This window comes from Ovis aries, chromosome 1, assembly GCF_016772045.2.
Source record: "Ovis aries strain OAR_USU_Benz2616 breed Rambouillet chromosome 1, ARS-UI_Ramb_v3.0, whole genome shotgun sequence".
Classification (NCBI taxonomy): domain Eukaryota; kingdom Metazoa; phylum Chordata; class Mammalia; order Artiodactyla; family Bovidae; genus Ovis; species Ovis aries.
This window is the reverse complement of record NC_056054.1, coordinates 14,462,109-14,533,100: the sequence shown is the minus strand read 5'-3', so window position 1 is coordinate 14,533,100 and position 70,992 is coordinate 14,462,109. Positions and strand designations below refer to the sequence as shown.

At 43.5% G+C, this 70,992-nt stretch overlaps 2 protein-coding genes across 4 annotated transcripts; both read left to right on the top strand.

The window, feature by feature from the left end:
* The first annotated feature begins 4,792 nt into the window (after positions 1–4,792).
* On the top strand, positions 4,793–12,055 carry MYCL (MYCL proto-oncogene, bHLH transcription factor). Of its 2 annotated transcripts, none has more exons than XM_042246096.2 (3): positions 4,793–4,997; positions 5,694–6,198; positions 9,183–12,055. In XM_042246096.2, exons 2-3 carry the CDS (start codon positions 5,703–5,705, stop codon positions 9,779–9,781), a joined length of 1,095 nt encoding a protein of 364 aa, XP_042102030.1. In that variant the 5' UTR covers positions 4,793–4,997; positions 5,694–5,702; the 3' UTR covers positions 9,782–12,055. The 2 variants fall into 2 exon arrangements, with proteins under 2 accessions (XP_042102030.1, XP_014947373.2); XM_015091887.4 differs by lacking the exon at positions 4,793–4,997 and adding an exon at positions 5,137–5,334.
* A 12,163-nt stretch (positions 12,056–24,218) lies between these two features.
* TRIT1 (tRNA isopentenyltransferase 1) lies at positions 24,219–67,691 on the top strand. Of its 2 annotated transcripts, XM_060399597.1 has the most exons (11): positions 24,219–24,436; positions 51,043–51,185; positions 54,153–54,249; positions 54,966–55,111; positions 58,806–58,948; positions 59,549–59,660; positions 60,033–60,145; positions 60,395–60,472; positions 63,029–63,138; positions 63,459–63,576; positions 65,791–67,691. In XM_060399597.1, exons 1-11 carry the CDS (start codon positions 24,260–24,262, stop codon positions 65,958–65,960), a joined length of 1,407 nt encoding a protein of 468 aa, XP_060255580.1. In that variant the 5' UTR covers positions 24,219–24,259; the 3' UTR covers positions 65,961–67,691. The 2 variants fall into 2 exon arrangements, with proteins under 2 accessions (XP_060255580.1, XP_060255576.1); XM_060399593.1 differs by having other exon boundaries at positions 63,459–67,691.
* The last annotated feature ends 3,301 nt before the right edge of the window (positions 67,692–70,992 follow it).

Sequence of the window (70,992 nt, the reverse complement as noted above, 5' to 3'; positions counted from 1 at the left end):
TTACAATCCATAAACCATACTCTACAGTCAGAACATTATATATATTGAATATTTATTTCATAATTGATCTGTAAAAGATGCTTCCCAGGTGGCTCAGTGGTAAAGAATCTGCCTGCCAATGCAGGAGATGCGGGTTCGATCTCTGGGTCAGGAAGATCTCCTGGAGTAGGAAATGGCAGCCCACTCCAGTATTCTTGCCTGGAAAATTCCACAGAGAGAGGAGCTAAGTGGGCTACAGTCCATGGGGTCACATGAGCTGGACACCACTGAGCACACACCCAAGGACAAGGAATTGATTTGTAATTCTATTTGGATGAATAAGGGAAGACAAAGTATGTGTGATGGAAAAGGAAATATAAGAGTTACATCTCCTTCTATTCTATTTTTATAATTATTTATTTTCATGTATTTATTTTTGACTGTGCTGGGTCTTCATTGTTGGGTGACCTTTTTTTTTTTTTTCCTAGTTGCATTGCAGTGGCTTCTCTTGGTTGTGGAGCACGGGCTCTAGGGCACATGGGCTTCAGTAAGTTGCAGCATGTAGGCTCAACAGTTATGGTTTCCTTGCTCTAGAGTACAAGCTCAGCAGTTGTGGCACATGGGGTTAGTTACTCCAAGGCATAGGGGATCTCCCCAGATCAGGGATCGAACTTGTGTCTCCTGTATTGGCAGGCATATTCTTTACCACCGAGCCAACAGGGAAACCCCTACATCTCCTGTTTTTTTCCATCTCCTTCTATTTTAAATATAAATAGGAATTTAAAAATTCCTATTGACCTTCCCAGCCAACAGCTGTGGGAAATAAATTTCTGTTCTTTATATGCCCTTCTCCCAATTTTAAAATTAGATCGTCTGTATTGGTCAAAATATGGAAGGAAATATGAGGAACAAAAAGCCTGGTAAACCAGTAGTTGCCTTTGGGGGATGGGAATCAGGGATGGTAAGGGGAGAGGAGAAGATTACCTTTTATTTTTTAACCTTGTCATACTACCGCACAATTGCACTCATCTCACACGCTAGTAAAGTAATGCTCAAAATTCTCCAAGCCAGGCTTCAGCAATATGTGAACTGCGAACTTCCAGATGTTCAAGCTGGTTTTAGAAAAAGCAGAGGAACCAGAGATCAGATTGCCAACATCTGCTGGATCATCGAAATAGCAAGAGAGTTCCAGAAAAACATTTCTGCTTTATTGACTATGCCAAAGCCTTTGACTGTGTGGATCACAATAAACTGTGGAAAATTCTGAAAGAGATGGGAATACCAGACCACCTGACCTGCCTCTTGAGAAACCTGTATGCAGGTCAGGAAGCAACAGTTAAACTGGACATGGAACAACAGACTGGTTCCAAATCAGGAAAGGAGTATGTCAGGGCTGTATATTGTCACCCTGCTTGTTTAACTTATATGCAGAGTACATCATGAGAAACGCTGGGCTGGAAGAAGCACAAGCTGGAATCAAGATTGCCGGGAGAAATATCAATAACCTCAGATATGCAGATGGCACCACCCTTATGGCAGAAAGTGAAGAAGAACTAAAAAGCCTCTCGATGAAGGTGAAAGAGGAGAGTGAAAAAGTTGGCTTAAAGCTCAACATTCAGAAAACTAAGATCATGGCATCTGCTCCCATCACTACATGGCAAATAAATAGGGAAACAGTGGGAACAGTGACAGACTTACTTTGGGGAACTCTAAAATCACTGCAGATGGTGATTGCAGCCATGAAATTAAGAGACACTTGCTCCTTGGAAGGAAAGTTATGACTAACCTGGACAGCATATTAAAAAGCAGAGACCTTACTTTTGCCAACAAAGGTCCACCTAGTCAAGGCTATGATTTTTCCAGTAGTCATGTATGGATGTGAGAGTTGGACTGTAAAGAAAGCTGAGCGCCAAAGAATTGATGCTTTTGAACTGTGGTGTTGGAGAAGACTCTTGAGAGTCCCTTGGACTGCAAGGAGATCCAACCAGTCCATCCTGAAGGAGATCAGTCCTGGGTGTTCATTGGAAGGACTGATGTTGAAGCTGAAACTCCAATACTTTCGCTACCTGATGTGAAGAGCTGACTCATTGGAAAAGACCCTGATGCTGAGAAAGATTGAGGGCAGGAGGAGAAGGGAACAACAGAGGATGAGATAGTTGAATGGCGTCACCAACTCAATGGACACCGGTTTGGGTGAACTCTGGGAGTTGGTGATGGACAGGAAGGCCTGGCATACTGTGGTTCATGGGGTCACAAAGAGTCAGACACGACTGAGTGACTGAAATGAACTGAACATTTAGTTGATTTTGAAAAATGATTTACATGTATTTTTTTATTCAAAATATGTTTTCAGTAAAGCAAAGGAGGAACTTCCCTGGTGGTCCAGTGGTTAAGAATCTGCCTTGCAATGCAGGGGAAGCATGTTCAATTCCTGATCAGAGAACTAAGATCTCAGGTGTCTCAGAGGAACTAAGTCCATGAGCCACAAGAGAGTTTGTGCGCTGAAACCAGGCACCAAAACAGTCAAATAATTAAATAACATAACATAATTGTTTCTAAAAAAGGAAATAAAATTTAAAATTGCAGAAAAACTGAATTTTTTCAGTTTTTGAATTCATGAATTCATCATCATCCTAGGTCCAGACATCACTCAGAAGCCAGAGCTGTTAGCCCTAAAAGCAGCAGCATCTCTGCAGAACAGACGCACATTAACCAGGCTCAGGAGAGTAATATTTCAAATCAGATGCCAATTCATTAAGTTATAAGGGGAAGCAGGGCTTTGAAGCAGACTGGATCTTCTTGTTCACTGATGAGTGCATTCTCTCCCTGTGGGCGGATCTACATAGGGAACAGTGGTTTTCAGCAGGTTGCTTGGTGATCCAGATCATAAGTGAAGTGGGGAGGGGGCGGTGAATTGGGCTGTTTCAAAGAATGATGTTTCCATCTCCCTTGTTCCTGGACCAGCATCTTTGTCCCCAGACAGGGCTAGGATGACACTCTGGTGATTGCTTCTTGATCTCTGTTTTGTTGACTGTCCAGACTCCTTCTTACTAGCACCTCCTTCTCTTTAGTTGTATCAATACCTTTATTCAGGTTACAGTCTAGACTGAGCCTGACAGTGATTCTGTCTCCAGTAGGTAGACTGGCACATTTCTACATTAAAGCATTAGAGACTTGTCTCCAAACAGGCAACACATTTATGAAGCACCTCCGACGTGTCAGGCTCTGTTCTAAACTCTGGAGTTGCAGCAGTCAACAAGGCTGACATCTGACCTAGCCCTCAGTGAGCTTACAGTCTGGTGAGGAAAACAAAGTATGCCTGTGAAGGAGCAGTCTAACTCTCAGAAGACAACTTAATTTACTTTATTCTAGTTCTTGAGGTGAGGACACATCCTGGTTGTCTCCAGAAATCACCTACTACAATGAACCATGGGGAGGGGCTGTTGAGTAATGAATCTCATCTTGACAGAGAAAGAAGATCCATTTCTCAAGCACATATTCCCAAGCCTCCCATGGATTCTATGCCCCAAATCTTCCCAGTAAAATGATTTTCTGCTTAAATGTATCTGTCGTTTGTAACCAAGAACTCCGACTAGTATAGCAACCATTTCAGATATCTGTAGACCAGAGAACAAGTTCCCCAAAGACAATTCCAACCCCTCTGCCTCAGGGCTGCAACCAACCTGGAACCTCTCTGATCTGTGCCTTCCATTCAGCACAAAGCAGGACACACAGGCTCTCTCAATAAAATCTGGTTGGCTGAGTCACTTAGTAAGTTCAGTCACAAGCTGTTCTATGTACTTAAATTGCAAAGCTAGTAAGAACTAGTTGCTGCCTTCAGAGATGTCCACATGCACCTTCAAGCTAACATATGCAAAACAGAGGCTGTCATCTTTCTTTCCTTTTCTGCCAACTTGTATATCAACTCGTGTTTAGTGTCTCATGCTCCAGCCACACTGAGCTGCTTGCACATCTCACATCCCTCTGCTGGGGTTTCATCAGTGAGTAGTTTGGTGTTCTTAGACCACAGCGGTGGGAGAGAAAGACAGCAGTAATCCGGCTGCTGCTTGTAGACCAGACCTTGAAGGCCAGTTAGAGCATTCTAGATGTATTGGCTGCTATCCCAGGTTACTTTCCTTGGTCTGAATAGAATACCCCATAGTTTAGCTTTTCCTCTTCTACTGAAGGAAGTCTGTGTAGAAGAGGATACAAGGTTTATATGTCCATCATCTTGGCCAGAGATACAGCTACAATCCAGATTCTCATTTTACAGATAAGTAAATGGAGGCTTAAAAGGGCTTGACTGTAGAGCTAGCAAGTAGCAAAACAAAGGCTTGAATGAAGTTTCCAGACTCCAAACTCCCATTCTTTCCTGTATTAGGACAGCTGATACAGAATGTTTTGTGTGTGGTTTGAGGGAGGGGAATCGCCTTGATCTGTTCTTGGGGGAAAATTCTCCTTATCACCCACACCAGGAGCTAAATTTGTTCTGCTTGCCTCTCCTGGCCTAGTTCCCTTCCCTAGATACTGTCTTCTTAAACCCTCACAACAGTTCTGTGAGGTATTACCATCCCTTCATTTTATAGATGAGACTGAAGCTCAGAAAGTTTCAATTTCAGGCTCCGGAATCTTCACCACCTTGCTTCGCTGAGGTCCGTCCAGGTTTGGGAACACCAAGCTGATGAAGCGGGGCCAAAGGGTGAGGAAGACAGTGCCGGGGACCGGGCTGGGGTTTAAGGCTGAGGACCAGCAGGTGGCGCGGTCGAGGTGCGGCTGCCCCCTACCACCTCACCTCTCGCGGGCCAGACGTACCAAAACTAAACGGGGCGAGCTCGGGGAAGTAGGCTCGCGGAGCAAGGAGTAGTTTTCCTGAACCCAGAGTATGCAAGGAGCTCCGTTCTCGCTCAGCCTCCGGAGGACCTCCCGAGCCTCTCTAAAGAGTTACGACCCCACCGATCGACCGCCGGGCCGCATCAGCCCGCCGCCAGCTCCGCGCTCCGCACTGTGCAGTTCATTTGGTGGGCCTGGGACTCCACAGCCCCCACCTGTCGACCGAGGAGGCGGGGCGTGGGCGGGGCTGGTCCCGTAGGGCCCGCCCCCTGTCCCTGAGCCGCGGGCGCGCGACGAGATATAAGGCCGCTTGGAAACAATGCGCCTGCACCTCGCGCTCCCGCGCCGCTCCCGGGAGCGTCCGGGCCGCCGTGCGCGAGCGAGGGCGGGAGCGCGCGCTGGGAGGCTAGCGCTTGTGTGCGGGCCTCGCACTCGGTGGCGCGCATGTGCAAGTGTGCGGGCTGCTTCGCTGCCCCGAGCGGGCGGGGAGCCGGTCCGCTCCAGGTGGCCGGTGGCGGGAGCGAGGTGAGGCTGCGGGCAGCCTGGGAACGGGCGCGGGTTCCGGGGGACAGGCTGCAGGCTGCCTTCTGGGCACAGCGCGCCCCCGCCCGACCCGGCCGGGCCCTCGGAGCTGCGCTCCGGGCGGCGCTGGCAAAGTTTGCTTTGAACTCGCTCCCTGCAGCCTAGTCCGCGCGCTGTGAGCAGCTTCCCCAGGCACGCTGACCTGGGTCCGGGCTGCCCGGGACGCTAGGGAAGGGCGCGGGCTCCAAGCCGTGAGGTTGGAGACGTACGAGAGCCTGGCAGCCAGCTCTACTGGGGGGCCGGGGGACGCTTCCCTCCCTGGGCCCGCACCTGGGTCAGCACATCCCCCTTCCCTCCCGCAGGGAGCGGACATGGACTTCGACTCGTACCAGCACTATTTCTACGACTATGACTGCGGAGAGGATTTCTACCGCTCCACGGCGCCCAGCGAGGACATCTGGAAGAAATTCGAGCTGGTGCCGTCGCCCCCCACGTCGCCGCCCTGGAGCTCCGGTCCCGGCGACGGAGACGCGGGCCCCGGAATTGGTCCTCCGGAGCCGTGGCCCGGAGGAGGCGCCGGGGACGATGCAGAATCCCGGGGTCACTCGAAAGCTTGGGGCAGGAACTACGCTTCCATCATCCGCCGAGACTGTATGTGGAGCGGCTTTTCGGCCCGGGAACGGCTGGAGAGAGCGGTGAGCGACCGGCTTGTCGCTGGCGCGCCCCGGGGGAACCCGCCCAAGGCGCCCGCCGCCCCGGACTGCGCTCCCAGCCTCGAAGCCGGCAACCCGGCGCCCGCTGCCCCCTGTCCGCTGGGCGAGCCCAAGACCCAGGCCTGCTCGGGGTCCGAGAGCCCAAGCGACTCGGGTAAGGACCGCCCCGGGTCATCCAAGAGGGGGCACCCCATGGGTGGCCAAACCTCTGCCGCTGAGGTCAGGCACTGGGTCTGCGCAAGCCCTTCCGCCACCTCCCTCTTCCTCTGGCTGAAGCTGCCGGTGTAGCCTCCAGCGGTGTCTGTCTGGCACGTGGGAGTGTTAGTAAACAGTTTGAAGAAGTGGCGTGGGAGCCAGCGTCCCTTTGATGATGATTGGAGCCCCAGGGGACAAGGGAGACAGGGTGAGGCTTGGCACTTAGGGAGAACAATACAGGGATTGGACCACAGGGGATTTATGCCCTCCGAAGGCTGGAAAGGGTCCCTTAAGGGTCACTCCAGACTTGAATTTTTTTGTTGCTGTCTCTTTCTCTGGGAAACTCACTCCCCTGGGGAGAGAAGCTGAGAAGCCTTTTGTGCAAAGCCAAAGCCTTCATCCTTTAAAAAACCTGGTCTCCTGCCTGCTTTATTTTAAAATGACAATAATGGCTCCTCCCCCATCCCCACCTCTTACCACGTATTCATCCTCACATCACCCCTGAGACAGTAATGGAGGAATGACTGCTCCCCATTAACAGATGGAAAAACCGAGGCTTAGAAATAGGAAATCGCCAGAAGTGAACGCCAGCTTCCTGCCATCCAGCCAGCTTCTTTTGCTCAATCCTCCATCCCAACCAGGCACTTCTCTGATGTTTAGAGGAACTTACTGGTTATCTTATCTGAGAAGTGGTACATCTTGCCATTTTGCTCTGGCCTGTGGTGAGGTGTTCCTCTAGGAACAGTTCATCTGAGGGCTTTCAGCTGCTTCATTTGTATTCAACAAATGTTCACTGGCCTCTACTTTGTGCTAAGCTCTGGGGTTAGTGCTGGGGGTCACAGATATGGAGCTCCAGGCTCCCCTTCCCCATCCTTGAATGCAAGTGTACATCTCACTGAGCACAGCCTGCTGCATCTGTGCCACCAGACTGTGTCGTTCTTAGCCTAACCTCTTCTTCGAGGTGCCCATGAGAAATACTGGGGAGGGTGTTTTATAGTTTGCACACTGAGGCTTCTGTCAGATAAATCAGGACTGAAAACTCAAGTAGCTTTTAAGAATAATTAAAAAAAGAATAATTTACATGACCGTTTAGAGGGAACTGGGGAATGGGTATGGAGGTTCTCATACACTTAAGGGTGAACATAAGGAAGGAAACACAATGAAAAGTCAAAAAAATTTTTTTTCTGGTTCACTATGTTAAGGTCATTTTTAACCTGCCTGCTCTTTACACCAAGGCCTTCTGTTTGTTTAATGGCTGGAATGGGAACTTTGAGATCAAGAAACCAATAAAGATGTATCTCTACAAAAGCTGATATGGTAGAGTGGAAAGTGCATTGTTTCGGGAATCTGGAGATCTTAGTTTTAGATCCAGAATGTTATAAAGGTGCTGTGTGGACTTGGCTGACCTGGCTCTCAGTTTCTCCCTTTGCATGTTAGCGAGTTTGACCTGATCATCCAGCTGAGGACATGTCCTTGTCTGGGTAGAGTTAGACATGCTCTCTGAAAAGGAGAATGGTGTCTCACATTATTTTTTTCTTAGGCAGAACCTTCCCCAGCTATGGGGCTTAACCCTGAAGTATTAAAGGTTTGGGATGTGGGGAAGTCTCCTGTATCATTTTCTAACCTGCCCTTTACCCTGAACCTGTTTGCAAGCTCCTGGTTCACTCACAGGCCACATGGCCCAGAACAAAATGCAACAGATTGCAAACAATGAGGGGGGTGGGGAGAGTGACTGACGGCAAAGCTCAGCCAATAGGGGCTCGGGGCTGAGTAAGACCGCATTCCAAACTCCGCTCAGCCAGCCAATCACAGGTCTCGGGGCCAGGAGGGCTGAATGGTCAGGTTTTATTAATGGAGAAATAATGCGATTGTCCACACAATGGAAGCCTTCCTGACAAAGGGGCTCAAGCTTCGTGATTTGCGAAAGAGGCTGAGAACTGAGCTCTTCTGTTGTCAGGCTGAAATGCATAAAGGTGGCCTTCTCTGTGGGGGCTGCAAAACAGTGCGGAGCAGTAACGTTCTCCCCTAATTGTCCCTCTCCTGGTTGGGGTAAGCTAAGAGATCTTGGAGTAAGGGAATGATAGAGGCATGTCCAGGTGTTGCTAGTGTTTTGGCCCCTGTATCAAGACTCCCTTGCCGCTCAATTCCTGCCCCCCAACTCCTGACCCCCTAGCACAAGTAGCTTGGAAATGGTCTTTTGTACCTCTGTGAAGTTCCTGCGGCTTCTGCTGACCTGTGATTACAAATCCAATCCTCTTCTGGTCCAGGGAAGTGGGTGGGGCAGGCGACCTATAAATGATGGATGACTTTAGAAACCCACTGAACCCAGGAGCAAAATGCTCCTAAGGGAAACCCTTTCCCTCCCCTCTGTGGGTGAGGAGGGATGGGTTGTAGCCCTCCCTTCTCTGACTCTTCTGCTGAAAGGGATGGAAGAATAGAGAGGTGGGGGAATAATAGGATTTATAACTTGTGAAAAGTAACAATTCCCAAGTGCAGGCTGTGCTGGGCTGGAACAAAGGGCAGCTCTGCCCACAGACCCCTCATTTACAATTCTGATGGGGTATGAAAGAGCCCGACTGGGGAAGATCTTTATAGTTAAAACTTTGTCCCAGGCCGATAGCTCTTTCTCTCCATCCCGTCAGTGGGGGAGGGGAGAGCCTGTGCAGACTGGGGGCTGTTGGCTTGGGTCTGCCTTTTGTTCTTATCTAAGCCTTGCTGTGCAAAGAGAAATTGGAGAATATTTTCCTTCTTGCTTATTTCCCTTCCTTTCCTTCACACCACCCTTAGCCTTGATACAATTGAATCAGTTGTCTTTCTCCCCACATGAATTTGTTTATATCTAAATTGGGAAGATGTCACCTCCTTTCCCAAACTCCAGCATAGGGTCTGTGTATGTGTTTCTCATGGGGTGTGTTTCTTCTGTTGATCTCTCTTCTCGGACAGAGGGTGAAGAAATTGACGTTGTGACAGTGGAGAAGAGGCAGTCCCTGGGTGTCCGGAAGCCGGTCACCATCACGGTGCGAGCAGACCCTTTGGACCCCTGCATGAAACACTTCCACATCTCCATCCATCAACAACAGCACAACTATGCTGCCCGTTTTCCTCCAGAAAGCTGCTCCCAAGGAGAGGCTCCAGAGCCAGGGCCCCGTGAAGATGGTCTGAAGACAGATGCACCAGAAGAAAAGGAAGATGAGGCAGATGAAGAAATTGTGAGTCTCCCACCTGTAGAAAGCGAGCCTTCCCAGTCCTGCAACCCCAAACCTGTCAGTTCTGACACTGAGGACGTGACCAAGAGGAAGAACCATAACTTCCTGGAGCGCAAAAGGCGGAATGACCTCCGTTCCAGGTTCTTGGCCCTGAGGGATCAGGTCCCTACCCTGGCCACCTGCTCCAAGGCCCCCAAAGTTGTGATCCTGAGCAAGGCCTTGGAATACTTGCAGGCCCTAGTGGGAGCCGAGAAGAGGATGGCTACGGAGAAAAGGCAGCTCCGGTGTCGGCAGCAACAGCTGCAGAAGAGAATCGCGTACCTCAGTGGCTATTAACTGACCAAAGTCTGACTGCTCTGTCTTCACAGAGACCCAAGTTTATTTTTTAACCTTCCCTCTTCCCCTTAGGAATTTGCACATTTCAGTTCAGGTGGGGCGGCCTGGACAATAGATTCCCAGAATGCATTGCAGCCGGTGCACACACAAGAAGGGCTTGCATTCTTGGAAACCTTGCAACCCGGCTCTCCCTCTGCCCTGACTTGCGGGAGCGCAGTGGCTTCTCTGGCTCCTTTGGCTTCTCAGGCAGGCAGCACTGAGGAGACTCTGGGTTTGTTGAGCTCACTAGCTCCGAAGAAAAGCCTGACAGATGCTATGCAACAGGTGGTGGACGTTGTCAGGGGGCTCCAGCCTGCATGAAATCTCACACTGCGGATGAGTCTTAGACTGAGAAAGGATGCTCCCACTGGTGTCTCTGGGGTGACGCTAGGACAGCTGGGCTTGGATGCTCTCCCCAGGCTCCTTTTTCCAAGAGACATACGAGCTGTCTTAAGTGAAGACGAGCTCGCAGACTTGATCAACAGGGACCATTACCTCACTGTCAGACACTTTACAGTAGCTGAGGAGTCAGAAACCTTTAGCATATATATATTCCCATGTTAGTTGACACCCCTCCTCCCAGTCTCCATGCTGCGATCTTGAGATCTTGAGAACTTTTAACGCGCTTGGCCTCTTAGATTCTTTGTCTCAAGGCCCTCCGGGCCCTTTCCTCTGAGGGCAGAGACCATCCCATCCCCACCAGGAGCTTTTTTGGTTTCCTTCCACCTTTGTTATGCAATGGGCTCTAAGGCCTTTTCCTACAGGTCAGAAATACTTCCCCAGGACACAGGGCAAAGCGTCCCAGCCTGTGACCGTGGGAAGGTTTGGAGTCCTGGCTGCGAAAGTGTTCCCTGCCCAGGTGTTTTCCATCTTGGAAATCCTCTCAAAGCAGATGTCAGGCACCTGAGGGGGAAGAGCTGTACCACTTCCTCTTTCCCACTTCCCTCTCATCTCAACCCCTGACTGATAACTTTGAAGTTCTACTCAGTTCAGTTCAGTCGCTCAGTCGTGTCTGACTCTTTGCAACCCCATGGATTGCAGCACGCCAGGCCTCCCTGTCCATCACCAACTTCTCGAGTTTATTCAAACTCATGTCCATTGAGTCAGTGATGCTAGAACCATACAAACCTGTGCTTCTCTTGCAACTCCAAGGAGCTTGCTGTCCCTGTAGCCACCCTTGGGCCCTCTGCCAGCCTGACATGAGTCAGAATCCCATTCCCAGAATCTGGGCCTTATTGCAATTCTTACTGGGAGAGCCGCTGGGACTCATCCAGTGCTCCAGAAGGTGGATTAGCTTCCTGGTGGGTTTTTAAGAAGCTTCCAGGAGCTCTGCTCAGTGGACCATGATGGATTTTACCCAACTGGGCTCAGCCTCTCCAGGTGGATTCTAGGCACAGCCTCCAATCTGAGAAAGTCACCTAACCCAACAAGTGTCACGTGGGCAACCCCTAAGTCTAGCCTGGAAGAAAGATCGGCCCTTCCAGCACTCTGCCCAGGGCAGCAGGTGCCTACTGGATGGGGGTTTGAAAATGGGGGAGGGAAGGAAGCTAGAGTGCTATACGTGGCTCTGGGAAGCCAGCTGCTACTTCTAAACCTGTTATGCATGATGGTCTGTTCCTGAGGTTGCTTCCTGGCCTCAGAGAACCCCAGTGGAACTTGCAAAAAGCCCCCCGCTTCTGGAGCATGGTTTTGGGGAGCCAACTGACTTCTGGAACTATCTCTGGAGAACAGGTGGGATGTAGGTTATTGATGTCTCACCTGAAGAGCTTGGGTTTTATAAGCTGCTGTTGGGTATTATGCTGGGAGCAGTCTTCTTTTTAATACTGTATTTTTGTATGCCTTTTGCAAAGTGGTGTTAATTGTTTTTGTACAAGAAAAAAAAAAAAAGAACTCTGGGGCAATTCTCCTGCTGCAAAAGTCTGATTTATTTTAAAAGGCAGATTTACCTGAAATTTTGTATTTAGTTGTGAATACTGATTGCCTGATTTTAAAATGTTGCCTTCTGGGACATCTTCTAATAAAAGATTTCTCAAATGTGTCAGAGGTGGGGGTGGGGGGAGCTTATGCCCACCATGCCTCCCAGAACCTAGGGACACTGTTTTTTAGGGTAGCCACAAGCGATCTCTAACCATGTTGCTAACCTGGTCACTCCACCCTGGGTTCCTGAAATGCCATTTTAAACATGTCTAAACAACGTAAGTTCAGTACTCAGTAAACACAAAATTGTCTTGTGAATTCCAGAGTGCTGAATTTGTATTTTAGAAGGCTTGAAATCCTGGTGTTCCACCATTAATTCATCCTGTGCCTTTTACCTTTACCTGAAAGCCCTAGTTTCCCTACTTGTAAAATGGGGATAATTGCTACTTCCCAAGGGATTGTTGTTATTTAGTCGCTAAGATGCATTTACCTCTTTTGCAACCCTATGAACTGTATAGCTTGCCAGGCTCCTCTGTCCATGAGATTTCCCAGGCAAGCATACTGGAGTGAGTTGCGATTTCCTTCTCCAGGGGATCGAACTCACATCTCCTGCATTGGCAGGCAGACACTTTACAACTGAGCCACGAGGGAAGCTTATCGCAGGGATTGGCAGGCATTAAATGTAGACTTTTTCTTTTTCAACTGCAAGGCTTGTGGGATCTTAGTTCTCCTACCAGGGATTGAACCTTGGCCATTGGCAGTGACAGTGCAGAGTCTTAATCACTGGACCACCAGAGTATAGACTTTAAACTGCTTTTAAACTGTAAAGCCTTAAATCTTTTCAGGTGGTACTTTTACCATAGGTAGTTTAATACCTTTTTTTTTTTTTTAACCATGCCTACCGCCCTGTGGGCTTCAGGAGACGTAAGAGATGTGGGTTTGATTCCTGGGTTGGGAAGATCCCTGGAGAAGGGAGTGACAACCCACTCCAGTATTCTTGCATGGAGAATCCACATGGACAGAGGAGCCTGGAGGGCTACAGTCCAAAGGGTCACAAAAAGTCAGACATGATTGAAGCGACTGAGCATGCATGCATTCACTGCCTTGCAGGATCTTGATTCTTTGACCAGGGATCAAACCCAAGCCGCCTGCAATAGAAGCGCAGAGTCCTAACCACTGGGCAACCAGGGAGTTCCCTTGCAGGATGTCTTTTTAAAAATTTTATGAGAATCGGTGATATAATCTGATTTTTTTTTCCTTTCTCCTTTGATTAATACAGGAACATAGTTCTCAGAAACTTGCTCTAAATGCAAGAGGGGAGACTTTAATAATAGCCACTCCTAATGGAGCACTGCCGATCTCTAAGCACCTTGCTCCTTCCTACATGTTAGACCACACCAATCATGTGCCGGGGCTACAGAAGAAGGAACCAAGGTTCTAAGGGTGAAACATAACTGCCCAACGTTGCACAGCTAGTAAGTAAATGAGTTCAAGGGATGTGAAACCAGCTTTGCCTGTCTCTAGAGCCAGAGGTCTTAACCACCACATAATAATGATCAGCTTCTTTTGTTATCATGGGGTGTGTAGAGGAAGTAGACAGGGAATTTCATCACTTAACTGCTTGCTGGAACTATCTCCTTGGGGCCACTGTGCCTGCCACTTATTGGGATGAAGTGGAGCAAATGTCCTGTGAACAGCCACTCTGCCCATTTGTGGGTTGAGTAGGTTCGTCTTGCCCCAGAGAAGCCCCTTCTAGGACTATGAAAGGAAAACAGATGCAGGTCAGAAAAACCATGCGCATCATGGTAAGAGAAGGCCACTGTATCTCATGTAATCCTGCCTTACAGCTGAGACCTGGGTCGATATTACCCACCTGCATTCCTACGAAGCTTGAGTCCAAAAGCTACTATAAATTCCTCACATTTACAAAGTGACTCTCATCACAGCCTGGTAAGTAAGCAATATCTGCCACTTGGTACTGGAGCCCAGGTAGTTTTTTTGTTTTGGTTTTTTGGCCACACCTTGTGGCTTGCGGGATCTTAGTTCCCTGAGCAAGGATGGAACCCGTGCCCCCTGCAGTGGAATGGAGTCCTAACCACTGGACCACCAGGAAGTCCCCCAGACAGGTTTCTTGCTCAAGGTCACAGATCAGAATCCAAATCCCCAAACCAGTCTTCTGGCAGGTAAACTTACCACTCCACCCCTATGACCCCTAGGTCCCCAAAGCCAGGGCATAAATAGCTGTTTCATAAAACAGACTTGGATTACTGGGATACTTTCCTTAAAATTCCATATCCCTCTTTTAGCTCTAGTCGCTCTGTTCCCATTGAGCGTAACATCCTTTTTTGGGGGGCTGTGCTGGATCTTTCTCGGTGTGCTCGGGCTTTCTCTAGTTGCGGCGACCGGGGTCTACTCTTCTTTACAGTACGAGGGCTTCTCATCATGGTGGCCTCTCTTGTTGCGGTGCATGGACTCCAGAGCGCAGGCTCAGTAGTAGTGGCGCGTGGGATCCCAAGGCATGTGGGATCTAGGTATCAGCCCCATGTGCCCTGCATTGGCAGATGGACTCAACCACTGGACCAGCAGGGAAGTCCCCATTCTTCTGCTTTGGAGGCCATTTGTTAAGAAATAAGAAAATTTGTAGGGGCTTCTCTCCCATTACTAGACCTTGAAAAAATTCATGAGTGCTCAGTAAAATCCTAAGAACTCCTAGGTACAGGGCCTACAGCTGATGCTAATGTTGCTTTACATTGCTTAATTCTCACAATAACCTGGAGAAAAGGATGGTATCAGCTCCATTTCACAGGTGAGCAAATTGGAGCTCAGAGACATTGAAGTCATTTGTCTGAGCCCAGACAGCTAGTACAGACTGCCTGGCTTGCCTGACTCTAAGCTTCAGTTCCTTTGAGTCTGAAACTCTGCTGAGAAAGGAGTGGGAATAAAGCCATCTCCTGGGGGGAAGAAAGGGTGTTTCTGGAATGTGAAGTATTTTAAGCTCCTTCCTAGCTCACTTCTGCAGACTCCTACCTCTATCTTTGTCTGAAAATAGCCAGGAGTTTATTCCTGGATTTCGGAGAAAAATTTCTACAAATTAGGTTTGCCTCTGAACAGTACACTTAAGGGACTACATTCCCCTCCCAGAGATGTGAACGTAGATAATAAGGAACAGCTGAGAAGACACACGTGGCATGGGAAAGAAAGACCATCTGCTCTGTTAGACAATCAAAGGCTAAATGGAGTGCTTAACTCCTGCCCCTATTGGTTGCTATTTTAGGGGGACTGAGACAGGTTGAACTATCTTAGAAGTGCTGAATTTATCTTAAGTGCCCCTGGAGTCAGAGTATTTCAGAATATGCACTTTAGAAGGAGAAGGGATGGGTGCAGGGGTAGAGGGGCAGGCGGTGAGGGGAGGTGGGGGCTGGGGATGGTTTTGTTGATCTGGAAGGTGATAGGGGGTGTGAAAGAGGACTCGAAGGATAAGATAACCAGTGGGAGATGACTGATGACTGGGTGACTAGGGAGGGCAAAGGGGAGGTCTCTAAATATGTTAGCTAAAGTTCCATGGGGGTGTGGACATTTCTACTTTAAGCTTAGTGGACAGCTCTTAATGTCTTTATTTAGAATTGCTGCTAAAGGGATCAACCATATTAAGATTGGGCTTCCCAGGGGGCTCAGTGGGTAAAAAAAGTAAAGTCAAAGTGTTAGTCCCTCAGTGGTGTCCTACTCTTTGGGACCCCAAGGACTGAAGACCTCCAGGCTCCTCTGTCCATGGGATTTTCCAGGCAAGAATACTAGAGTAGGTAGCCAGTCCCTTCTCTGGGGGATCGAGATCGAATCTGGATCTCCTGCATTGTAGGCAGATTCTTTACCTTCTGAGCCACCAGGCCTGCAGTGCAGAGGACCCAGGAGATGAGGGTTCTATCCTTGGGTTGGGAAAATCCCCTGGAGGAGGGGATGGCAACCTGCCACAATATTCTTGCCTAGGGAATCCCATAGACAGAGGAGCCTGGTGGGCTATAGTGCATAGGGTCGAAAAGAGTTGGATGTGACTGAAGCAACTGAGCATGCACGCACCTGTATTAAGATTGCCATTCTTTTGGTGAGTAAACCTAAATATGATCTTAAGGTCTCTAATCAGGTGAGTTATTCAACAATTAATACTCGGTGCCAGGGGTCAAGTTGGTGCCCAAGAAGTAACTGTTGAATCACCTCTAAACTTGTGGGAAGTAGTATGGTTAGGTAACCTCCCACAACCAACAGAGCTCAGTTCCAAATCAAGCTCTCCATTTTCCAGCTTTGTGACCTTGGACAAATTATTAACCTCTCCCAGTCCCAATTTCCATATTTGTAAAACAAGTATAAATCATAGCACCTGCTTCTTAGGGTTGTTGTGAGCAATACTAAATGCTTAGTAAATGATTAGTATTATTTAAGCCATTTAACAAGCCCCACCTAGAACACCAATTAATCATATTTACAAGGCGATAGAAGGGATTGGTAAAATAAGAAATCTTCCCAGAAGGAGTACTTAAAATAATCTGAGGTGGACGTATTAATGCCTCTGCTGCTGCTGCTGCTAAGTCACTTCAGTCATGTCCGACTCTGTGCGACCCCATAGACGGCAGCCCACCAGGCTCCCCCGTCCCTGGGATTCTCCAGGCAAGAACACTGGAGTGGATTGCCATTGCCTTCTCAAGAGGCAATAAATCATCAGGGAAGGAGTAGCCAGGAATTTGGGAGACTGAGATGAGCAGAGAAGGAAAGAAGGGCAAAGACCTGAGTCTGACTGGTCCACAGCATCTCACGCCCCATGGCAGGCAGGAGGTGGGAGTCTGTGACGCTGTTGCACATATGGGCCCTCCATTTGTCCTTACTGGGCACTGCAGTGTCTTCAAACTGAGCTGGAGTCAATGACTCCATTCAGTCATTAAATTCTCTAATGTGTATTTTTGTTCAGGCAGTGATCCTCACACTTGAGTGGGTCTTAAGAATCTGGAGATGGAAATGACTACCCACTCCAGTATTCTTGCTTGGGAAATCCCATGGACAGAGGTGTCTGGTGGGCTAGTACGGTCTATGAGGTTACAAAAGAGTTGAACACAACTTAGCAACTAAACAACAAACAAACCCCCAAAACATTGATGTAGTAGGTCAGGGCCAGGAATCTACCCTGCTGATAAGCAAGGAAGAAGATGGAATCCTATGGTCACACTTAGAAAAACACTGGAATAAGGGGTTAGAGCCAGGTCTTGTGGCGAAACAAAAATATTCACAGAAGTTGCTATAGATGGCATAGTATAATGGTTAAGAATAAGAGCTTGGGGTTACTACTTATGTGATATTTGGGCAAATCATTCAACCTCTCCAAGTCCTAGAAGTTTCCTTCTCTAAAATGGATATAATATTAATACCTACCTCATAGGACTGTTGAAAAGATTAAAAATAAATTACTGTATGTGAGTGCTCAGAATAGTTCCTGCCACATAGTAAGAACAATGATATATGAAGTGATGGTTCCTTATGGAAGTTTCAGTGCAGTTCAGTCGCTCAGTCATGTTTGATTCTTTGCAACCCCATGGACTGCAGCATGCCAGGCCTCCCTGTTCATCACCAACTCCCAGAGCTTGCTCAAACTCAAGTCTATCAAGTCAGTGATGCCATCCAACCATCCCATCCTCTGTCATCCCTTTCTCTTCCTGCCTTCAATCTTTCTGAGTATCAGGGTCTTTTCCAATGAGTCAGTTCTTCACATCAGGTGGACAAAGCATTGGAGCGTCAGCTTTAGCATCAGTCCTTCCAATGAATATTCAGGACTGGTTTCCTTTAGGATGGACTGGTTGGATCTCCTTGCGGTCCAAGGGACTCTCAGGAGTCTTCTCCAATACCACAGTTCAAAAGCATCAATTCTTCAGTGCTCAGCTTTCTTTATGATCCAACTCACATCCACACATGACCACTGGAAAAACCATGGCTTTGACTAGATGGACCTTTGTTGGCAAAGTATTGTCTCTGCTTTTTTTTTTAATGGAAGTTTATGAGCATGCAAACATGATCACAGAATAAGGCAATATGTGTCTCAAACAAGGGCTGCAAGCCTCAGAAGGGGAAGAGAGCACTTTGGAGTCATCAAGAGAGTTCTTGTTGGAGATACTGTGACTTTAACTGGAACTACTAGTCAAGGCTATGGTTTTTCCTGTGGTCATGTATGGATGTGAGAATTGAACTGTGAAGAAGGCTGAGCACCGAAGAATTGATGCTTTTGAACTGTGGTGTTGGAGAAGACTCTTGAGAGTCCCTTGGACTGCAAGGAGATCCAACCAGTCCATTCTGAAGGAGATCAGCCCTGGGCGTTCTTTGGAAGGAATGATGCCAAAGCTGAAACTCCAGTACTTTGGCTACCTCATGCGAAGAGTTGACTTATTGGAAAAGACTCTGATGCTGGGAGGGATTGGGGGCAGGAGGAGAAGGGGACGACAGAGGATGAGATGGCTGGATGGCATCACTGACTCGATGGACGTGAGTCTGAGTGAACTCCGGGAGTTGGTGATGGACAGGGAGGCCTGGTGTGCTGCGATTCATGGGGTCACAAAGAGTCGGACACGACTGAGCGACTGAACTGAACTGAACAAGTCCCAGTGGTATTCGGCTAAGTGAAGAGGAGGAAGGTGTTCGAAGCTAAGGGAATAGCTATGGGGAAGAGAGGATTGGGAAAGTTATGTGAAATCTGGGGAGGGATCTGGTCTGATTTTCAGGCCAAGTGGTCTTATTTTTGTAAAACAAGAGGAGTTACACTAGATTTCTAAAAGGATCTTTCTACCACAAACATCCTCTGTGATTCTTTAAAATAGGGAAGTCGAGAAAAGAAACCGATTGTGGTTTGGGACACAATTGAGATTGAGGTGGTGGGATCATTCAAAATAGAGCACCCAACAGGAAGTTGGAAATGTGACATTAAAACTTTGGAAAGGGGCTTAACCAAGATACAAAGCTGATGAAGGCCCACAGGGCCAAGTCACAGGAAGGAGAAAGGGCCAGAAAAGCAAAGGAGAGGGCTTGAAGAAGCCATGAAATTAGAAACAGAAAGGACCTCTGATGGCTCTGCATCTTTTCTCCTTTAGCACCTCCCTACTCCGGTTTTGCAGCCTTTGGGGATCCCTGCACATGTGTAGGCTCCCTTGGTGATATGGGAAGGCAGGAAGTGAGCTCTTTTTGAGAACAGAAACTTGGGGTTACTACCTTTGTGATGTTTGGGCAAATCACTCGACCTTCCTGAGTCCTATAAGTTTCCTTCTTCTGGGATTTCCCTGGTGGTCCAGTGGCTAAGGCTCCATGCTCCCAATGCAGGGGGCCAGGGGTTCGATCCCTGGTCAGGGAAGTAGATCCCGCATGCTGCAACTAAGACCCAACATGGTCAAAGAAATAAAAACAAATATTATATATATATAAAAAAAAACAGTTTCCTTCTTCTGGTGTGCTCTGGAGAAGACTCTATAACACAACATAAATCCTACAACATGGTGAACTCCACTCTCTTCCTCTCACTTGTTCTGAGCACTCTGATGCTCCCAGATTTGAGCTGGCCAATCGCCAATGGAAACAGTCATGGAAACGGACATCCACCAAACCAATGGAGGGTGTTGTAATTACTCACAGGCACTGTACTGGGTTGTATTTTGTCCCCTGACTAAACTCATGCCTATCCAGAGCCTGTGAATGTGACCTTATTTGGAAATAGAGTCTTTACAAATATCATCAAATTAAGGTGAGGTCATATTGGATTAGGATGGTCCCTAAACCAATGACTAGGATCCTAAAGAGAGGGAAGTGGGGACAGAGACACACCCACAACAGAGAGGATGGCCACGTGAGACAGGCAGGATTAGAGTCACACTGCTGAAAACCAAGGAATATAAAGAATTTCCAAAAACTACCAGCAGTTAGAAGAGGTAGGGAAGGATTCTTCACTAGAGGGAAGCATGGAGTGTGACCCTACCAATACCTTGATTTTGGGCTTCTGGACTCCAGAACTATGAGAGAATATATTTCTGTTGTTTTAAGCCAGCCAGTTTTTAAGCCAGTTTGTGGTAATTTGTTATGCTAGCCTGAGGAAACAAATACAGGCACCAAGTTCATCATGAAACATCCCTGCAGGAAACATTTTTTTAAATTTAGGATGGGGGTCAGGCTGCAAAGCACTTTAATTTGTGATTTAAAAAAATATATTTTTATTTGGCTGTGTTGGATTGTGATACATGGACTCAGTAGTTGTGGTATATGGGCTTAGTTACCCTGAGGCATGAGGGATCTTAGTCCCTGACCTGGGATTGAACCCACGTCCCCTGCATTGAAAGGCAGTTTCTTAACCACTGGACCACCGGGGAAATACCTAATTTATGGTTTTTTTTTCCCTGAATGTTTATTTGGCTATGCTGGGTCTCAGTTGTGGCATGTGGGATCTAGTTCCCTGGCCAGGGAATGAAGCTGAGCCCTCTGCATTGGGAGTGGATTTTCCTAGCCACTAGCCCATCAAGGAAGTCCCCCTAATTTATGATTTAAAATAAAATTTTATGGCTGCACCATGTGGCTTGTAGGATCTCAGTTCCCTGATTCAACCCAGGGTCCTGACAGTGGAGGCATGGAGTCCCAAACACTGAACCGCCAGGGAATTTCTGGCACTTTGGATTGTACCAAAAATCTAGTGTTTGTCTTTGAACCAACTTTCTTCTCTTACTTTAGAAACAGATGCTTCAGGCCTTTCATGACACATTCCTCATCCTGTCCTAAATGTCGCAGCATCCTCTAGAATTCCAACAAGTTCAAACTTTCTGGATGCTCCATTTTGAATGATCATTCCACTCTAATGGCTTTTCCCTACCTTTCTTTCTTAAAAAAAAATTTTTTTTTAAATTGGGTCATTGTCCAGATTCTGCACTTCTCCTTTTCAGCCATGTTTCCATGCCCATCCCACCCCACGTACTGCTCTCAGTTTCCTAAAGGCAAGGTAAGGCAACGTAGATGTTGCCCAGGCTATATCTGCCCTAGGATAGAACACACACATACAGGCAGTGACAGTTAGGTGGCAGACGGCGGACCTACAGAAGGGCAGGCAGGAAGTATTATCCTCCAAGTAATTAGTCTCCCTCGTATCTCATTCCTGCATTTTAGACATGCTCTTCCAGACTGAACCTATCCCAGCATTCTAAGAAATAATTTTATTGATTTTTGGCTGTACTGAGTCTTTGCTGCTGTGCGGGCTTTTCTCTAACAAGGGTGAGCAGGGGCTACTCTCTAGTTGCCGTTCTGGGGCTTCTCCCTCTGGTGACTTCTGTTGCAGAACGCCGGCCTCAGGTGCATGGCCTTCAGCTGCTGTGGCCCATGGGCTCTAGGGCACAGGCTCAGTGGTTGTGGTGCACAGGCTTAGTTGCTCCGTGGCATGTACGATCTTCCCGTATCAGAGATCGAACCTGTGTCTCCTGCATTGGCAGGTCGATTCTCTACCACTGAGCCACCAGGAAAGCCTGCATATTTGCCTTTTAAACTTTTTTTTTTTACTCCGAATAGTCTGTAAGCAGTGGAATATATTGAAGATGGGCTTCTGAATCCTCCACCTCTAGATATACACATATATTTAAGCGAGAGACTGCCTTTCCTCTTGAGCTGTCTTTCTGAATAGGTTGAGCTGCTTCCCATCTGGCCTCGTACAAAGCAGAGAGGGGTCAGGGCTAATACCTGGGCATGACTACAAATAGCTTTTCTGACTCACTTTCGTCACCTTTTGTTTCTTTATTTCCCTGCAGTGCTCCCATTAGAGGGTTTTGGTGGTGCTAGAATCTGCCTGCCAGTGCAGGAGGCACAAGAGACACAGGTTCGATCCCTGGGTCTGGAAGATCACCTGCAGTAGGAAATGGCAGCCCACTCCAGGATTCCATGGACAGAGAAGCCTTGGGGGCCACAGTTCATGGGGGTTGCAAAGAGTTGGACATGTCTGAGCACACTGTTTCTTAGAAACACTTACTAACTCTTCTTGATCATAGACTTCAATTTCCCAATTTTTACTTGAACTTAATCTCTCCAATTAGGATTTCAAGTTACAGGTTATCTTTAAGGAACTATTCTTAGTATAGTTTAGAGTTCAGAAGATCATTAGGGAGACCTAGGTCCAAAAAAATAGCCTAGAGACATTTAAAAATATGTTCCAATTCTCCTTTGGTGAGGCTGGCAGAATTAGAATTACAATGAATGGAAATAGTATGATTTTTTTTTTCCTCACTTCTCCCTTCTCATTTGTTTAGGACTACAGGCTCCATTCTGATTTAGGAGTCAGAATGAAATTCCTGCTCAGTATTTCAGTGATAATTCTCCCCACGGTCTATAGGATCCCTGTTCTCTTTGTTTCTATAGCAACAGTCCTGTGTTGCTTGGTTAGAAGCAATTTTCTACTGCTGTGGTGAAGCCCCATTTTTTCATTCCTTGCTCCCCTGTTGCCTCGGTAACCAGCCTCTCCCTCTTCTGGTCTCTCAGTAGTAAATTCCACTTCCCCCTCCTTCCTCCCTCTCTCTCTCTCACAACAGTCACCTGGTCATGACTCAGACAGCGCTTTCCCATCTGTAAGTGGGCCTCTCTGTCATGGTCAGATTGTCATCATGATATTAGCCTCCCTTTTGCTTTATTTGCATCATTTCTCTGGCCTTCCTTCTTTCTGGTGGTTGTCAAGGTAACTGTACCCTCGGAAAATCTCCAGGCAAAGGCTCTACAGTTAACAACCATCATGTGAGAGTGTCTGCCAATATGTGGCCACACATCTCGATTTTAAAACCAGCCCCAGGCGGGTACCACAAATTGGTGAGAACAAGGCTTTTGATCAAAGCAGGCTGGATTGAGAAAAGGAGGTTCAGGGGACCCTGGGACACGTGACTACAAGGTTGAGGCTGGGTTTGCAAGAATAGCCATTATGCCAGTCGTGATCCAAGTGATTGAGAAATGTATTTATTGGCAATACATTGCCAATGTCTATCACATGCTGTAACCATCCAGGGGTGATTCCTCTGGCCCAAGGGTGACATGACCTGAGAGCTAGGCAGAGCCAAGGAGTAATCTCAGGGAGAAAGCAATTAGAACTCTTGAACTTGCTAACAAAGGGGGAGTAGAATAGGTATTTAGGCACTTTCACACATTACTGGAAATTTCTCTACCCTTAGGCGGCTGCTCTTACCTCTTTAGTGAGGCAGATGGGGTGTTACTATTATAATAACACAAAGTGTTCAACAAATGGTGGTTATTATGTGCCAGGGCATTGTAGCAGACACTTTTCAGACATTACTTCATTTTCTCCTTATGGCAACCCTGAGAGGTATTTAATGATGAGAAAACTAAGGCTAAGCTAATTGTGTGAAGTCACTCAGCTGATAAGCGGCAGAGTTGGAATTCAAATCCATGCTCATCTGACCAGGTGCCCAGGATCCAGATGCCTGGACCAGGGATCCAATCCCTGCCTCCTGGGGTGGAAGTGTGGAATCTTAATGCCTGAACCACCAGGGAATCCCCTCAAAGCCCTTTCTTAAAGGTTGTGGAGTCTCCAGAAGTTTGGTCCTCTCTGGACCTGATTTTTCCCCTTCCCTACTTTAATCTGAGGGTTGTTACTATATCCCTTCTACCTTCCTTATTTTTCCTCTTTGTATGTTGTTGGTTGTTTACTTGCTTATTTTTCTCTCTGTTCTCACCCCATCTCTTGCATCCTTTCACCAAAGAGATGACAAATTTTGTTTTGTCTTCTGATTGTGTCTGAGTTTGAGTTGTTGGATGAAAACATAACAGCAGCCCTCTTTTCCTGAGAACCAGGAAGATCTGATCCTAGAGAAGGTCACACCTCTGAGCTCACTGGCTGTAGCACTAGGTAGCCAAGCCATTCTCTCCATTAACAAATCACTGGGTATCTTTTCGGTATCGGGTACTATACTGGATCCCTGGGTGGGTCAGGATGATCCCTTGGAGGATGGCATGACAACCCGCTCCAGTACTCTTGCCTAGAGAATCGCATGGACAGAGGAGGTTGGCGGGCTGCAGTTCTTAGGGCTGCAAAGAGTCGGACACTTCTGAATCGACTTAGCACGCACACAGGCACTCACTGTACTGGAGATACAGTAATGTCCCAGGCAGAATCTGTTCCTTGCCTTTACAGAACTAACAGTGTGGAGACAAAGTCAGACAATAGAGGTCAAAACATAATTTCATACTATAATTAGGGCTATGAAGAAAAAGAAGTGGGTGCTAGTTTAAAAAACAATAATAGGTATAAATCTATTTTAGATACGGCTGATACGTTCCCATTTAAGAGAGGAGTTAGTTGAGGTTTTCACACTAGCTAGTTGATGGCCGTCACAGAGGAGCTTCTGAGCTTGGGGACCTTAGTCCCTTGCCTCCTCCTTCCCTCCGCCCTTTCCCTCTAGAGCCCGAGGTCCGCGCAGGCGCACTGACGGTTGCCATGGGGACAGCTGATCCGGCGCAAGCGCAGACGTCTCCAAGATGGCGGCGGCGGCGGCGGCTGCGAGAGCTGTGTCTGTGGGCCCTGGGCTCCGGGGCCTGCAGCGGACACTACCTCTCGTAGTGATTCTCGGGGCCACGGGCACCGGCAAATCCACCCTGGCGTTACAGCTCGGCCAGCGGCTCGGTGGAGAGATCGTCAGCGCTGACTCTATGCAGGTATGACAGTGCGGCTGTCCCTGGCCTGGGGAACCGGAGGCCGCGTGCGGGCCTTTGGCCGAGTAGATATCTTGTCGCTTGGTGGAAGTGGGTGAAGTCCGAAGCTTGTGGGGTGGAGGGGGCAGAGGAAGGGCACCCATAATTAGTAGGCGCCCACCGTACGCCAGACACCGTGCCAACATCTCATTTACTAATGACGACTTCACTGTCTGGTGTGTGGGTTCTATTATTTTCCTTTTACGGATGAGGGAGTTCACCTCGGGAAGCGAAACGACCACCGCCTTGTCACAAAGCGAGTATGTGGAGGCGATGGTATTTGAACCTACAAGGTTGACATATAGGTGTCCAATACATAGCTTTTGATTGAAAATTATCCCAGAGCTTTTGCTGTTGAGAATTTCCAGCGAAACCAGGATAAATCATTTACCATCTGTGATTGTCTGCTGAGGGAGTGGATCACCGTGGATAGTCTTGAGACCTGGATTCTCCTCCCTAATCTGCCATCGGCCTAAATAAGGTGACCTAAATAATTAGGTCGTGATTTGTGCTTCAGTTGAGGGTGGGTGACATTTGGGGCAAATCTCTGATGGAGGAATTACAAGTTAAGAGTTTTTACAGAGTAAATGAGATGCTTGGTGTGAAATGCCTGCTGCTGAACCTCAGCAAGGAGGGGCAGTCCTTCTCCCCACTGTACCCCATAAATCCCTCCGGCATGGTCTCCACCCTCATTAGTTCATTTGGGGTGACATGACCATCAGCACATATCAGGTGATTGGGATAATTCAACAAATATTTGTTTGCAACCTCTACTTTGTGCTGACTTTGAGAGACAGACTTTAGCTCAAATCCCAGCCTTGCCTTTTCTAAGATATGCAACCTTAGGTTGACCTCTCCATGTCTTTGTTTCTTTTGTAAAATAGGAAGAATAAAATTAGTAACAATATTATTGCAATGGTTAAACAGATTAAATATGTAAAACACTTAATAGGAGGCAGGTAGTAAGTGCTAAAAATATGGTGAAAGTGAAGTCGCTCAGTCCTGTCTGACTCTTTAGGACCCCATGGACTCTAGCCTACCAGGATCCTCAGTCCATGGGATTTTCCAGGCAGGAATACCGGAGTGGGTTGCATTTCCTTCTCCAGGGGAATCTTCCCAACCCAGGGATTGAACCTGGGTTTCCCGAATTGTAGGCAGACGCTTTACCGCCTGAGCTTCCAGGGAATCCCTAAAAATACGGTAGGTGCTATTTTCTGCAAGGCCCTTTTGGAGAGACAAAACTGCATTCCTTGTCCTCAAGGAGTTTTAGTCCAGCTAAACATGAACCAAAGCAAATTAATACATGTTTGAACTGAGATTTTCATGATGTTTTGCAAGTTACGGGAGTGGGAGGTGGAGAGGAGAGAGACTACAAATTTTAGATCTTACATCCATGGGGAAAGTCTAGCACGTGTGTGGAGAATGCAGCAGGTGTGATGCACATTAGGAATCTTACGCTCAGGATTCCTCGTCTTGGTGGAACTGTTTCCCCTCCATAAGTGTGCGTCTTTTACTCTCTTTATTTAGGTCTTTACTTAGATGTCACCTTATTGAAGCCTTCTCCGACCATCTTACTTAAAACAACACACTGTTACTCCCTGTTTCCCCCTCTTCCTCATATACCACACTTGGCAGGAAAGTGTTCTCAATGGAACATCTTAATTTTACATCTGTTTTTATGTAAGTTGGCAGGTCCTGGCAATAAGGGTTGGTGATTGCTCTGTAATAGCCGTTATCCATTATTCAGAAATGTTTCTTTACTCATATCTGTGTGCCACAAGGTTGAGCTTGCTAGAGGTCTTGCTCAAGGTGAAATAGGCCATGTCAGTTAGATACTTTGTGTCTTGTACAGTGCTGATGACATGGTAGATCTTTAACATTTGATGAAATATTTGTTGGCCTGTCTTATCAAAATTACACATCTTGATCCATTTAGATTCTTCCTGTGGTTGTAAGTAACTAGAATATGAGAATTAAATTTCTTTTCATCCTTGGGATGCCATGAGGATTAATTAATGCATGAAAAACACTTTGAAGATAACTGAGCTATCTGAACTGGCTATGAAAGAGTTAGTCGCTCAGTCAAGATTCTTTGTGACACCGTGAACTGTAGCCCGCCAGGCTCTGTCCAGGAATTATCCGGGCAAGAATGCTGGAGAGGGTAGCCATCCCCTTCTCCAGGGGATCTTCCTGACCCAGGGATTGAACCCAGGTCTCCTGCATTCAGACTATGAGCCACCAAGGAAGATTGTGTTTAATTTTGATTATACCTTGGATATTCATAACATTTCCTCTCATACCTGTCGGAAAACTTTGACCTTTGATTTTTACTTTTCAGTTCAGTTAATGAAATGAAGTATCTCTGCCCCTTTCTCTGTGGGTGTACATAGTTCTTCATTTCTACCATTGCTTACCATGCCCCTGATAGGGTAGTGCTTCTATGCTTGCTTTTTTTTTTTTCTCTGCTTGCTTTTTAAGCAATAGAAAGAGATAAGGCTTTTCAGTGACTTGAGGTTGACTCAAAAAAGTTTTGGCAAACTTCTAAACAAGTGATACTGTTTTTTTAAAAGTTAACTTATTTTTAGTTGTACTAGGTCTTCGTTGCCTCCCGAGGCCTTTCTCTAGGTGCGGCAAGAAGGGGCTACTCTGTAATGGTGCACTGGCTTCCCATGGCCGTGGTTTCTCCTGTTGCAGAGCAGAGGTAGGCACTTGGGCTACAGTAGTTGCAGCATGCAGTTTCAGTAGTTGTGGCTCGCGGTCCCCAGAGCACACAGTCTAGTTGTGGCACGAGGGCTTGGTAGCTGCGGCTCTCAGGCTTAGTTGCTCTGGGGCATGTGGAATCTTCCTGGACCAGGGATTGGACCCGTGTCCCCTGCATTGGCAGGCAGATTCTCATCCACTGTGCCACCAGGAAAGTCCCAATGAATGATATTCTTAGTGTTGGAGTTAACCAGCTTCTCTTCTAATTTTATTTTTTATTAACCAGCTTCTTGAAAGAACAGTTTCAGTTAAATCCACAAGCAGAATCATAACTTAAATTTGTGTAGCACTTTTTATAAAATGCTTCTATATATGCTTTTTTGTCCTCACAATAACCTTGTAAGGTAGATACAATTATCGTTTCACAGGTCTTACAGTGCGTAGCAGACCTAGAGTTGGACATAGGTCTCTACTTTCCACGCTCAGTTCCTTATCTGAAACTGTCATCCCTTTTGGATGAGGCAGGAGCTGTGGGAGTCAGTCATTAGAGAGTACTTCTTAACTTGTATGACACTCATCCTTCACACAGAGAAGGCGATGGCACCCCACTCCAGTACTCCTGCCTGGAAAATCCCATGGATAGGGGAGCCTCGTGGGCTGCAGTCCATGGGGTCGCGAAGAGTCGGACGCGACTGAAGTGACTTAGCAGCAGCAGCAGCATCCTTCACAGGAATATGTTACATTTTGGTCAGGATATAAAATGTATTTTAGGATTCATATTGTGGATTGTAGTGTGAAATCATCATGATATCTCAAGTTGAGTGTTGAACTAAGTGGTGGCCACGTGATGCATTGCTTAGGGGGCTAAAACTTACTGCAGCTGAGACATAATTTACTGTGAATAATTTGATAGTACCAAAGGCAAAGAATGTTTACTGGAACAGAGGAGAAATGAAGGGCTTGTAGAGAGCCTAGAACGAGCAGTAAACTTGCTTGTTATAACAGCCACAGAGATGGAAGGGTGACCAAGTGGAAAGTGCGACAATTAGAAAGTTTTTGCAAGTTTCCAGATTGACCTTTCTAAACCAGCATTTGAATTTTAATAATCTCAGAAGTATACCAGTAACTCAGAAAGGATTGTAAAACACTGTCTTAAATCTTAAATTGTCTTGCGCCTCATACTTCTTCTATCATCCTTTTGTCCTTAATTGTTGGGTCATCCCCAAGGCAATCCCAGCAGGGCAGTTTTCATCCAAGGAAAGTACTTGTTTTTGTAAACATTGAAGAAGTAAGTGCTGTAAGTACTGAGGTAGCTTCTTTGAGATAAAACCGCGGGGTGTTGAGGGTCGTGGGTCTAGGGTGATAATATTGTGGCAGATAATGGCTCGCTTTTATAGCCAGTTAACACCTGAGGCCCTGCCTTGCCTCTCGCCTCTTATTCTTGCATCAGTGGTTTGTTGAGTAGGAAGTCAGAACTAACTCTCTGAGGAATTACTTGGTTAGGGACTTCTGGGCTCAACTGTGGACTTTTCATGGTAGGTCTGACAAAAGTGAAAAACAACCTTTGTGCTTAATTTTCTGAGTTTTCCAAACTTCAGTTTCACAAGTTGTCGAAGCATACATATTCTCAGCTAGCAGTAAAAATCTGAATTCAAAGGACAGGTAATACAATCCCCGTTTTCCAGGATGGAAACACTGAGTTGCAGAAAGATAAAAGAGCAGACTAGAGATCACACTACCAGGCACTCGCACACCTGGGGATTGGATCTGGCTCTTCTGACCCGTGTAGTGTCTGATATATTGCAGGAAGGCGATGCTGAAGGCCTTCTTTTCAGTCTTTTCTTGGCGTGTAAATTTAAGGTACAATGCTTCGCCTTTAGTGACTGATGAAACATTGTACTGAGAAATTTGAAGGCACTTGCCAAAAGATGTACAGTGGCTGCCTGGAAATACAGACTGCCAACTATATGCCAAGAGAAAATAAACAGAGTGTTCTGTTTGGGTTTATAGAGAGGAAGTATCTCTAATGCCTTATTAGTTCTTCAAGTTCTGTGGAGAAGCAGTAGTCATACATAGGAGCACAGTTCCCTTGTGTTTGCCTAAACCTCCAAGAGGAGAAGCAAGTTATTTTTGGCAGTCTGACTAGTAAGCAGGCTATGTGTCATCTAATAAATGTGGAGTTCTACGTTCTTTGTCTGCTTTGGGACATAATTTAGGAGCAGTGTTTTTTTTTTAAAAAACCAAAGGACTGCTTGTCTGATAGTGCTCAAGGGAGATCTGGCTTGCATGGGGGAGGGATATGAAAGAAGAGATGGGATAGTGGGTTACAGTGGCTTACTAGGACAGGAAAATGAAAGCTATAAAAACTTGTTAACTGAGAGGAATGAGGACTATCCAGAGTCTCCTTGCCACAACAGACAGAGGCAGTCTTTTAAAGGACTAAGCATGAGCATGAACCAGAGGAGATACCCCAAATTTGGGGTATTTAAAAAATATATCTAAAAAAAAAAATATATATATATATTCATATATATATATTCATTTCTAGGTCTCTGGGTTCACCTCCATTGTGAGTGAATTTGATTTTCCTTTGGCTACCGTATGAAGCATGGGTGGGTTGAACACATGTATTTAGGTTTTTTTGCAGCTGTGGGAAGAACTTTAGAGTTAAATCTGCCATGTTCTGTAAGGAAAGAGAAGTGGCTACTGGCTAAATGGGAAGACATGAGAGAGCACATGTGGGTTGCAGTTTCAGATTTGTGAGGATGCGGTGCTGCTCTGATATTTCAGTGCTGGGGGCCGGGTGCTGAAACGGGAGTATTTATATGAGGGGTGTAAGTTATTTGGGGTACACAAGAATTTACCTGTGTGCTCTGTATGTACTCTAGTATGGCTTAACCGAATTGGTTGTGGTTTCTTGTGTAGTTTGTTGGATTCTTTAGATAATTTGAATCAGACCAGGTTCCGTTTTTCAGTTTACCCAGAGCTTCTGAGCTGGAACTTCACCACTGCTCCTTCCTCATAGCAGCCAGAGTTCAAGCTCTTACCCCTGTGCTGTGAATAATAATTATACCGAAAATGAAAACAATACAAAAATATATGTCAGGCAGTGTTTTAAAAGTCTGTCGTATATCATTTAATATGCTCACCGCAGCCTTAGGTGGTAGACACTATTGTTATCTCACCCCTAAAAATTACTTCTTGAACCCTCATCTCTGCTATTCTGTGTTTTTTTTCTCCGTCTCTTCCTATTTGTTTATCCATTCATCTGCCATCCCATTCTTTTCCGATATACCACTGTATACATTTTATCAGGCAGAGAAGGAAAAAGAATATTCCTGATGAAGGAACAGCATGAGCAAAGTAAAGGAAAGGTGAAAATGCATGGTATGTTTTCAAGATATGACCAGCAACTGTCATTGGCATAGACACTAGAAGCAGTCAGAGGTGAAACTAAAAATACAGACCCTGAGGCCCTTGAGAGGCATGCCGTGAGGTTTGGGGTTTTAAATGTGGGAATGATAGTAAATATTTCAGAAGGTAACTCTGAGGCCTGGGTGGAGAATGGGTTAGAGAGGGATAAACAGTTTAGGATTCTGTTACATTAGCCTGGATAAGAGGGGCTGGAGTTGAGTTGTGGCTGGGAAAAGGGGTAATCATTTTGATGTTTTGGAGACAGAATCAATAGGATTTTGGTTACTGAAGTGGAAGCATTGTAAGGGAAAAAGATGGAGAACAAAGCCTTTTTGTGTTTGGAAAAAAGAAAACATGCTTGTTTTAAAAAATCCAAATAATATACAAAAGTTCCAAGGAAATACCACCATAATCTTAGCGTCCAGAGATCACCATTTTGACATTTTGGTGCACATCCTTCTAGACCTTTTTTTTGTGTGTTCGTACATGTATGCATATGTGTTTTTTCCAATTTACAAAAATTATAAAATACATGTAACAAAATTTATCACCTTAACCATTTTTAACTGTATAATTCTGTGGTGTTAAATGCATTCATGATGCTGTATAACCGCTCTCCATTTCCATAACTCTTTTCATCTTGCAAAACTGAAACTCTGTAAACAAGGCCCTGCTGTATAACACAGAGAACTATATTCAGTATCCGATTATGAACCATAATGGAAAAGAATGTAAAAAAAGAATGTGTGTGTATGTATAACTGAATCCCTTTGCTGCTGCTACTGCTGCTACTAAGTCACTTCAGTTGTGTCCAACTCTGTGCGACCTCATAGACAGCAGCCCACCAGGCTCCCCCGTCTCCAGGATTCTCCAGGCAAGAACACTGGAGTGGGTTGCCGTTTCCTTCTCCAGTGCATGAAAGTGAAAAGTGAAAGTGAAGTCGCTCAGTCGTGTCCGACCCTCAGCGACCCCATGGCCTGCAGCCTTGCAGGCTCCACCATCCATGGGATTTTCCAGGCAAGAGTACTGGAGTGGGGTGCCATTGCCTTCTCCCTTAAATTAACGGAAATTGTAAATCAACTATACTTCAATAAAAAACAATGATTAAAAAATAAAGAAAATTAGATATTTTTCAAGTTAAAAAGAAATCTAAAACTGTGTACTCATTAAGTAATAACTCCCTAGTCCTCCTTTCTCCCAGCCTTGGCAACCACCATCCTGTATTCTGTGTCTGATTTTGACTACTCTTACATAACTTATATAAGCGGAATCATATGATATTTGTTTTGTGACTTGCTTATTTCACTTAGCCTAACGTCCTCAGGTTCATTCATGTGATTCTTTTTAACATAAGTTGACTCATACATTTCATGCTGCTCTGTAGCATGCTGTCGCCCCCCTTAACAATGTGTTACAGTTTTCTTTATGTGTTAATGTATATAACTTGGTATCAGTGGTCTCAATCTGGGGTAATTTACCCTCCCACCCCCACCCTAGGGGACACTTGACAATCTCTTGGAGACATTTTCAGTTGTAAAAAATGGAAAGGTGGGTTCCTGGCAATATCCTACCATACGTAAAACAGCCCCTCCCAGCAAGGGTTTACCTGGCCCCAAATGTCAATATAGTGTACTGAGGTTGAGAAACCCTGTTCTACATGGTTGTTAGCTTTTAAATTTTGAAGTAATTATAGATTTACACAGGGATGTCAAAGATAGTCCATGTCCAACTCTTTGAGATCCCATGGACTGGAGCACGCCAAGCTTCCCTGTCCTTCACCATCTCCCAGAGCTTGCTCAAAGTCATGTCCATTGAGCCAGTGATGCCATCCAACCTTCTCCTCCTCCGTCATCCCCCTCTCCTCCTGCCTTCAGTCTTTCCCAGCATCAGGGTCTTTTCTAATGAGTTGGCTCTTCGCATCACATGGCCAAAGTACTGGAGCTTCAGCTTCAGCTTCAGCATTAGTCCTTCCAGTGAATGTTCAGGCTTGATTTCCTTTAGGATTGACAGGTTGAATCTCCTTGCAGTCCAAAGGACTCCCAAGAGTCTTCTTTAACACCACAGTTCAAAAGCATCAATTCTTCAGTGCTCAGCCTTCTTTATGGTCCGACTCTCACATCCATACGTAACTATTGGAAAAACCATACCTTTGACTCTATGGACCTTTGTTGGTAAAGTGATGTCTCTGCTTTTTAATATGCTGTCTAGGTTGGTCATAGCTTTTCTGCCAAGGAGCAAGCACCTTTTAATTTCATGGCTGCAGTCACCATCATCTGCAGTGATTTTGGAGCCCCCTAAAATAAAGTCTGTCACTTTCTGCTGTTTTGCCATCTGTTTGCCATGAAGTGATGGGACTGGAAGTCATGATCTTCGTTTTTTGAATGTCAGGTTTTAAGCCAGCTTTTTAACTCTCTTCTTTCACCTTTGTCAACAGGCTCTTTAGTTCCTCTTTGCTTTCTGCCATAATCCCATACTGAGTTATTTATTTTATTGATCAGACTGTTTCAGCTTTGATTATTGGGTGCTCTTTCATGCTGATACTTGCATCCTTTGGGATGTCCCATATTTGTTTGTTTAGCACTTCCTTACTCTCTGGCAGTGCAAGATGCTTTCATCTTAGTTTGTCCTGTTTCAGTTCTAGAATCGGCCGTTTTTCCAAGGAGCCTTGGTTCCTTTTACTGGTGAATGGCAGTCAGATACAAAATACTGGGTGCTAATTGTGCTTGTTGCTACTAGGATATCATTGCTTCTAATCCCTTCAATGGGAAGAGCTAGGCAACATATGTACATACACTTATTCATGCATACCCAAATGTCTATGTTTATTTCTGTATCTATGTAGATGTTAAAATAAACTTGAGTTTATACTGATATCTCTGACTCTATTCCACCACAGGTTTTATTCTGATCTTTCCTTCTTGCTATTTGTGACTTCTTCCTCAGAGTAATAAACCTGGCTCTCCTTATCTACAATATTTCTCTTTTTGTACAACCTGTAAAATAGTTTAACTAGTTAATCCTGTGAGAAACAAATTTACCAACTAGAGTATAATGTGTGTATATAATTCATTTTGCCATCTTAGCCATATAGTATCTAGCCATAACATTGTTTTTCAAAGTTATTTAGGTCAACTTCTCCCCCTTCAGTGAGATTATGTCATACATCTGTAATATAATTAGATTCATTTATTGCAGACTGCATTCTGTCCTGGTTCCTCAGTCATTCTGGTTAGTATTAAGTTTGCATATGGTAGAGAACATTCATTTTTGTGTACAGTTCTTTGGGTTTTGCAAATAGAGAGAGTTGGGTGTCTGCCATCAGATATACTGAGCCGCTTTCATCACTAAAAATTGCCTGGGTCCTCTTTGTGGTCATCTTCTCTACCTACACCAATTTTTGGCAACCTCTGATCTGTTTTCCATCCCTGTGTTTTGCCTTTTCTAGAAGGTCATGTATGTGGAGTCATACAGTACTCAACCTTTGGGGTCTGACCTTTTTTTTTCTGGCCATGTGGTAGCATGTGGGATCTCAGTTTCCCAACTAGGGGTCAAACCCAGGCCCTCTGCAGTGGAAGTGTACAGTCTTAACCACTGGACCACCAGGGAAATCCACGGTCTGACTTTTTTCACTTAGCAAAATACGTTTAAAATTCCTCCATGTAGTTAAATAAGTCTGTTTCTCTTTATTGTTGAGTATTATTCCATTGTACATTATGTGTCCTTTCATCTATGAAACGCCATCTGAATTTCCAGTTTAAAGAAAGCTATTATAAACATAGGTAATGATTTAACTTTATAGGACTGGTTAACTAAGAAAATAGTTTCTGAAAATAGTTTAGGAAACTACTAAATTGTTTTCCAAAATGACTGTACCATTTTGTATTCCTACCAGCAGTGAATGAAAATTTTTGTTTCTTTCTTTTGGCATTTAATATTGTTGTTGTTGCTTTTAATTTTAACTATTCCAAGAGGTGTGTGCTGGACTCTCATTGTGGTTAATTCAAATTCCCCTAAAGGTTAATGATGTTGAACATCTTTTCATATGTTTATTTGCTCTCTCTGTATATCTTTGGTGAAATATCTGTCTGATCTCTTTTCGGAAGGGGCTGTCTTATTGTTGAAATTTAGGGGGTTTTTAAAAACTGTATTTTGGGTACAAATCCTTTATATAGAATGTTATTTGCAAATATTTTATTCTAGTCTGTATCTTACTTTTTCATTCTCTTCAGTGTCTTTCACAGAACAAAGTTTTACATCTTCATTAAGTCCAATGTATCTATTTTTTCTTCTGTGGGTTGTGTCTTTGGTGTCTTATCTTAAAAACTCACTGCAGGGAGTTCTTGGCAACCCAGTGGTTAGGGCTCAGTGCTTTCAGTGCCATGGCTCCAGGTTCAGTCCCTGGTCTGTGAACTAAGATCACATAAGCAGGGGACCCTACCAAAAAGAAAAAAAGCGAGAACAAAAAAACAAGACACTAACTCATTGCCAAGTCCATAGACATGCTGATTTTTCTCCTGTTCTTTAAAAAAGAAGTTTATATATACAACACACACACATATATATATACACACAAACACACGTGAGTTTTATAGCTTTTCATTTTACATTTAGACCTGTGATCTACTTTGAGTGAATTTTTATATAAGGTTGTGAGATACATATGGATGTCCAGTTGAACCAGATCTGATACTGTTCTTTCTCCGTTGAATTGCGTTTGTCAAAGACCAGTTGACTATCTGTGAGTCTACTTCTGGGGCCTCTATTCTGTTCCACTGATCTGTTCGTCTATTCTTTTGCCAGTATCACTTTGTCTTTAGTTACTGTACCTTTATAATAGGTTGTGAGATTAGATAGTGTAAGCTGTACAACTTTCTACATTATTGTTTTTGATTTCTGTGTAGTATTCCATTTCATAGATGTATCATAATTTACTTAACCATGTTTCTTCTGAAGGACATTTAGTAAGTTTAATTTTGGGGGTTTTTTTCTTTTACTTAATAAATGATGCTGAGATGAACATCTTTGCACACACATCTCTTCCTATTTGTGTAATTCTCTCTCAATAAATTTCTGGAATGGGATTGCCAGATGAGAGGGTGCACATGTTACTTTCTTCCAGTTTTCTAAGAGCTTTATTAGAGGAGGTACTTAAATTTTCCTTATTGAGGTTAAACTAATGTAATATTAACCATTTTAAAATGAAAAATTCAGGGACTTTCCTGGTGGTCCACTGGTTAAGACACCACACTTTCACTGCAGAGGACACTGGTTTGATCCCAGGTTGGGGAACTAAGATCCTGCATGCCTTGAGGTACAGCCAAAAAAAAAAAGAACAATTTATTGGCACTTAATACATTCACAGTTTACCTCTGTCTAGTTCTGAAGCATTTCCATCACCCTGAAAGAAAACCCCATAACCATTAAGCCATTACTTTTGAGTTTCCCTTTCCCCCCAGCACCTGGGAGCCACCAGTCTGCTTTTAGGAACAGATAGATTTTATCTGTTTTGGATATTTCATATAAATGGGATCATATAACACATGACCTTTTATGTCTGACTTCTTTCACTTACATTGATTGTAGCATGTGTTGGTGCTTCATTTCCGTTTATGGTTGAATAGATATTCCAGTGTATGGATAGATCACAGTTTATCCATCTATTGACGGACATTAGCACCTTTAGGCTATTGTGAATAGTGCTGCTGTGAACATAGGTTTACATGTTATTTGAGTATCTGTTTTAAATTATTTTGGGAATATACCTAGCATTGGAGTAGAATTGCTGGGTTATATGGTAATTCTGTAGCTTTTTGAGGAATTGCCAAACTGCTTATATGTGGCTATATCATTTTGCATTCCCACTATCAATGTATGAAGACAGCAATTTCTCCACATCTTCTCCAGCACTTACGTACCTTAAAAAAAATTGTAGCCACCCTAGTGGATCTGAAAGTAGTATCTCATTGTGGTTTGGGTTTACACTTCCCTAGTGACTGTTGGACATCTTTTCGTGTGTTCATTGGCTGTTCATGTATTGTCTTTGGAGAAATGTCTGTTCAGGTCCTTTGCTCATTTTTAAATTGGGTCTGTTGTTTTTTGTTTCAGTTGCACACATTACATTTTTTCTCTTGTTGCTTATCAATTTTAAAAAATTTTTAATTGGAGGATAATTGCTTTACAATATTGTGTTGCCTTTTAACATTTTTGCCGTATACAGTGTGAGTCAGCTGTGAGTATACACACATTGCCGGACTGCTTTCAATAAAGTTTACCTGTGGTATGTCTATTTCCCCTTAGCCTTGCAGTTCTGTGTGTTATCATTGTTGTCAGTCTGGTGGACAACAAATGGATTTTATTTAAATTACATTTTGAGATAAATTGTCTTTTCAAGGGTGCCTTGGGCATTTGTATTTTTCTTTTTTGAATTTCCTGTTCAATATCTCTTGTGCTTACTTCTGTATAGCAGTTTTCATTTTTGTGTTTATAATTGGAAATATTGTTTCAGTTGGTCATTTGTCTTTTGACACTTATGATTTTTTTTTTTGCATATAAAGGCTTTTAATTTGTATATTCTTGTACACTTTTTAGGAGTACAAGTTAGCTTTAACATTCTTTTAGAAAGAGTTCATGACTGAAGTTGATAATCCATTGAGCTGTTGGAATTTGCAGATGTGAATAAAATATGCTGATTCTCTAGTGTAAATGAAGATACATCCAGGGGTTCCTTGCCTTCACTCTGCATGTTACTCTCCTCTTGGAGTCTCATGTAGATGAAGATTAAACGTGGGATCCTGCATTGTCCAGGTTTACTTAGGTCTGCATACCTTTGCTTTGGTTAGCTACTTTCCTTTCTCTCTCTCTTTTTTCCACATCTTGCTGCCTAGCGCAGTACTTGCAACAGTGGTTCTCACCTTCAGCTGTCCTTTGAAATCACCCAGAGAGCATTAAAAAAATACCGATGCATGGGCTTATAGTAGTCAGTAAATACCTGTTGATTCCGATTACATGATTTGCCTAACTTTTCAGGTGCCAATATTCTCTCCTAACTTACAGTCCTCGTTTTTACTCTCAGGTCTTCATTTAGCTCATTTATTTTACCCTGGTTGTTGTTCAGTTGCTAAGTCGTGTGTGACTCTTTGCGACCCCATGGAATGTAGCCTGCCAGGTTTCCTTGGGATTTCCCAGGCAAGTATACTGAAGTGGGTTGCCATTTCCTTCTGCAGGGGATCCTCCCAGACCAGAGATTGAACCCCAGTCCCCTGCATTGTTGGCAGGCAGATTCTTTACCACTGAGTCATCAGGGAAGCCCATTTAGCCTGGTAGGCAATTTTATTTACTGGGAAAACTGGGTTTTAGTCCCAGCTTTGTCACTAACCACTGTATATATAACCTTGGAAAGTTCCTGCTGCTCTCTAGGCTTTAATTTCCTCTTGGCTGTGTTAGGGAGGGGAAACTGATTGGATCAGATCAGGGATCTGCAAACTGTGTAAGTCCAGATAGTAAATATTTTACGCTTTGTGGGCCATACAGTATCTATTTGTCACAGTGTCTGAAACCCCTTTCAGCTCTGGTGTTTTGCAGTTCTTTTCTTTCAAACCCTAGTCAGGGACCTCACCACAAAAAGCCAAGGAAAATATAGATAGCAAGTGTTTTGTGTACTGCTTACCATCTGTCTGGCACAGTTCTAAACACTTTGCATGTATTAACTCTATTTCTCAGAATAACCCAGCAAGGAGTGTAGGTGCTGTTTTTATCCCCATTTTACAGAGGCAAACTTGAGGCAAAGAGAAATTAGAGACTAAACCTGCCAAATGAAGGCTACCACTGGGTAGTAGAGCCAGGTTTGAACCTGGATTTTCTGGATCCAGTGTGCTATGCTCCTCTCCCTGCCTTAGATACACACCTCCAAATAATGGAGCACCTCAGCTGTTATTCTCCATCCTAAGAAAAAGTATCAGTGAAGCCAAAAGGAGTGGGCCAATCTTGAGGCTGTAAAGATGACCACAGAATAGAAGCTTTATCATTAACTCTGTTTTCTTCTCTTAAACCAGCCCTTTTGTTTCTGTCTTAGCATTATGTTCATATGGCATTGTCCGTGTGTCTATTTCTAGCTTTCTGTCGCACTGACTCTTTCTTTCTTTACTTTGGGCTGTGCTGGGTCTTTGTTGCTTCCTCCAGTTGCGGTGAGCAGGGCTGCTCTCTCTGGTTGCGGTGCGCAGGCTTCTCTTTGGGGTGGCTTCTCTTGTTGCGGAGCACGGGCTCAAGGCGTGCAGTCTTCAGTGGTTGGGGCACACAGGCTCTAGAACTCGGGCTCGGTAGTCGTGGCGCACAGGCTTAGCTGCTCCACAGCGTGTGGATCATCTTCCCGGATCAGGGATCGAACGGGTGTTCCTTGCATTGCTCGGTGGACTGCAACCGCTGGACTCCCAGGGAGGCCCTGCCATGTTTCCTCTTGAACACTTTGAAGGGGTTCAGTGTATGGCAACTGTTTTCTCCTCAGCGTCTCAAATTTAGTTTCACCTCAGTAGAAATTCATTACTTCAGGCAAGCAAACAGACTAGGGTCAAATGAGGATAAAAATTCTACTGATAAGAGACAGCAGAGGGGACTTCCCTGGCAGTCTGGTGCTTAAGACTGTGCTTCCGCTGCAGTTTGATCTCTGGTTGAGGAACTAAGATCGCGCATGCCATGTGTCATCCCTGCCGCCGGCACCCCTCGCCCCTCCCCCGCCCCCGCCCCCGCCGCCGCCAACAGGCAGCAGAAACTGCTTGGATTATAGGCAAAGCACCCTGCTTTAGTCCTACCTCCCCTGCCATCAGTTATATGGCCAGGGTTGCTCTTTGAGCCTCATTATTCTCAATACAAAAGTTCAGGTGATTAGACTGGTTATGTTATCTCTGAATTTCCTTATATCCATGCTTCATCATCAGTGTTTGCAGGTGGACTTCCAAGCACCCACTGCAAAGGCTCTGCATTGCAAAATTTCTCACATTTTCACTTAAAAGTATGTGCTAATTTTGCATTCTCTGATCTGATCTCTCTGTATTTATTAGATGTCAAAATGTTTCAGCTGCTTGTTGCCACCAAGTAAGATTGATTAGACATTGTATGAAAAAGCAGAGATAGCACTTTGCTGACAAAGGTCTATATAGTCAGAGCTATGGTGTTTCTAGTAGTCATGTATAGATGTGAGAATTAGACCATAAAGAAGGCTGAGCACCAAAGAATTGGTCCTTTTGAACTGTGGTGTTGGAGAAGACTCTTGAGAGTCCCTTGGACTGCAAGGAGATCCAACCAGTCAATCCTGAAGGAAATCAAGCCTGAATAATCATTGGAAGGACTGATGCTGAAGCTGAAGCTTCAATACTTTGGCCATGTGATGCAAAGAGCCGGCTCATTAGAAAAGAACCTGATGCTGGGAAAGATTAAGGGCAAAAGGAGAAGGGGACAGCAGAGGATGAGATGGCTGGGTGACATCACTGACTCAATGGACATGAGTTTGAGCAAGCTCTGGGAGATAGTGAAGGACAGGGAAGCCTGGCCTGCTGCAGTCCATGGGGTCTTAAAGAGTCAGACCCGTCTTAGTGACTGAATAACAACAACAAAGATAGATTCGCTGAAAGAATACATCACATACATATTATGTGTGCACTTTTAATTTGATAATCATAGCCTTATGTGATTCTAGTCCCTTTTCCTTTGAAGAGAGAAGATCTCTATAGGAAAGTAAAAGCCATCACTGGCACTATAAATTTCAAACCACTTCTATTACCAGACTGACTAAACATGCCAAGGTGCTGGTTCTCCTGCTTTCTAGGCATCTTAATCTGTCTGATTTATTCAGCATGTTCGCAGTTGGATCTCTGCTAAATAAAGCTAAAAGAAGTAGTTACCTGTCGTGATGTTCCTGCAGCTAATTCATTGTTTCTAATCTAGTAAAGTGTGAATTATTTTTAAAGTTATAATTTTATTAAGAAAGAAAAGTTAGCCAAGAGACTGACCTTTTGTCTACTCTTCAACATCTCTTCAACTGAATAACCAAATTCACATTACTTTAATTAAAAAAGAAAATCAGCTTTCTATTGAGTGTCAACATCTTAAAAAACTTTTGTTTTCCTTTCACCCTCCTGTGCCAAAACTTCTTGAAACTTGGGCTATTATAACTAGAAGCATTGCTAGATGTGAGGAACTTGAGTTTCCAGGAATAAAAACTGACTTTGCAAATTCACAAAGCTGATTTGTGTGGAGCAGAGATTAGCAACGTAGTAGGAAAAGAACACTGACTGTGAAGTAAGAAGACATGGATTCACAGTTTGTCTCTGCCACTAAATAGTTGGGTGACTTTGGGCAGATTGCCTTATGTGTCTACATTTCTATTTCCTCACTGGTGAAATGAGGCAACATAACTTGATAGAGAATGAAACTCAGCATAAAATCTAGCACTCTATACCTCCAGCCCAGAGAATCCATTGAATATATTCCATGTATTAGACATTGTGCTAGATGTTGGAACTAGAGATAAAATAGTCTTCCCTCAGAATTTGTAGTTCAGTGGAGGCGATCGAGATACTTCTCATGTACAAGAAGTTCTGTGATAGAGGTAATGTGGGAGCGTGGAGGACAGGCACAGATTGGGGAGAATTGGGGAGAGATCTCAAAGCAGGCTTTCATCAGAGGTGATGCTAAAGAGTTTGGGGATTCATGAGACCAGATTTTCATTTTAGAAAAATCACTGACTACAGTGTGTACTAAATTGGAGGGGTTATACCGTAAAGGAAGGAAGATCAATGAGGAAGTGGATGGAACAGTTCAGTTGAGAAATCATGAAGCCTTCAATTGATAATGGCAGTGGGCAGTGTAATGGTGGTAAGCTTTGAGATAATTTTAGGAACTCATGTGGATAGAAGTTGGGGGAGAATAGAATTGTGTGAGAGAGAGAGATACTAGGATCATTTAGCTTTTACTTTGATTGGGTGGTTCATTCAGGTATGGGTAGAAAGGTAAGGAGGTCAGTTTTGGACATAGCAGGTTTCAGGCGCCTGCTTGGGGTGGTGATAAAGATGATGATAGCTTTGTATTGCTGCTTCCTATAGGGCAGGCCTGTTCCATGTGCTTTACTGTATCATTTATTTAATTTTTACAATAATTCTTTGAGGTTAGATTTAAGGTTATCCTTACTTTATAAATGGGGCTTCCCTGATAGCTCAGCTAGTAAAGAATCTGCCTGCAATGCAGGAGACCCTGGTTCGATCCCTGGGTCAGGAAGATCTGCTGGAGAAGGGATAGGCTACCCACTCCAGTATTCTTGGGCTACTCTGGTGGCTCAGATGGTGAAGAATCTGCCTGCAATGCAGGAGGCCCCGGTTTGATCCCAGGGTTGGGGAGATCTCCTGGAGAAGGGAATGACTACCCACTCCAGTATTCTGACCTGGAGAATTCCATGGGTTGTATAGCCCATCGGGTTGCAAAGAGTTGGACACGATTGAGTGACTTTCACTTACTTTATAAATAAGGAATGTGAGGCACAGAGAGGTTAAATACCTTGCCCAAGGTTACATAGCTAGTAAGCTGTGAAGCCACGATTTAAATCCTGACAATCAGACTCTAGAGTCCTTACTGTTAACCAGTTCAATACTGTATTTTATAGCTCTCACTGATGATAGAAATGTCTACGAGGGAGTTAAATGTACATCATGAGAGAGAACTAGATTGTAGATAGGATTTTGGGAGTTAAAAACACACACAACAAATGGTTACAGAGGCCTTGGGGGTCACGCAGAGAAAGTGTATAGTATAGAAATGGCAGATGGATGCTGTAAAGACTGCCATTTCTCAGTATTGTTCCCATGACATGCTTAGTGGCTCAGTTGTGACCCTATGGACTATAGCCTTCGAGGCTCATCTGTGGGATTTTCCTGGCAAGAATACTGCAGGGTTGCCATTTCTTCCTCCAAGGGGTCTTCCCAACCCAGGGATCGAACCCAAGTCACCTGCATTTCCTGTATTGCAGGTGGATTCTTTACCCTTGAGCCACTGGGGGAGCTCCCTTTTCCCATGACAGACATTGCTAATAGCTCGGTGGGAGGCCCTGTGAATAGGAAGGAAACCTGGAAGAGACAGTGCCATCTGTAGTCCCAAAGGAGATGATTTATGAAGGAGAGCTTGGGTGTATCAGATTTTTGTATTTTCCATTATTTGTTTTGAGAGCTTAGTATAAAAAATGTTATATTTGGCAGTCAGGGTTTCTTAGTGATCTGAGTGAGTGAGATAGACACAGAGCAGTGGGGATCAGCCAGCAGAGAAGATGGATGGATAGTTATTATAGATTGACCCGTAATCCAAGATTGTGGTTTTCAAGGCAGGTATAATCCCTAGAGGTAAGAAAGTGACTTCAGAGAAAGTGAGGAAAGGATTTCAGGATATAATTTGGTTTAAGAAGTAAATGAAGTCAAAAGGGAGAAGATAACTTGGAGGATGGAACCGAACTGGTGGGGGACAGTGTTTCCCTTTGCTTGTAGACAACTGTGTTGGTGCATCATAGCCAACTGGCCCTCGGACAGAGGTCCAGGATCTGCCCAGTGCCTCTTCTGATTAGCACACTCCTTGGGACCACCCAACAGCATGACAGCCCCAAAAGATTGGAGCTTAAAGGAGGAGGACCTTAGGCTGTACAGATTTTGGGAGGAGTATCTCCAAGGTGAAATTTCTCTGAATCCGGTTTCTCAACTTTGAGACTCTTGACATTTTGGGGGGCTGGGTAGCTCTTTGTTGTGGAGGCAGGGGCTGTCTTGTGTATCGAAGGGTGTGTTTGACAGCATCCCTGGCCTCTACCCACTAGATGGCACCCCCAACACCAATTTGTGACAACTAAAAATGTTTTTAGACAATGCCAGACATCCCCAGTTGAACAGTTCTATGAAGACCTACAAGACCTTCTAGAACTAACATCCAAAAAAGATGTCTTTTTCATCATAGGGGACTGGAATGCAAAAATAGGAAGTCAAGAAACACCTGGAGTAACAGGCACATTTGGCCTTGGAGTACAGAATGAAGCAGGGCAAAGGCTAATAGAGTTTTGCCAAGAAAACGCACTGGTCATAGCAAACACCCTCTTCCAACAACACAAGAGAAAACTCTACACATGGACATCATCAGATGGCCAACACAGAAATCAGATTGATTATATTCTTTGCAGCCAAAGATGGAGAAGCTCTATACAGTCAGCAAAAACAAGACCGGGAGCTGACTGTGGCTCAGATCATGAACTTGTTATTGCCAAATTCAGACTTAAATTGAAGAAAGTAGGGAAAACCACTAGACCATTCAGGTGTGACCTAAATCAAATCCCTTACAATTATACAGTGAAAGTGAGAAATAGATTTAAGGGACTAGATCTGATAGACAGAGTGCCTAATGAACTGTGGTCGGAGGTTCAAGACATTGTACTGGAGACAGGGATCAAGACCATCCCCAAGAAAAAGAAATGCGAAAGAGCAAAATGGCTGTCTGGGGATGCCTTCCAAACCACTGTGAAAATGAAAAGCAAAGGAGAAAAGGAAAGTTATACCCATTTGAATGTAGAATTCCAAAGAATAGCAAGGAGAGATTGAGGACAACGACCTTTTCTAAGTCTTTGCACACCTAACATCTTGCAAATGATCTGGCGCATAGTACACTCTCAGTAAATGTCTACTGAGATAAGCCAGTTTTGCTGATAATTGGTTAAGTAGGTTAGAGTTTCTTGTCAAAATCTGATTTGTGTGGAGAAGCGTTTTATCCCATCATTTCTTTTATTTGTTTTTATTTAAAAATTAAAAAAGAATTATATTCAGTCATTTCTGTGAGGACAGATCACAGGTGTCCTCTGGGAGGATGGGAAATGGGCAGAGTGACGTGCTGGCTTTAAAAGAGAACACAGACGCCTTTAGCTCTTCTGGCACCTGGAGCTGACTGTGCTGTAGGTAGTTTCAGAGTTTCACTGAAACTATAGGTAAAGCTGGGAAATAGGCAGAATGTGAGGCAATCAGCTGCAAACCGAACCTATTCTGGTGGAATGATGCTTTCTAGGCAGGTAATAAAATTATAAGCCCAGTTATGGCATTTACAATAATGTGAACCAAACGTGACATTTATAAAAACTGATTGGTTTCCAGGTTTGTTTACATGTTTATCCTTAATGCAAATATAGAAATTGTTGCTCTGTTTTACTTTTTTGGCCTAGCAGTATGGTTTTAATTGACAAATAATATACACCATAGAACACATAATTCATAACTGCATAGTTCAATAAATTATCAACAAGTGAAAATACCCGTGTAACCAGAACTCAGTTCAAGAAATGAGAACAGTACCAGCCCTCTCAGTATTGAAAAATGCTGTATGATTCAGCAATTCTACTTCTGGGTTATATATTCAAAAGAATTGAAAAATTTAACAAATCTTTGAAAACTTTATCTTATTGCCAATTTTCATTAGTTTCTCATTGTGTCTAAATTCTGTCGAGACTTTTTAAAGTTATTGGTAAAATAGGCACAACAAAGAAGTTACCATTTTACCATTTCAGTGGCCCTCTGCACATTTGGATTGTTCTGCAGCCATCATCATTCATCATCTCCAGGACTTTTTTCCTCTTCCCAGATTAAAATTTTGTACCTATTATACGTTGACTTGCCATTTCTCTCTGCCCCGGCCCCTGGCAGAATGACAGGGACCATTCTGGCAACCACCATTCTACTTTCTGTCTCAGAATTTGATGATATATGTCATATAGTAATATGATATATGTCGTATAGTAAATGGAATCATATAGTAATTGTCCTTTTGTACTGGCCTGTTTCACTTGACATAATGTCTTTGGGGTTCACTCATGTTGGTGCTAGTGGTAAAAAACTTGCTTGCCACAGCAGGAGACATAAGAGATGCAACTTTGGTCTCTGGGTCGGGAAGATCTCCTGGAGGAGGGCATGGCAACCCACTTTAGTGTTCTTGCCTGGAGAATCCCATGGACAGAGGAGCCTGGCAGGCTACAGTTCATAAGGTTATGAAGAGTCAGATATGACTGAAGTGACTTCGCACACATAACAAGTGTCAGAGTTTCCTTTTTTTTAAGGCTGATTAATCTTCCCTTGTCGGAGAAGGCAGGGGCACCCCACTTCACTACTCTTGCCTGGAAAATCCCATGGATGGAGGAGCCTGGTAGGCTGCAGTCCTGAGCGACATCACTTTCACTTTTCACTTTCACGCATTGGAGAAGGAAATGGCAACCCACTCCAGTGTTCTTGCCTGGAGAGTCCCAGGGATGGGGGAGCCTGGTGGGGTTGCATGGAGTCAGACACGACTGAAGCTACTTAGCAGCAGCAGCAGTCTTCTCGTGTAAATATAGGACATATCTTGTTTATCCATTTATCTGTGATGGACACTTGGGTTGCTTTCACCTTTTGGCTGTTGTGAAAAATGCTGCTGTAAACATTATATCTGTTCAACTCCCTGCTTTCAGTTCTGTTGTGTACATACCTAAAAGTGAAATTGCTGAGTCAGGTATTTCCCTGGTGGCTCAGACAGTAAAGAATCCCCTTGCAGTGCAGGAGACCCAAGTTCGATCCCTGGGTGGGGAAGATCCCCTGGAGAAAGGAATGGCTACCTACTCCAATATTCTTGCCTGGAGAGTTCCTGGAAGAAGAGCCTGGTGGGCTGCCACCCGTGGGGTAGCAAAGAGTAGGACATGACTGAGTGGCTGTCGCTTTCACTTTTTTATGATTTTTCTACTTTTCACTGTTTGAGGAGCTGCCTTACTGTTTTCTATAGCTGCGTCAGTTTATAGTCCCGCCAGCATTGTACAGGGATTCTAATTTCTTTACATCTTCACCACCTTTTTTTTAAAAAATAATAACCATCCTAATAAAGTGCATCCAGGTTTTTTTAAAGTCTTTTTGTTATGGAAATTTCCTGATATAAAAAAGGAGAGCAAGTAGTAGCTGAACTCCCATGTATCTGTCACCTGTGCTCAATAACTGTGAAAACTTGGCCAGTCTTGTTCCAGTGATAATCTCTTTATCCCCTATTATTGGAACTCAGACACCAGTCATCATAAACTTTAATTAATTAATTTAAAAATTGAAGTAGTATAGTTGATTTATAATATACAAACTTTCTTTTTCTCTGTGAAAGACAAAGCATAAAACAATATTATTAATATAAATAATGTTTGTGAATTTTACTTGGGTCATAGCCATGTATTTGACTCAGTGATCCATCTCTTGTGTCTTATTAACAAATATGTTCTCAGCATCATTCTTGCTCTTGTACAGTGCAGAAATAGATATATTTTACCTATGCTTTTCATCTACTTCTTGCTTGTTAACAGTTTTATTCATGAGTAAAATTTTTCAGTACACAGTTACTATGATCACAAGCTGCATAGTCATTTGTTACACAACTTTAACAGCATATCAGAAACTGCCAAAAGTCATATTAGAATGGAAAAGAGTGAAGCAACATCATTATAGACATAACTTTGCTGTTGTTTAGTGCTGAGTTGTGTCTGAATCTTTTGCAACCCCATGGACTGTAACACGCTATGCTCCTCTGTCCATGGGATTTCCCAGGCAGGAATACTGTTATGGGTTGCCATTTCTTTCTCCAGGGGATCTTCCCGACTCAGGGATCAAATCCACATCTCCTGTGTTTCAGGCAAATTCTTTACTGCTGAGCCACCAGGGAAGCCCTAAACATTACCTTGAATCACTTCTAATATTCTTCTATTGAAGCATATATATTCTCATACAAAGAGATACAACCAGTCCATCCTAAAGGAAGTCAGTCCTGAATATTCATTGGAAGGACTGATGCTGAAGCTGAAACTCCAATACTTTGGCCACCTGATGCGAAGAACTGACTCATTTGAAAAGACCCTGATGCTGGGAAAGATTAAAGGTGGGAGGAAAAGGGGATGACAGAGGATGAGATGGTTGGATGGCATCACTGAGTCAATGGACATGAGTCTGAGTAATCTCCGGGAGTTGGTGATGGACAGGGAGGCCTGCCATGCTGCAGTTCATGGGGTTGCAGAGTCGGACACGACTGAGCGACTGAACTGGTATATTCTCATACAACATATATATTAGTTCCAGATAAATAATATAATGATTTGATGTTTGTGTATATTGTGAAATGATCATCATGACAAATGTAGTTAACATCTGTCACCATTCATAGTTAGATTAATTTTCTTGGGATGAACCTTTAAAATTTACTGTTGTGTGTGTGTGTGTGTGTGTGTGAGTCACTCAGTCATGTCCAATTCTTTGTGACCCCATGGACTGTAGCCTCCAGGCTCCTCTGTCTATGGAATTCTCCAGGCAAGAATATTGGAGTGAGTTTCCATTTCCTTGTCCAGAGGATCTTTCTGACCCAGGGATCTACCCTGGGTCTCCTGCATTGGCAGGCAGATTCTTTACCATCTGAGCCACCAGGGAAGCCAAAATTTACTCTTAGCAAGTTGTTAATATGCAGTAGTAGTTATTATTAACTATGTTATACATTACATCCTCATGACTTACTTATTTTATAACTGGGAGTTTGTATGTTTTGACTGTCTTCACCCATTTTGCCCACCCCATACCCCTGCCTCTGGCAACCACTAATCCTTTATCTACGCAGCTTCAATTTCTCTCTCTTTTTTTTAAGACATATGCCTTCATTTGCAGTACTCTAATATACTGTATACCTCAGTATATTACATACTACTATGTAGAAATACCGTATTATTCAGCAAAAAAATATAATAAAAATTCTATATTTTATACTATAAAAGCATATTATACCTAAAAGTTAACAATAATTCTTTTTTCAGATACCTTGTTTGTATCACCCATATCTTTATGCTCAGTTTCTTTTAATCTGCTGGTACAGGAGACAAAGGATTACTAACAAGTTGCTCAAAGATGACAATTTACATTGCTAACCAAGATTCAGTTACAGTTTTTAGTTTGTTAACTCTGGTTATTTAAAACCATTCTTCCTGATATTTGTTGGCTTTTGTGTATATACCATAAATAGTACAATAGGTGGCCACTGCCTTCAGCAAATAAGGTGAGTTTAATTCTGGGATTGATTTATATTTATGTGTTTGTTAAAATTGGCCATTTGAAGGGGCTCCAGAAAATATACCTAAAAGTGAATATAGGATGAAAATGTATCTATCAACAAATTTATCTACATATCTGATAGAATGTGCTGGTAGAGACTGTGTTTACATTTTGGCTTTTTTGGAGGTAAGGACTGATAATTAGCAGCTGTGCATTTCCTTAATGTTAATCTCAGTGTTAAAAGTGAGAATCTGCTTATAGGTCAGAAGTCCTCTACTGGCAAAATCAAGTTGTATAAATTCTTTAACACTGGGCCATCTGAAATCTAAACTACAGCAGAGCCAACTAAAGGCTGTGGGAAAAGGAGAGGAACACACAATTATTCATTCTTTTTCCCTCCTATAGTTTTCTTACCTTGTACAGCAGATCCCAGTATATGCTACTGCACTCTATAACTTTTGAAGGAAGTCTTGTTCAAGATACAAAGAAAAGAGCTCCCTACAATTTAAGATCCATCAGTGTTCAGGTGTCAGAATGTAGTTCTGTTGTCAGGCCCAGATAAATGGGTTAAAGGCAGAGCTAGTACTTTCTCTTGGAGAAGGCAGTGGCAACCCACTCCAGTGCTCTTGCCTGGAGAATCCCAGGGACGGGGGACCCTGGTGGGCTGCCGTCTATGGGGTCGCACAGAGTCGGACATGACTGAAGCGACTTAGCAGCAGTACTTTCTCTATGGCTCTGTTTATATGTTTTCTTGTGCTGTTTTACTGATTAACTTTTCTTTTTGTTTGAAGATAGTTTATATCCTTGTTTGTTAAGTAACCTCAGTAGCTAAGAGCACAGAGGCTTCAGAGTGATAGTGACACTGATGTTACTGTCCAATTCTCCTGTTGTTGCAGTAGTATATAGATGGTAGTAATATAATGACCCTTATATGGAATTTTCAGCTGGTAAAGAATCCACCTGCAATGCAGGAGACCCCACTTTGATTCCTGGGTCAGGAAGTTCCCTTGGAGAAGGGATAGGCTACCCACTCCAGGATTCTTCGGCTTCCCTGGTGGCTCAGATGGTAAAGAATCCACCTGCAATGCGGGAGACCTGGGTTTGATCCCTGGGTTGGGATGATCCCCTGGAAGAGGGCATGGCAACCCACTCCAGTATTTTTGCCTCAAGAATCCCCATGGACAGAGGAGCCTGGCGGGCTACAGTCCATAGCGTTGCAAAGCGTCAGACACGACTGAGCAACTAAGCACAGACGAAAACTAAGTAGGTATTAACTCATTTAATTTATACAACAACCGTATAAGATAGATATTATTATCCTCATTTTACTGCTGAAGCATTAGGGCACAGAGATTTGTAAACTGACTACTCCAAGTACAAATAACTAGTAAGTGGCAGAGTTAGGAATTGATCTGAGGCAGCCTGGCGCCAGGGTCCTCCCTCCTTACCATTATACTTTATTGTTGTACTTACTTGACACCCATTTAAGTAAAGGGAAATGTGAGATAAAAAACGTTCTTAACATCTTTGTGGGCTCTGTGGAACTTATTATTTGTTCATTCAGTGCTCCCTGTAGAATCAGTGATTACAGAGAGAACATTTAATCTAAAGCATTCATCCCTATTTTCAAACTAGTATTTTCAGATCTGTTCTCCATCTGAGACCTTGCATTTAGAAAAAGTACACTTGAACTTTTTAGTTGAATTGGCAGATCAAGAGCTTACAGACAGGATATTGCCTCTGAGTATTTAGACTGTATTTGCTGACCTCCTGAAGCAGTAATTTGGCACAGCGTTTCTGCTAAGAGTTCAGCAGTATTAGGGGTTTTGACTTCAAAGTGTGTATATGTGTGTTTTATATATATCTTTGTAGATAGACCACTTCTCCACAAATGGAGCCAGTCTTACACAAATTCTGAAAATCTTTCAGAGCCATTTAAATCCAAAAAATATCTAAGCATTTGAAGTAGAACTATGTGCCACACAACATGTTACCTTTCTGGAGACTTGTGATAAACAGAGTAAATGAAGCAACCTGCCCTCTTTTAAAGGCTTGAAGTTCAGGCCAAAGAACCTCCAGTAAATCTTGCAGAGTTAGTTCTTATTTGGGCACCGATTTACATGTACTTTTTATCTTTAAGTCTGAGTTAGTAACCACTATTTTATTTTTTTTAAAAAGGTGTTCTGATTTCTTCTGCGTCTTTTGTCTTGGATTATGTGGGTCTGGCTGTGCTGTGGTTAGAACACATTTCCTCTGGTGATTTGGGTCAGTTAAATGTTTGGCTGCAGTGAGCAGTAGATCATTATTTCTGCCCATGAGGTGTGCATCTTACGGAATACATGACTTTCACGCTAATTTTCTTTCCCCTAGGTTTATGAAGGTCTCGACATCATCACAAATAAGGTTTCTGCCCAAGAGCAGAGGCTGTGCCAGCACCACATGATCAGCTTTGTGGATCCTCTCGTGACAAATTACACAGTGGTGGACTTCAGGAACAAAGCAACTGCTCTGATATCCTACGGGGAGACAGCAGCTAGGCTTGGTGGCTGCATGGCAGCCCAAGCCAAGAAAGAACTTTTCTTTGTGCTAACAGTTTCTCCTGAGCAGAGATACCCAAGACAGCAGTAGCATCCCCATCAGAACTCTTTGGATTGAAAGATACAGTGTCCTTGCTGCTGAATCTTGTCCTCAGACTGCGGGGTCAGCATCACTTAGGACCTTATAGAAGTGCTGGATTTGGGCCTCATTCTAGACCTACTGAATCAGAATCTGCATTTAACTAGAGTCCTAAGTGATTCATAGGCGTATTAAAATTTGGAAAGTGCTGTTTTAGTAGAGAGAACACTGACTTAGGAACCAGAAAATCTGTGTCCTAGTTTTAGAATTGCTTCTTTTGACTATATACATGTCATTTCATTGGGTAAAGCATTTACCCACTGAGCTTGTTTCCCATCCTTTAAATAGGGATAAGAAATTAATTTAGAAATATAATGGGATTATAGTAGGAAAAAATAATTCTGGGTAACACCAAAGAAATTTTGGAAAAAAGAATAACATGAGAGGACTGCCCTTATATTTTAATGTCCAAACTGCCTTTACTCTATGGACTACTATATATTAAAACATATTGAAAAGTCGTAATAATTGTCATAGCATGAAAATTATATAGTACTAGACAAATTTATAGCACAGATAAGTAAAGCCAAATACAACTTGAAGTTGTATGTATGTATGTATGTATGTATGTATGTATTTTATGATCAAGGTGGCGTTTCAAAACAATGAAGAAATAATGCAGTAGTTAATAATTTTTCCTGGGGCAGTTAATTTTTTTTTTAAGTGAAATCAGGTCCTTATTATATGTGACATAAGTTCCAGATGGATTTCAGAGTTAAATAAATGTCCTTTATTTTTTCAATGAAACTTTAAAACAAATGAGATAACATGTAATTGAGTAGTTATGTGAGATTAGAGTAGGGAAGGACTTTGTAGATACAGTCTTTAAAAAAAATTTTTTTTAATTCAATTTTTTCTTTTTTATTGTGTTAAAATGTACGTAAAATTTACCATTTATAAGTGTACAGTTCAGTGGTCTTAAGTATATTCACACTGAGCAGCTGTCACTACCATCTATGCCAATAATAGTCTTTTTTTTTTTTTTTTTTAAGGAAAATAGCTAGATTTGGATATATTCTTGTATTACCAATACAAGAATTTGTATTGGTAAGAGTACTGGCTTCCCTGGTAGCTCAGACAGTAAAGAATCTACTTGCAATGCAGGAGACCCAGGATCAATCCCTGGGTTGGGAAGATCCCCCTGGAGAAGGAAATGGCAACCCACTCCAGTATTCTTGCCTAGAGAATTCCATGAAGAGAGGAACCTGGAGGGCTATAGTACATGGGTCACAAAGAGTCGGATGTGACTGGGTGACTTACACTAGCCATTGGAGAAGGCGATGGCACCCCACTCCAGTACTCTTGCCTGGAAAATCCCATGGACGGAGGAGCCTGAAGGGCTGCAGTCCACGGGGTTGCGAAGAGTCGGACACGACTGAGCGACTTCCCTTTCACTTTTCACTTTCACGCATTGGAGAAGGAAATGGCAACCCACTCCAGTGTTCTTGCCTGGAGAGTCCCAGGGACGGGGGAGCCTGGTGGGCTGCCCTCTATGGGGTCGCACAGAGTCGGACACAACTGAAGTGACTTAGCAGCAGCAGCCACTGGTAAGAGTGTATTTCAACTACTTCAGTTCCTAGGTTTCTATCCTAAAGAAACCTTGCTACAAGTGTACCGGGAGATAAGTGATAGATCTCGTTTTAACAACATTATTGCTCTTAACAGCAAAAACATATAAATACCCAAGTTCCTACTTAGAGAAGAATATATCAAATGTGCCTTGTTCCTTTAAGTACTATATCAGCAGTGAAAGTGATGAAGTTGTAGTTCCATGCATTATGGAGGAAGAATCTTACGCTTAATTAAAGGGGGGCATACAATTTGTTTCTCTTTTTTAAAAAAGGACATATTTCTTATAATCTTTGACTGGTAACATCTTTCTGCCCACCCTACCCCAACCTCTTGTAGAGGGTTTCTGATAGAAAAGAGGTCATCTATCTCTGTGCCTACAGAGGGGCTGGCAAGGGGAAGAAGTGTATAAATGAGTCTTTATCTGGGTTGAAAGTCTCTTTATCAGTTACCCTCAGAAGCACAGTTCCTCTTAAAGTAGATATTATCTGTTTAACAGAGATTGTAAAGAGAAGAATTCCAAGTAGCAGGGGTATGAGAACAATAATGACTAAAGTAAATTGAGTGCTTACTCAGTAGAAAAAAGTATTTCAGGCATTGTCTTAGGGGTTTTATTTGCATTGCCACATGTAATGCTCATAAGAACTCAGGAGAATTTTATACGTGAGAAAGCTGAAGCTTAGACAGCTTGAATGACTTGCCGAGTGTTGGAGCTGGTAATTGAAATCTGCTTGTCTTTACATCTGTGCTTCCCAGGTCATCTGGTAGAGTTTCAAGCGTGAAATATATACTACTGCCCCAGAATGGTGAAGACTGACCGAGTCTAAGAACCACAGCTCAGAGAAACCAGCTCATAATTTGCCTTAGAAGGCAAAGCCACATAATGGATGCCATTTTCATGGCTTCCTGAGCAGCTGGCACTTGGTGCTGTGAGAGTTCTTTAGGCTTGTGCTTGCTAAGCTGATGTGGAATACTAAGCAAGCTTTGAATTTGAGCAGCAAGGCTTAGAAAGTTCTAGAACTTTCTAAGGAATTACCATCATGCATCTCTCTCTGGTTTATGCAAGTCCCTCCAGAACTGATAGGAAATGATTCTGAGAACTCATGAGAAACATTGAAGACTAGTATCAAAAATATGACAAATGAATGTGGTTTCTTACTAATCCCCTACTTCCATGTGAGTTAGCATTTTCTTCTTGATATTAAATATTTTGATGTCTTTCTTAACGTTCACATTGAAGATATATTTGCCCGAGATAAAATTCCTATTATCGTGGGAGGAACCAATTATTACATCGAATCTCTGCTCTGGAAAGTTCTCGTCAATGCTAAGGTATGTTTAGTTCCCTTGTAGTTCAATGAGGAAATGGGTTCTTCTTTCTTGCCATCTGATTTTAGTGGGAGGAAAGTTGACTCTTGCCTATTTTTTATACTCAGCAACTGTACTAATTTTCCTACCTAATATTCTGAAGCAAGTGCCATTTCCGTATGTGAAGTGTGCTCCTCTAGGCTGGCCTAAGGGCAGGGGCTGTATGTGGGAAAGATTCTTCTCTGTGGATTAATTAGCATCGCCATGTAAGTTAACAGTACGTTAGTCTGATTCAGCATTTCCCGGCTGTAACAATCTGTATGTCAGGGAGATACCTGACATCAGCGTTTTTTACAGAGGTGCTATTGCATAGGGTGGGATTTGCAAACTATTCAGTATAATGTGCTGGTCCATTGTTGGATCACACTTACTGAGAAGCTAGACTCCTAGATGTGTTTATATAGATGTATTAGTCAGGGTAGCTCATACTTCTGACAAGGAAGCGTTGTACCTGAGTACTTCCCTAGACAGTAGATCCTCTTTCTCTTTATTTGCTGTGGCCTCATAGCACTACCGTGGTGTGTTGGAATTTTCTGTTTATGATCTCTCACTATATGGCAAGACCTTCTGATTGATCTCAGTTGTGTTCCTAACACTTAACCAAAGTGCCTGGCACGTACAGTGTATCAGTGTTTGTTGAATTGTTTAATTAAATTTACCTCTAAACCTTCATTTGATAGCCACAGGAGATGGGCACTGAAAAAGTGATCGACCGAAAAGGCGAGCTTGAAAAGGAGGATGGCCATGTTCTCCACAAACGCCTAAGCCAGGTTGACCCGGAAATGGCTGCCAAGCTGCACCCACATGACAAGCGCAAAGTGGCCAGGTAAGAAAGCTGGAGCCACTGACCCAAAGCCCTTTGAGAGATAGAGGGCAGTCAATTCTTCAGGGTGCCTGGGTGGCAAGACAGGTTTGGTAATAGCATTTAGAGGAGATTGATGTGTTCTAGCACAGCAGGTTCAGTTCAGTTCAGTTCAGTTGCTCAGTCATGTCCGACTCTTTGTGACCCCATGAATTGCAGCACGCCAGGCCTCCCTGTCCATCCCCAACTCCCGGAGTTCACTCAGACTCGCGTCCATCGAGTCCGTGATGCCATACAGCCATCTCATCCTCTGTCGTCCCCTTCTCCTCCTGCCCCCAATCCCTCCCAGCATCAGAGTCTTTTCCGATGAGTCAGCTCTTCGCATGAGGTGGCCAAAGTACTGGAGTTTCAGCTTTAGCATCATTCCTTCGAAAGAACTCCCAGGGTTGATCTCCTTCAGAATGGACTGGTTGGATCTGCTTGCAGTCCAAGGGACTCTCAAGAGTCTTCTCCAACACCACAGTTCAAAAGCATCAATTCTTCAGCGCTCAGCCTTCTTCACAGTCCAACTCTCACATCCATCCATGACCACAGGAAAAACCATAGCCTGGACTAGACGGACCTTAGTCAGCAAAGTAATGTCTCTGCTTTTAAATATGCTATTTTGGTTGGTCATAACTTTTCTTCCAAGGAGTAAGCGTCTTTTAATTTCATGGCTGCAGTCACCATCTGCAGTGATTTTGGAGCCCACAAAAATAAAGTCTGACACTGTTTCCACTGTTTCCCCATCTATTTGCCATGAAGTGATGGGACCAGATGCCATGATCTTAGTTCTCTGAATGTTGAGCTTTAAGCCAACTTTTTCGCTCTCCGCTTTCACTTTTATCAAGAGGCTTTTTAGTTCCTCTTCACTTTCTGCCATAAGGGTGGTGCCATCTGCATATCTGAGGTTATTGATATTTCTCCCGGCAATCTTGATTCCAGCTTGTGTTTCTTCCAGCCCGGTGTTTCTCATGATGTACTCTGAATAGAAGTTAAATAAGCAGGGTGACAATATATACAGCCTTGACATACTCCTTTTCCTATTTGGAACCAGTCTGTTGTTCCATGTCCAGTTCTAACTGTTGCTTCCTGACCTGCATACAGATTTCTCCAGAGGCAGGTCAGGTGGTCTGATAGTCCCATCTCTTTCAGAATTTTCCACAGTTGATTGTGATCCACACAGTCAAAGGCTTTGGCATAGTCAATAAAGCAGAAATAGGTGTTTTTCTGGAACTCTCTTGCTTTTTTAGGAGGCCCTAATTATTGCCTTAGTCCAATTCCCTCAACGAATAGTTGCACCCTACTTTGTTGTTACATTTAAAATTCGTAATACAAGGTAGTTGTTCCCTAAGGCCTGTGTACTCTTGCTTTGTTTTCTTCCTTTGCTTGTATAACAGTTTTCATATAAATTTTTTCTGGCACGCAGCAGTGGCTGAGTTCTGCCCCAGCACACTGCCCATTGGGAGGCAGGTTTTAATTTTATTTTTTTCCATAACTTTATTTATTTATTTATTTTGGAGGTAAGTTTTATAAATTGTCTTATTGATCAGCTCACCTTAACACGTGGAGGCTTTCTTGAAGGGAAGAGAGAGATGATCTTAGTTCATTAACCATGTTTTCTCAGGTTATTTTGAAATTGAAACCTCATGTGTTGGGTGTGTTTTTCTCCCTCCCTCCCTAGTATTAGATGGTTTATTTTTTCCTCCATAAATATGCATCTTCATTGGCTCCATATTCTGTTCACTTCTGACCACATCTTCATTTTATCAGTTATTATACCTACTTTTTTCCTTCCAGTTTTCTTGATATATAATTGACATACAGCACTGTATAAGTTTAAAGTGTACAGTGTAATGATTATTTTTACATACATCATTACATTATTACCACGATAAGTTTAGTGTACTTATATAGATAGAAAATAAAAGAGAAGAATAATTTTCTTGTTATGAGAACTCTTAGGCCAGCCTCTCAACTTTCATTTATAGCTTACAGCAGTGTTAGTTTTATTTACCATGTGGTGCATTGTGTGCCGTCTGCTTATTTATCTGTAGCTGGAAGCTGGTATCTTTTGGCTAACTTCATTCAGTTCCCCCTTCTCCCACCCCAGCCTCTGGTGACCACACATCTGATTTCTTTTTCTCTTGTTTTGAAGTTTTATTGATCTGGAACACTGTGTTGATTCCTAGTGCATATCATAGTGATCTGATTTTTCTATACATTATATATAGTATGATCACCTCTCAGGTGTATTTTTATGCAGTGCTGGAGGTGACACCATATCTGGCAGAGCAGAGGCTCTAATGAGGATCTACTATATGGATGTTTATACAGTTTAAATGTTGTAGCAACGTTTGGTATTGATAGGGGTTGTGAAATATTCCACTCAAATAAGTGTTCTGGATCAGTGTTTCTTAAGCCTTCTCCATTGTCTATTCTGCCCTTGAAGCTTTTTTAGAACACTTTTTCTCTTGTTGTAACTCCCTCCCTCCCCTCCTTGAAGATTTTGGTTATGGTTACCCTTTGGAAGGCTGCTCATGATCATGATGTCTAAGTGTTTTTTGCCCCTTGAGGTAAGTATCACCCTGTTAATAGTGCATATTCTAGATAAATGAAGTATTTTCAAGTATCCAAACATTTTATTGTAAACATTTTAATAGAATTCTTCCAAAATTTTTTTGGAAAACTCAGGGATTTGAGTTTTTGTATTGTTTTATGGTATGATTATCTGTTCCTTTTATTAATCAATTCTTATCATTTCTCTTTGTTTTGCTACTTCTAAAATAGTAATGAGTTGAGAATATATTTTAGTAAGAACAATAGGTTTGGAGCAGGAGTTCTAGAGTCTCTAAAAGAAGATCCAAGGACCTTTTTCATCTTTCTTTTTGTTTGAGGCTGTATATTCTAACCTCCAGATAAGTAGGATATCTATTACTACTTTTTTTCCCTCATAAGTCCTGTTTTGAGAGACTGGTGATGGGGAAAGATGAGGGGTTTCTACTCTTGTGTTAAGGTTTCAGGAAGTAGAATTAGATCAGGAAGGGATAGATCACTTTCAAGCTGGTAAGTTGCAATCACCCAGAGTGGTAGAGTATAGATTTGAGAGTTAAATTACTTAGTGCTGCATAACATAGTAGATACTAACAGAGTGGATGGTGGCTTAAGTATGTGAATTCTTTCTTCAGTGATCTTTGTGTGTGTAGTAGAGTACTGAATTAGTCTGAAGCATTCTTCATTAATTTTAGACATATTTAAAAAGAAAATCGATGAGCTGGTTATACAGCATACTTTTGCACTGTGGGAAAGGCATTCCAGCGAGACTAGACTTGTTGGCTTATAACAAGGTGTCCCAGCAAGCTTTTACTGCTTTCTTAAAAGTGAATATGTCCTATTCTGTTTGTGTAGAAGAAACCCGTTGTTTCTGAACCTAAAGATTTCAGAGAATTTTATGTATGTTTAGAAGGGTAGTTTTATTTCAAGTTTTCTTTATAACTCTTTTCTGAATAGCTATAGGATTGCCATATAACACCAGACCTTCATGTGTTCAGGGGCTTAAACGGTGAAAATGACAATGAGGCATTCTATAATAAGTAGCCTCTCTCCTGTTTTACTTGAGAATTAATATTTCCTAATGGTTTTTATGGATGTGCCTACGCTACTCTTTCAAATGACTTAGGAGCCTGCAAGTGTTTGAGGAAACGGGAATCTCTCATAGTGAATTTCTTCATCGTCAACGTGCGGAGGAAGGCGGTGGTCCCCTTGGAGGCCCTCTGAAGTTCCCTAACCCGTGCATCCTCTGGCTTCATGCGGAACAGACAGGTAAAAGTCCTTTAGTATCCCAGAGTCCATCTGAGATAAAACTTTTAGTAATACATTGCTGTATATAAATGTTTAGAGTAAGTCAGCTATACCTCAATAAAATGTTGTTTTGAAAAAAACATGTTCTTAGTGGCATATGAATGGCTCATAATAAGTGCTAAGCAAGTGTTCACTATTAATTTTATTATTATTACCAAAGGCACAGTGTCATTTCCCTGGGTACCAGTCTGGAAAGCAGGTAAAGGTATTCCTGGCATTAGTGTATGATACCAAGGATGAAATAAGATGGGATGGGAAAGGGGCTGCTATCCAGAGAAGATCCAAAGGAGAAAGAGAAGGCTCCTGTGGAAGGAGGTCTGACTCTTTGAACTGGCTAGTGCTTTCTCCTTATATGATAAGATGATGTGCCTCATTCTTGCTGTTTTTATTGAATTGCAGAGTTTGTGACTGAATATAATGATGAATTATTAGATAATCTTTGGACTCTGAACTTCTTCTTCCATTTGAACAAATTCTCTTCTTTGTGGCAGCTTATGCATTCATCATGTATAGTACGCACCTTCGGCAGGCTTGCTGGTTGATGAGTTAATTTGATTCAAGTTCTAGATGAGCGCTTGGATAAGAGGGTGGATAACATGCTTGCTGCTGGTCTCTTGGATGAACTAAGAGATTTTCACAAACGCTATAATGAGAAGAAAGTTGCAGAAAATAGGTGAGAATTTGGCTGTTACTTTTACCTACTCTTCATTCCTTGCTTGTGGTCGAAAGACCATAAACACAATACTGGCTTTGGACCTACTTGTTTATTAGCCTTTGTCCTTGGCATTGGCTGCGCTTGTGGGAAGCAGGGTTGGTGTACTTGTTACAGTTGCAGTTTTCTAATCTCACCAACATTCCCAGGAGTTAATTTTCAATGGAAATAACGTGGGAGCTGATTGGGGGGTTAGAGGAAGGATTTCAGAGAGGTGCTGACTGCTCAGGATCTCAGTTTCTCCATCTGTGAGATGAAATGGTTCAGCTCATTTCCCGGGCCCTCTAGCGCTCAGATGCAATGGCTTATCTGCTGATGCTCTCTTGTTCCCAGCCAGGACTATCAACATGGTATCTTCCAATCAATTGGCTTCAAGGAATTTCACGAGTACCTGATCACTGAAGGAAAATGCGCACCAGAGATTAGAAACCAGCTCCTAAAGAAAGGTGTGAATTCTCCATCTAACCTAGCCTTGGACATCCTTGGGTGATAGAGTGTCCAGCTGGTATGGTCTGAGAAAGAACTGAGGCTGAAAGAGTCCCAAATGGCCTTCAGCTCAGAATGGAGATTTTCACGGAGCAAGGATCCACCAGTGTGCTGATGCAGCTAGTTTTCTCTGATGCCAGGCTGGCTGGACCTTCCTTGCGGCAGAGTGAGAAGTGCTTAGAGGTTCTTATACCTGCTTTGTCTTTCAGGCATTGAGGCTCTGAAACAAGTGACTAAGAGATATGCTCGGAAGCAAAACCGATGGGTTAAAAACCGTTTTTTGAGCAGTAAGTCTCCTTGTTTTCCTTACACTCTGGGTCTGCTTTCAGTGGAACGTCAGCATTCTCAGCTTACCCAGAAAGTAAACTTTAGTTTCTGGATCTGACCTGGGGGGTGTTGCATAAGTGATTATCCAGGGGTATTTTCTTTTGATACCTCAGAAAACACTTCTTCCTGAGGAAGAATCTACCTTATGCCTTGAACACCTGAGTACCGTCTGCAAGCTAGTAAGAGCAAGGTAGCAATATTTTCTTAGTAGAGTTGGTGTTTGAGGTTGATCTTAGCTTCAAATTTTATAGCTGAAGAACAATTAGATGTCTGTAGGAACACTTTCCTGATTAAAATGGTTTTGGGGCCAGATAAGTAGTATAAAAAGACAAAGCCTTTACCAATTCTCCTAGCATTACTTTTGTGTTCAGATACGTGGTGTTTCAAGCTGCTGCACCTCTTCAGTTGAATGGTGCTTTTAAGGAAAAGGGAAGGAAATTCTCATTCACTGGACCCTGTACTATATCCTTAGCACTAAATTGGGTGCAATATATTTATTACTGGGACTTCAAGGTGGGCATTTTCCTTTTCTTTCTGAGGATAAGTAAAGAGAGGCTTAGAGAAGTTAAATAACATGCTCAAAATCCCCTTGCTAATAAGCAGTAGAGTACTGGCTGCAGGCCTGACTCCAAAGTCCACACTCAGCTGTACACCCACTGTACTTGTTTCCTTCAGCTATACCTTTAGCTGGATAGAATGAGTATTGGGCCTTGGGTCAGCAATGGTGTGATCACGAGCTAAAATATTAATTTAAGGGAGGTTAAGCATGAATGAAACCTTGTTTTTATCTTTTGGGCACTTTTAACATGCTTTTGAATCAACTCCTATTCACCTTTGCCATTGAATTTCTGCTTTCAGTTAGTTACAGGTAAGTACAGCCGAGGCCTCCCCTCTTCCCCAGTGCCTCTAAACAGAAACATCTTCGTCTGTGGTGTTTGACGGATCGTTGTATCAGTTCTCATTCTCTGTCAGCATTCTCCATGCAGTTCTACTTAACCTTGCTTTCTCTGCACCTCCTTCTAGATAGAAGTCTTTTTGTCAGCCGAAACTGAAGTTCACTACTACAGATTTCTAACACAGCCTCTTTTCTTACCAGACCTAACAATTAGTCTGTAACAAAAGATGGGGTTTTGAGGGGTAATGATTTGGAACTTCTTCCTTTGGTAAAGCCACAATAACCCCCCATCTCTGAGTCACTCTGGGTTGATGGCACAGTGCATCGTATGCTCGTTCCTCATTCGTGTGTGTGCCCACACAGCGTTGGTGCTGGAGTGAAAGGCACAGCTGCCCTGTAAATCAGGAACTGCGTGTGATTGGCCAGGGGCTGGTCTGCTGGGATATGGTTCTGGCAGAAAGCCAGAGGGACTTCCCCACCCCAGCTTGGCCTTGGACCTGAGCCAGAAATAGCAGCTGGGAGCCGAGAACTTGTTGAAAGGTGCTGAGACAGGGCACAGAAGCCCAACAAAGGACTCAGAAGGGAAAGGAAAATATAGAGTGGCCTGGAAACAGGTGCAGAGCTTAGCCACGGCCAGGTGTGCTGGGGATGCTGCCTGCGCCCTCCCAGTCTCACCTTTCCGTGTGGTGGCAGGTGCAGCCCAGTCCAGTTTATGAAGAATCTTATTTGTGGTTGGCACAGTCAAAAGGCCAGCACCTGCCAGCCGTTGGCATTCCGAGGACTTTGATGTTTTTGTCCATGGGGTGATGCTCTTTGCCTTTAGGCAACTGACTTAACCTAGATGTGGAAGACAATTTAGTGTGTCCACAGACTGAGGAAGCCAGCAGCAGACACTAAACATGGTTGGCTCAGTTGGATGAAATGCCTGTAGCTGTACATTTGGCTACCTCCGGTCTTACCTCCATTCAGAAGTAATTCACCATAGGGTATTTCTTGAATACTGCTCTGGATCTGTTTCTTAGAAACAGGGCGCAACTACTTCAGTTCCAAGGCTTTTTTCTGATTTTCAGATTCAGCAGCTCCCTGGCTGATACTCTGCTGTTGCCAGCCCGTGATTATCAGTATGATATTAATGAGTTTTGTGAGTGCCAGACTGCTGAAGGGAAATACACAAACCTGAGATTAGTGTCTGTTTCTAAAGAAAGCTGTGAACTCTCTTGCCACAGAGTGACATCACCATCAGATGATATGGACCTTAGAACAGGTGTTCACTTCAAGCTGCTAATTTCCCCCTATAACATGCTGCCTTTTCTATTGCAGCCCATACAGTGGCCACTGGGGTGTTACTGTGTGCTGTTTTCCTGAGTGATCTGGAAGATCCCACACCTGAGACTCTAGATTATACAGCTAGACATGTTGGCTCCAGACCCATCAACCTTCTCAGTCTTTCTTGGACTGTGTGTAGTTGTTTGGTTTGTGTTAGTGATTAAAAGAAGTGGCATGGTCAGAATGTTTATTCCTTTGGCCCCATATCTTTCCCTTGAGGATTTTGGAGTCCTGGGGGCAGAGTAGATTGGGTCTTGGAAGCTGACCTCTCACGACTTTTCTTTGTCATCATTAGGACCTGGTACCAGTGTCCCCCCAGTATATGGCTTAGAAGTATCTGATGTCTCGAAGTGGGAGGAGTCTGTTCTTGAACCTGCGCTTGAAATTGTTAGAAGTTTCATCCAGGTAATTATTAATCATGGTCCCATCTATTGTCTGATTTTCAGAGAGCTTTGTGTAGCTGACACCTTTGTTGCTATGCTGGGGAATGAAGCATTCTTTTCCATGGAATAGAGCAGAAGGGCTGGCTGCTTTTAGATCCCTGGAGGCTGTGTTTCTACTTTCACATTCAGAAAGGTTGTTGTTAAAATCTGTTCACAGCCCACCTGCTCTCTGGGATGAAAAAAAGGAATCTTGGGAAAATCTCACTCCTCTTAATATCAGAGAATGATATCCAGATCTCTTTGAACAAATGCTTCTTCCCCATCCCTGTCTTGTTCTTTCAGGGCCACAAACCTGCAGCCACTCCAGTAAAGATGCCAAGCAGTGAAACTGAGAACAAGAGAAGTTATCACATGTGTGAGCTCTGTGATCGAATCATCATTGGGGACCGTGAATGGGCAGGTAAGAGTGTGGGGTCGAACACAGAAAAATCTGCAAGGGCCGGTCACACTGACTTCATGAAATTTAAGGGCTTTGGTAGCTTGAATGCTGGAGTCTGCTTGTTTGTAAAAAGATGGCCAGATTCCTCTAATAGCCTGTGTTCAGATTTCATGGAGGCCTTCTCAAACGGGAGAGTTGTCTCTGTATTCTGAATTTCAAAGGAAGATCGTATGCCCTGTAGCTTGGCCTAGAGTAGATATTTTATACTGAGAGGTTGGCGGTTAACTTTCTAGAGCTCCTATGACTTTTGTAATCCTCCCTTAGAGGAGTTTCATGGCCTCTCATGTTTAGACCTCAGTGAGGGTGAAGTAGGATTTGAAGGGAAGCCAGGCAACTCACCCAAGAGACCAAAGGGGCAGAAACAGCTAGGGGGAGGGGGACAGGAAGTACAGTTACTCCTCCTGAGTACATTCTTCAAAAGTGGTATCTCCAGTAATTTTTAAGGTAATGTGTTGAAAAGCTGTTGGTCACATAAACTGTGATGAAAAGTGTTAAGGGGAACTGTGTGGAAGCAAGACTGTCAGATACTCAGAAAGACAGTGGTGAAAGGGTGCTCTTCTTCATAAGGTGCTTCCAAACAACCCAGGATTGGCCTGCCCCAAGGTTCTAGTTCCTTGTTTCAGAATCTAGGTCTGTCTTTGCCACAGAGTCAGCTGCATTGCGGTTCTCTTTCGGATTTCTACAGTCACCCAGCAAAGGCCAAAAGCGCCTTAGCTGCCAAGCCTTGGATTTACGTGGTATTCAGAAACTTGTTTAAAGCTCACTCCTTTTACGCACAAGTAGGACTTGTATTTTACCCAGTGACTGGAATCCTCCTGTTCAGAGGACTGCTTTGCATGGTTGGGATTCTCACAGAAGTAGATTTTTCTCCCCATACCAACCAATAGAACTATGAGTTCTGTTAACTGTTAACGCTGGCAAAATGAACTGCATTGTCAGAGTCTGGGGATGGCTGTGATTGCCCAGGCAGCACAAGAAGCCTCGATTATCGTTGGTTCATAATGATGAAAGGGGAAGAGAAAGAGAGTGCCTGGTTGTTTTTTCTAAAGGAAACTTAGTGGTTTGATTTGTTGAATGTCCTTCAGGGATTGCCATAGAGAAGCAACATTTGTGAGCCTTTGTGAGTGGAGCTTGTGTGAGCCTTCTATAGTGCCATCTGTCAAGTCCTTGCTCCCATCTCCTGCTGCCGTGGGGAGTCAGTCCAGAGATCATTTTTTGCCTTAGGCTCTAGCTGGAGACAAAAGCTGACTTTTTCCCTCAAGTAAATTTTCCTTGACTTCTAACCTCTTCCTTTCCTACTTTGCTTCTGAATCCCTAAAAATGATGTTTTGAGTAAGTGTAAAAGAGAGTTTAATCTCGTTTTCCGTCCTTTTAGGTATTTCCAAATAAGATTTCCGTGAAAAAGAGCAGGCTAGTAAAAAGGAACTTCTTTGAGGTACAAGCTGAGAACTGCCTTTGGGGTGAGAGGTCAGATATTGATATCAGCCGAGAGTAGCTTTTTACTGCTTCTGTGACCCCTTGAAAGGGACCATTGGAAGAATACTCGCTGTGATCTCTGTGCATTGTGTGCTGGAGAATGTGAGTGTCTGGGTTAGCCATTCAAATGGCTTGTCTGACGCAGGCAGAGGGTTGTCACCCCAGGAGGGGCAGCCTGAGCGAGCTGGTAAGAAGTGAGAAGACAGCTCAGGGTACAATACAGACAAGAATTTGGATTTCTAACTTTTGAGCCACATGGGTTGAAATGTATTCGTAACAGGCAGCCTCATATGGGAAAATCGAGTCTAGAGCCCTATTCTGGAAAATTGAATCTCTTTTTGAGCTATAGCTAAGCCAAAGAGCTTACCTGCTGTGTGACCTTGGACAAGATATAAGACCTCCATGAACTTTGGTCTCCTGTATAAAATGAGCTGAATAATACTGTCCCGCAAGATTGTTGTGCAGGTTAGTGATAGAAAGCACCCAGCAGATAGATGTGGTTTGTGGTTTATAGCTCACTCTAGTTTGCTAGCTAGCTGGGCATATGACTTATTCTTCTTTTAAAAATGCCAAACAGCTATACCAATACATGTGTTGATTCTGTTACTGTTAGAGACGAGAATTGTATGGTTAATTTTGTATGCTACCAGACTTAATTAATTGTAGAAAATCCTAATTTGTTTGTTTGTTTTGTCTTAGCACATATGAAATCCAAGTCCCACTTGCACCAACTGAAGAAAAGAAGAAGGCTGGACTCAGATGCCATCACCACCGTAGAAAGTCAGAGTGTTTCCCCAGACCATGACAAAGAGCTTAAAGAAAAGGAATCTCTTGGGCAGAATGATAAAGAGCTGAAAGCCAGCATTTAAGGGACTTGTCCAGTGACCTTTGCGAAGGTGGCAAGAGTCCAGTTCTTTCATTCAGTGCTGTGGCTTTAAAGTCTCATGTTCTCTGCCCTGGAAACAGTAGGTCTTGTTAGCTCCTTGTGTGGCTGATGTGTCTGGTCTGGTAATGATGAGTTCGGGAAAGGAGGTTTTTTTTTTTTTTTTTTTTTTCTTTAAATCTTTAGAGGTTCTATTTTTAAAAGAGGCACAGATTGCACTTTTTAACATTTGATCTTCTTGGTGATAACTACTGGAATTCACTGTATCCCTTTAAAAAATATTTTATGTCCTTGACTCTGGCTGTAAATACCTAATTTCCAGACACTTTTATAGCTGACTGAGTTATTGTGAGCCACAGTTCCGGAGTTCTGGATGGGAGTGAATGGCAGGAAAGGGATCAGCCCCAGTGAGATAACCAAGTGAACCAAACCAGTTTCAGGAATTCCGTGAAGAAGCAGAGAATCAGACTGAGGTGGTTGGGACTTAAAATCTGAAGACTTTGACACTTGTTGAGCTCCTCCTGTGTGATAATCACTAGTATATTCCTATTGAATTAGGAATCTATTCTTATTAAAAGTTAAATAAAGGAAAAGTTTTCAGGAGCCTCTCTAGTGCTTAAACAGGTGTATATGTGATATCTAACTTATATCATGTGCTTTGTTTTCAACATGAGAACTTTTTCTCAAAGTCAGCATTCTTAATATGTCTATTTATTTAGCAGATGTTCGTTGAGCACTTAATTGTATTCCTGGAAAACATCTGGAAAGGGTCTTTTTTGTTTGTTTGTTTGTTTGGCATGCGGGATCCTAGTTCCCCAAACAGGGATCTGTCCCATGCCCGCTGCAGTGAAAGTGTTGAGTCTTAACCACTGGACGGCCAGGGAAGTCCCAGGAGGACTCTTTTTTAATTGGCGATTTGTTATTTCCAGTTAAAGCTCTCTTACTGGAGTGATCTGACCCACCAGCCATATATGAATGTAACATAAAACTAAGCATTTTTAAGTTCACAGTTCAGCAGCATTTATGTTGTGCAACCAGAACTTTTTCATCATCCCAAACAAACTCTGTACCTATTAAGCAGTAACTACCCACTTAAGCAGTATTTTATTTGTTTAGAATCTAGAATCCACTTGCAATTCAGGAGACCTGGAATCAGTCCCTGGGTTGGGAAGATCCCATGGAGGAGGGCATGGCAACCCACGCCAGTATTCATGCTGGAGAATCCGCATGGACAGAGGAGCCTGTCAGGCTACAGTCCATGGGGTCGCAAAGAGTCAGACATGACGGAGTGACTTAGCACGCACACATACACAATATATGAGAGGCCCTGAGTAGGCTAGAGGGATACAGAGACAAAATGAAATGTGATTCTTGCTTTCATAGAGCTTGAAATATTGTTACCTATACGCAAACAACAAATTTAGGTAAGAGAATTTCAAAAACCATAAAGGCTGTGTAGAATTTCCCTTGGATGGAGGAAAGAAGAGGGATCATGGAAGGAGCATTTCTACCAGACCTTAAAAACCGTTCTTGGTGAATGTATTATGAGCTATGCAAAAGTTTTATTTTTTAGATGTTTTTAATATAGACAAAAAGAGATATTCATTGAGAAATCTGGCTTCTACTGCCATCCTCTTCTCCTCTTATAGATAATCACTTACTCACTTTTTAATGTATATCTCATGAGTTTTTTTAAGTAAATAAGAACAAATGCAAATGTGTATTCTTGTTTCTTCCCCTTACCCAACAGATAACAAGTAGTGCACACTACTTTGCTTTCTTACTTGTTGGCAATACCTAGTGTGCGTGGGTTTTTCCTGCCTCCTCAGGCAGGTCTCCTGTTTCTTTTCTTTACTACCCTCCTGAAGGTCACCCAGTTGACACCAGGCCTTAAGCAGGGTTCACTCATGTTTGCTGAACTTCATTGAGATGCCAGGGTTAGGCCAAAACTAGCCTCTGAGGAATTCTCAGGGTGTGGCCAGCTTTTTCATTCAACCAGCACATATTTTAGAACTTACTCTGAGCCAGGTGCTGTGCTAGACTCTGGAAGTTCAGTGATTAAAAAAGCCCACATTGGTCAAATAGTTACAGAATTACAGCTGTGATAAGGGCTGTAAAGAAAGGGCCCTAGCTGTGAGTACAGGTAATCCACAGCCCTGCCCCTCCTTGGTGTGTGTGTCTGTGTGTGTGCACGCATGCATGCGTAGGTGTGTATTGAGGTGCATGGTGTGGCACAGCACACGTCTGGAGCAAAGGCTGCACACAGTAGCACGTGATCTGAAAGCCGGATTTCACAACTTCACTGCCTTCCCCCACCCCTCACCCCTAGTCTGTGGGGGGTCCTGGATCCCTTGAGTTTTATGGATCCTTACCCACGTTACCTGATTTAAATCTCAAGAATAAATGTATTTTTTGTTCAAAGGAGAAGTTGTCATTGAATCCACATCATCTTATTCCCTATATTAGATGTGGTGTAGTTTTCCCAATCAGTATATTAACTACTTCAGGAGCTGATGAGGTGGGAGGTGGCATCTTCCCTCTGGAAGTGGAGATGAATCCTTACTGTGAGCCAAGCAGCACCACGCAGTATATATACATTGGCTTCTCATACAACCCTGGGAGAGAGAGACTGTTTTTTTATATGTTCCCCAGTGGGGAGATGGGCTCAGCAAAGGTACCTAAGCCAGTACATGGCAAAGCTGGAATTGAAGCAAGGCCACAGAATTCAGGGTTCAAGCTGCTGAGCCCTGTGTTAAGCTGGCAGAATTTAAAGAGGAACCTTAGTCTCTGAAATGCTCTTCACTCTAGTTGCTAAGTATGTTTTAAACCTTAAAAAAATTTAAATGGAGAAGCAGGAAAAACTAGTTTTAATAATCCTTCCTTAAAAAGCCTTTAATCCATTCATCTGAAATACCTGGAACTACAATTTCTCATTGAACTAACCATCCCTATCTCTGTGGCAGCTGGCAATCAGGGATTTCTTGAAAAAGAAAAATCCAAGCACCCAGTATTTGTGAAACACTTCAGTCTAAAGCACTGTGGTTGTGCCCACTATCCCTATTCTTGTTAAGTTGTTTCAGTTGTGTCCGACTCTATGTGACCCCATCGTCTGTAGCCCACTAGACTCCTCTATCCATGGCATTCTCCAGGCAAGAATACTGGAGTGGGTTGCCATTTCCTTCTCCAAGGGATCTTCCCAACCCAGGGATTGAACCTGCGTCTCTTGGGTTAGCAGGCAGATTCTTTGCCGGGTTCTTAGAAACTGTCAATTCAGCAAGATAAAATTTCCTGTACCCGCAGCAGAGGGCCTTGGGGAAGGCAGAATCCTCACTAGCCAATCTCTCCTCACTAGGAGTCTACTTGGTGTCCTGGTCTGAGGCACTGCCTTGAGGTTGACTGCCCCTTTCGGCCTGCTGCCCCGTGAATGACTTTGCTCTTGTGTGTAGGGAAGGAATTGGAGAAGGAAATGGCAACCCACTCCAGTGTTCTTGCCTGGAGAGTCCCAGGGACGGGGGAGCCTGGTGGGCTGCCGTCTCTGCGGTCGCACAGAGTCGGACACGACTGAAGCGACTCAGCAGCAGCAGCAGGGAAGGAAGCAGTTCTGCCTAGTGATTGTTGTAAATGTAGAGGTGAGAGGGTCTTTAGCACCTTCTTGTACAGGTGGGGGAACTGAGGCCCCAAACATGGATGTCTCACAGTTACACAGCGAGTTGTGACAGAGCCAGCACAAAGCTCAGGTCTCCTCTCACTCGCTGCCCAGCCTCGTACCAGATCTCAGTTGAGAGCCTAGAGAGAGGATGAGAAGTGCCCCGGTTAATCCCTAGACCAGCAGAGCCTTTCGTGCAGGTACCTAGAGTCTAGCCCATGGCAGTGCTGTCTAAATGGCTTTGGCAACTCCAACTCTGAGCAAGCCATTTAGGGCCATCTACCTCTGTTAGTGAAAACCTTTCCTCTCAGTTTATTCTTTTTAATTTTGGGAGGATAATTACTTCACAATATTGTGGTGGCCTTTGCCATACATCAACCTGAATCAGCCTCTCAGTTTCGAGAGAGAATTGACAGATAAAGTAGAAATCTTGATGAGACTTTAGACACTTCTTGTAGTTCAGACAATGCTGTTTTAAGTAGACAGGAAATATTTTGACTGTGGAAAGAGGTGGATTTTTAGTCTTGAAAATATTTTGAGTTTAGCAAGAGAACATTTCATCTATAGCCTACGTTTGTGGTTTGAACCTTTGTATTGACAATTCTCAGTAATTATTTATAGTCTTAGCCTCAGTTCCACATTCTACAAAGATTTTTCTGCTTAAAACACTTAGCATGACATTTAAAAAAGAAAAAACTAGGAAGAAGGCTTTTACAAATTCAACAACCTGTCTGTATATCCCCAGCATCTAGAAAGTTCAGTATTTGTTGAATTAATTGTGTGAAAGCCTCGAAGTTAGTGGGTTTCTACATAACTAATCTGTTTTTTAATTGTTAAATAGCCTTTAAGTGGGATGAAATCTTGGGATAGTAGCCACAGAAAGGAATTTCATTATTTGATTATCACCTACTTGGGTGGTTAGGGCTGTTTTCTGAAAAGCTGGCTAACAGGTCATTTGTAAAGCTGTTTTGAATACATACAAAGGCCTCTGCATGGTTGTATTAGTTAGGGTAAAAGGCTAAGCTGCTGTGACAAAGAGACTCAACAATACAGTGGCTTAAAGAACAAAGAAGTTTGTTTCCTTCTCACGTAACAACTCTGAGGGGAGTTAACATTTCCGAAGTGAGCGGTCCAGGTCAGTGGGGCAGCTCCGCTGCAAGCGGTCATTCAGGGACACTGATTCCATCTGTATCATGTTGCCTGTCCATCATCTGGGGAGCATCGTCAGCACTGCCTGGTTAAAGTTGGGTCATCTCTGGTTCCAGTCAGTGGGAAGGGGACAAAGCGTAGAGGAAGGCTGGGACCCTGCAACGGCACACATAATTTTGCCCACTTTGCCTTGGCAAGAACTTAGTCATGTGGCCATATCTAC

Bases quoted from the DNA above. Each gene is read 5' to 3' on its own strand.
- MYCL (XM_015091887.4), top strand. From the start codon at position 5,254: ATGTGCAAGTGTGCGGGCTGCTTCGCTGCCCCGAGCGGGCGGGGAGCC. The intron at 5,335-5,693 runs GTGAGGCTGCGG...TCCCTCCCGCAG, and splicing joins TGGCCGGTGGCGGGAGCGAG to GGAGCGGACATGGACTTCGA. The intron at 6,199-9,182 runs GTAAGGACCGCC...CTTCTCGGACAG, and splicing joins CGAGAGCCCAAGCGACTCGG to AGGGTGAAGAAATTGACGTT.
- TRIT1 (XM_060399593.1), top strand. From the start codon at position 24,260: ATGGCGGCGGCGGCGGCGGCTGCGAGAGCTGTGTCTGTGGGCCCTGGG. The intron at 55,112-58,805 runs GTAAGAAAGCTG...CAAATGACTTAG, and splicing joins GACAAGCGCAAAGTGGCCAG to GAGCCTGCAAGTGTTTGAGG. The intron at 58,949-59,548 runs GTAAAAGTCCTT...ATTTGATTCAAG, and splicing joins GCTTCATGCGGAACAGACAG to TTCTAGATGAGCGCTTGGAT.